This window comes from Macadamia integrifolia, chromosome 10 (genome assembly GCF_013358625.1).
Source record: "Macadamia integrifolia cultivar HAES 741 chromosome 10, SCU_Mint_v3, whole genome shotgun sequence".
Taxonomy (NCBI): domain Eukaryota; kingdom Viridiplantae; phylum Streptophyta; class Magnoliopsida; order Proteales; family Proteaceae; genus Macadamia; species Macadamia integrifolia.
In genome coordinates this window covers 27449794-27511149 of record NC_056566.1, presented here as the reverse complement: position 1 = coordinate 27511149, position 61356 = coordinate 27449794, and the positions used below count along the sequence as shown (strand labels likewise).

At 39.4% G+C, this 61356-nt stretch overlaps 4 protein-coding genes and 1 non-coding gene across 6 annotated transcripts; all 5 read left to right on the top strand.

Annotated features, from left to right (window-relative positions):
* The first annotated feature begins 5355 nt into the window (after nucleotides 1-5355).
* LOC122090750 (putative FBD-associated F-box protein At5g53635) lies at nucleotides 5356-9122 on the top strand. The gene is made up of 5 exons (XM_042660453.1): nucleotides 5356-5536; nucleotides 5673-6898; nucleotides 8104-8271; nucleotides 8374-8415; nucleotides 8502-9122. Exons 2-5 carry the CDS (start codon nucleotides 5882-5884, stop codon nucleotides 8829-8831), a joined length of 1557 nt encoding a protein of 518 aa, XP_042516387.1. The 5' UTR covers nucleotides 5356-5536; nucleotides 5673-5881; the 3' UTR covers nucleotides 8832-9122.
* A 12111-nt stretch (nucleotides 9123-21233) lies between these two features.
* On the top strand, nucleotides 21234-22705 carry LOC122091206 (putative pentatricopeptide repeat-containing protein At1g03510). The gene has a single exon (XM_042661054.1). It carries the CDS (start codon nucleotides 21293-21295, stop codon nucleotides 22577-22579), a length of 1287 nt encoding a protein of 428 aa, XP_042516988.1. The 5' UTR covers nucleotides 21234-21292; the 3' UTR covers nucleotides 22580-22705.
* A 1689-nt stretch (nucleotides 22706-24394) lies between these two features.
* On the top strand, nucleotides 24395-26733 carry LOC122090631 (putative FBD-associated F-box protein At1g61330). The gene is made up of 3 exons (XM_042660268.1): nucleotides 24395-25773; nucleotides 25872-26036; nucleotides 26110-26733. The coding sequence occupies exons 1-3, from the start codon at nucleotides 24877-24879 to the stop codon at nucleotides 26419-26421; spliced, it is 1374 nt and encodes a 457-aa protein (XP_042516202.1). The 5' UTR covers nucleotides 24395-24876; the 3' UTR covers nucleotides 26422-26733.
* Nucleotides 26734-34376: 7643 nt separating this feature from the next.
* LOC122092506 lies at nucleotides 34377-34483 on the top strand. Its single transcript, XR_006144168.1, has one exon. It is a non-coding gene; the product is annotated as a small nucleolar RNA R71 (small nucleolar RNA).
* A 6670-nt stretch (nucleotides 34484-41153) lies between these two features.
* Nucleotides 41154-42618, top strand: LOC122092441 (F-box protein At1g61340-like). Of its 2 annotated transcripts, XM_042662764.1 has the most exons (3): nucleotides 41154-41274; nucleotides 41529-41950; nucleotides 42045-42618. In XM_042662764.1, the coding sequence occupies exons 2-3, from the start codon at nucleotides 41612-41614 to the stop codon at nucleotides 42285-42287; spliced, it is 582 nt and encodes a 193-aa protein (XP_042518698.1). In that variant the 5' UTR covers nucleotides 41154-41274; nucleotides 41529-41611; the 3' UTR covers nucleotides 42288-42618. The 2 variants fall into 2 exon arrangements, with proteins under 2 accessions (XP_042518698.1, XP_042518697.1); XM_042662763.1 differs by having other exon boundaries at nucleotides 41218-41950.
* The last annotated feature ends 18738 nt before the right edge of the window (nucleotides 42619-61356 follow it).

Genomic DNA, 61356 nt, shown 5'->3' with positions numbered 1-61356 from the left:
AAAAAAAAAAGACTAAGAAATCACAAGAGAAATTGGATATCAATGGAGAAAAGAAAAAATAACAATGCGAAAAACAAGATACGGATTCTCGACAATAACGAGTGGTAAAGAGAGATTGTTTAAGTGATCAATATGTCCAAAAGTATTATGATTCTAATGGTTAAGAATCCTGCTGAAGGATGCCATTTTAGCCATTAGATTATCATTGTTAAGATTCTTCCAAACTCTATGGTAGAATGGGATAAAATCTGGGTGAGAGATCTAGGCATCTTGGAAATTGAAAAGCTATGCAGAATTATTAATTAAGAATAATAACATTATGATCCGAGCTAGTGGAGTAGAGTTTTATTAGAAAAGATTTTGGGGAAAATGAAAACCAAGTTATAGATACAAAGACCTTATCAATATTTTCCTTGATCAAGTGCGGTAGCTTTTGTTTATTGGACCGTGTGAAAAGGTTTCCTTGCGGTTTAATTTCTTCTAAGTGTTGGGAATTGATTAAATCTCTAAGAGAAGGGAAGATGGGAGAGAAAATCCCCAATGATTATACATGGAAGAGAAATGAAAGAGAGAAAAAGAAAAAGCTCACTCCAGCACTTTTTAATGGTTGGGTTGGGCATGGATACCAATTGAAACCTAATTTTGGGAATGGGGTTGGCATAGTTCAATTGCTAAAAAATAGGATCTAGAATAAGAGTTACAAACATCAATATATTTGAAAATTAAGAACTAGAGACCCCCTGCAACCTCTAGTCCCTTCTTCACTGTTGATGAAGTTAGAAGAGTTATAATCCTTGAAGTAGTTTGACAACTTGAATTTGGCCTGGTCAGTGATTTTGGTCTTATATAAAAATAAAATATCAGATTAGTGCTTCTTGTAATGGGTTATCAAACAATTTCTTAAAGGTCTCTACTGGCCCATCTCAAGGAGATGAATATCGACATTGGTAAATGTATTGAAAAGGTAGATTTAAGAGACATATTGGTATTGTCTCAAAGGGATGCAAGATACACTAAATATGCATGAAAATATTTCAGAAAAGGAAAAATATCCCAACGCTACATGAAAAATATTGCTTTGAAGCATAATACATTTTAAATAAACAGTAATTAGGTTCAACCATAGGATATTGGTTTTCGCCATGTGGCAGATTAGTTAGGACCAAATTTTTTTGTATTATATGCCCCATGATACCCTGATTACCAGTCAATTTTTAAGTAAATTAGAGTTGCCCAAGTGGCAGTATAAAGCTTCAATAATTCATTATATTTTGAAAAACAAATGAATGACTAAAAATACAAGGGAAAAATGCCAATACATGACTTGGCAAAAGATTGAGTTTTGCTGTGAAGTTATGTGCGCTGCACTAGTTTAACACAACCCCCTACTGCCTCTACTTTGGATACTACATTCTCCAATACCACACATACATCAAATGTCCAGCTCAATAAGGCGAGGAAGGTTACCCAGGTTTGATTCCCAATTTGTGCATTTGTGATTTAAGTGGAGACATTAGCAATGGATTGCTGCACTAGTCTCTTCGAGGATTAGTCAAGGTGCGCATAAGCTGACCCGGACACCTTGGTTAACAAAAAAAAAAAAAAAAAGAGGAAGGTTACCATACACCAATATTTTTTTAATACTTCTTAGTCCCCATCTGCTCTAGCTAGGCAATCCACTAGTGAACTAATGGAAGACACCTACATGCTCCCTAAGAAAAGAAGGCGATCCTATCCTATTGATGAAACCGATGCTGAAGCTCTCTACGATTTGATCTCTAAATCCATTAGCCACTCGACTAATCCCCAAGCATTTCAATGAATAATTGTCTTTCTACAAAAAGAAAGGGAAAATATATATATATATATATATATATATGTTTTACAGGTAATTAGAAGACCTAAAAAAAATGACATTTTTTTCACCGACCTTGGTTACAATAATATTTTTACACTAATTTAATTATTTTTATTTCTTAAATCATAATTTTTGCCTATGGTGAAATTTATGCCCCACAACATCAGATTTTTTATTGGGGTTCAAAATAGGTTTGTTCCAAGTTGGACGTAGAATTACTAATAACTCAGAATCAACTACAAAATCAAAGTCAAAATCAATTTAAATCTTTTCAACCAAGAACTGTTAATAAAAATGGGAAATAGATAGGCACTCCACCTGTGTGCGGCAAGCTAGCATGCGGCACCAATGGAGGCATGGGTTGGTGCATCATACAAGAGGGGTAGAGAGGTCATTTCAAAAGGGGAAAGGGAGAGATAGACACAATGGACGCTAGCTTACAGTACACTAGCAGTGTCGCCTTCCCATTTTCTTTTTTTAACTGAACTGTTCAAAAACCTTTCAATCGAAACAATTCATTAAGGCCTTATTTGTTTGATGGAGAAAAGTGGAAAATGTAAAAAAGGCTAGGAAACTTGTACTTGCTTCTCACAAACTACCACAAATATTATGTTCGGATAAGAGGGATGAAAAACTTACCAGACAAGTTCATTTAATGCAATAATTGTTGTTTGCTTATATGGCTCTTATCTACCAATGAATTCGATATCCTAGTGGAAGGAAGCCCATGCCCCATCACCACTCAAGTCGTTGGTTGTGGGTTTGAGTTGGCATGCTCCACTATTGCTTGTTAGTCTTGCAGAAGTGCTAATTGTCATATGGGTGCTTCGGCTCGGAGCTATAATCACTACTATAGAGCACCCATGTTTTCTTTACGGGGAAAAAAAAAAAAAGGATATGGCACTTAACTTTTCCCACACCACTTATTTTCAAAGTCCTTAATAGAAAAGTTGTTTTGTGTCTAGCTTTCTCCTCTTATTTTCTCTCTTTCCTATAGAATGTCAACCCCATCTTCATTTCCTCCTTTTCCGGTAAAATTTCACCCCATTAAAATTTACAACAACAACAAACACCTTATCCCAACTTAATAAAAAAAAAAACTCACTAAGAGAAAAGTGATAACCCAAAAGAAATAAAGAGAATCTTAACTAAATGAGATTGGCTGCATGGATCTTTGCCCTCCAACAGGCTCTATCCAAGGTCATACTTGGGACAAGGTTGAGACTATGCGTGTCATTCCTCACCACTTTGCTTATAGTCATTTTAGGTCTACCCCTAGCTTTTCTACATTCTTCAATCTGACTCAAATCACTCCTCTTTACCCGAGCATCCTCAGGCCTTCTTTGAACATGGCCATATCATTTCAAATGAATTTCACGAAGTTTATCGTGGATCGGGGCAATTCCCAAATTAGCCATATATGTTCATTCCTGACATTATCCTTCCTAGTCCTGCCGCTCATCCATTTTAATCTTATTTCCTTCCCTTACCTTTATTTGTCAACCCAACCCACAACATTTGGGATCAACCCTCACAACTTTCCCACCTTTTTTTATCCTTCAAACAAACGAGGCCTAATTGATTTTGGGATTGAAATTGAATTCCACCGATTAACCCTTAACCTCACTTGCCATTCTATCCCACCTTTTTTTTAATCCAATTTTAAGGATTTAGATCCTCTCAAGCCACTAGATGCCCAGGCACCATCTAACCGCTAGGAAGACCCAAACACACACCCTAACACCTGAGTATGCATCCCAGTTCCTCTTAGTTGTTGGATGTTTTAATGAGAAAAACTTTTGTGCAAGGCATTGTTCACAATTGAGCCAACCCCCTCTTCCCAAAACAAACGGAGCCCTAACTTGAAATTGACCCTTCTAAAAAAAAGAGTAATTACTACCACTCCCCTACACTAAGCCTATATTTACTCAAAGTCCCCTACTCTTAACTTTCTTGGGGAATTTACTATCACTCCCCTACACTTGGCCTATATTTACTAAAACTCCCTTACTTCTTAATTTTTTTTTTTTTTTTTTTTTTTTTTTTTTTTTTTTTTTTTTTTCTGATACTCCCCTACTTTTGGACTTTTATATCTCTTTCTCTCCTGCTCTTTTTAAATGCCTAGATTATCCCTCCTTTTCACCAGTAACCTATTAAACTTTTTTCAACTTGATCGGTCCAAAACATGCTCTTACTAATCCAAAAAAACAGCTAAGTGGCTTGTCCTTCCATTATTAGTTGGTTTGACTGTGGTTGAAAAAGCAGCAGAGGTGGCAGAGGCAATCGCAACCAATGGTCATAAGGTAGCATAACTCTGGACAGAGAAGATGGCATCCTCTAAGAAGGTAGCCGAAGCAAAGCGTCAAGGCTGGACAAATTATACAATCGAGAAACAGAAAGAAGTGGAGAGGAGCCATGGGAAGAGAGGGTGAGATCTGCAACTTGATTTCTCTCTAGTTTTAATTTGTTACTTCCACATTCACTTGATTCTTTGCTAGAATTCCAAGACGATGAGAGTGTTGAGACACATGTTGAACATTATCTGAACCAATGGAAGTGGTAGTTTGCACTTATAGCTCTGGGCTTGGGACAAAGCACAACTGACCCTCCTCTGCAAGTGCATTCGAATTGGGACCTTGAACCCCTAACTCACTGACCCATCTGTAAGAAATGCATCTCTCAGACTCTCAAACCCGATTGCAAAGCTAGCGAATTTCATCAAGGCCGAATGCAACCAGGAAGCAATGGCACCAGATCATCACAAGTCTATGGTCCAACACCAAGTGCATCATTGTTATCGTGACTGGGACCATGTCTCAGTACACCTCAGTTACTATAGCAATGACCTCCCCCTCTTGTGTGTACCATGTACGTGTACTCCAAATGTTACTTCGGCCTCAATTACCTAACGAAGTCCCATACACTCAATATCATTGATTACGACAAGCTTGGCCTAGAACGAAAGGACGAATAAAGAAAGAAGAAAAAAGAAGAGGGGTAGTTTGATAGTTATTCAGTTTCAAAAACGACGTTTCGTGTCAAAAATAAAATTTTCAGTTTGTGTCAAAATGACGTTTTAAAACAAAAAAATATGTTTGGTGAACCTATTTCAGGAATGATAACCCTAGTTTTCAGTTTCTTTTGTATTTAGAATGAAACCGAAATGATGGAATAAGGTTTTTTTCTTTCCATCATTTTGCGTTTTTAGCATTTTTTTTTTCCTTTTTCGTTACCAAAAAAAAAAAGAAGAGAAAAACACTAAGTTGATACTAAACTCTTTATCCCATTTTTTTTGTTTCCATATAATAGAAAAAAGTCAAAAATGTTTTTTTAAATTACTACCAAACGTAGCCTAGGAGAATTGGTTAATAGATAGAAAAAAAAAAATAGAGTAATTTAGTCATTTAGAAACACCATGGGAGCAAGAGATATAAAAGTTGAAAAGTTTGAGAGTACCAGAAAAAAAATTTAGAGGTAAAGGGCTTTGAGTAAATATTGGCCGAGGATAGGGGAGTAATGGTAACTGCATTGTCCCTCCAATTGTTGCATCTACACGCTATCACTGCAGCGTCACTCTCACTCACCCACGAAATTGGAACAAGGTTGAACGGACTACGCTGGTGGCTACGTCACCTCCTCCAGACCTCCGTTCTGCGGTGCCGTTGAGGCCATTTTCAGGTTCTTTCTCTCAGTTCTGTTGTAATTGATTGATTGTTTATATGGTCAGGACTAAGGAATCAAGATCCCTTGTTAGATATACATTATTCGATCCTTTCATGAATTAAACGAAACCCGTCGTTTGTCATTTTTGCAGAGCGGTTCCTTTGCTCAAGCTGGGGATTGGGGAGTAAAAGACCCTAGCCGAGATGAGATAAACCCCTCAAGAATCAATGGTTCGGTCCTGACCGTTTCCTTGGTTGATCTCTCATCTTTCTTCTTGTTGTTCTGTCTCTATCGTTGTGGGTTTCTTTGATTTTCGCTTTTTGAATTCCTCTTTCAAGACCTGAACACAACTGGACTAATATGGAAACGAATTGGGGAAATGGGAAGAAGGAACAGAACGGAGACCGTATCATCAATTTACCGGATCCAATTCTCCATCAGATACTCTCATCTATCGACATGAAATGCGTTGTTCAGATGAGTATCTTGTCAAGGAGATTGAGAGACCTGTGGACTTATCTCCCCTATCTCAATTTCGATCATGAGCTATTCCCCATTGAGGGTAATAATAAGAAGGAATACTTCATGGATTTTGTGGATCGGGTGATTTTTGCTCGAAATGGGGCTACCATACAGAAATTCCAACTCTTTGGCGGTTCTTACTGTGATTTTGATCGAATTGATTCATGGGTTGGTGTTGCAGTGAGGTGCAAAGTACAAGAACTCCATCTCAATTTCTCTACTAGACGACCTGTTTTGATGTTACCTCATTCCCTTTTCACTTGTAAATCGTTGACTGTACTAAAGTTCAATCTGGGTTCAGACTCAAATCGCCCTGAACTTATACTTCCTGATTCGTCGGCTTTAACTGGGCTCAAAACTCTACATCTTGGATCATTCAGTCTAGTGGATGGTGAGTTGGCTGGTAAGTTCTTCTCAAGCTGTCCAGTGCTGGAGACATTGATCATAACGAACTGTAGCCTATTGACCACCACGAAAGATCTTCACATTTCTGCTCTTCAGCTGAAGAAGTTGGTGATAGAAATTTCTGTTGAGGATTATGAGGGTTTTGGGCATATTCAGATTTTTAATGGTCCAGTTGGGTGTAAGATTAAGATCTCTGCTCCGAATCTCACGTCATTTAGGTGCAGAGATTATATGGCTCGAGATTATACTATTGAGAACATTTGCTTCCCATACAATGCAGATATGGATTTGATTTTGAAAAATCAGCTCGACAATGAACTTACTGCCCTACTTTCTGACAGTAATGAACTTCTTTCTGAGAGTAAGGAAATACATGCAAAATATGTGGTTGATTGGCTTGGACGGTTCTATGATGTGAAAGCTTTAAGTTTATCATCCTTGTTCATCTGGGTATGTTTCTTTTCTCTCCAGTGGGAAATGACATAGAAGTCTATGCACTTTCACATGGATTCAAATAATAGGGGTGAGTGGGTGAGAGTTGGTTCACCATTAGATTGGTCTGGCTGGGGAGGTTTTCCGTTTTAATGATAGATGGCTGTAACTAAGTGATTTATTTTTCTGGTTTTGGAGTTTTCTTCACTCTTATTATAAACAAGGTACTTCACTAGAGATCTCCTAATAGTTACCACTCTGTTGCTGACTCAGTTTCCTGCTACCACTACTCTGCTTCCAACTGATCATTACTAATTGACTCTTGCTTCCATTACGTGAAAGCACACAAGCAGGCATGCCAACCCAGGGTATGGCGTCGGAAGTTGAACCCTGGAGGTTGACCTGTGACAGTTTCAATGCTCTTATGGCAGGGTTGTCGCACCGAGATCGCATAGAGTTGGCATGCTACCACTACTCTGCCTGAGGGAGTGAGGGGAACCATTGCTCTTGTTCCCAACCGATCATTACTAATTCACTCTCGCTTCCATTACCTTGTGCAATTAACATTCAAAGTTGTGCTTATCTACTTTTCTTTGGATGATCACTTACTAACTCTCAATTAAGTGGTGAGGGATAAAAAAAAGCAACCCAGTGCACGAGGCTCCGGCTAGTGCAGGGTCTGGGAGGGGCAAGTGTACGCAGCCTTACCCCCTGCTTTGCAGAAGAGGCTGTTTCCAAGTTTCGAACCTGTGACACCCAACTGACGATGGTTATGCACCTCCATTATATTGGCTATATTAACTTATGGTCGTGCACTCATGCTTGTTGGCTGTATTGTTCTAACCCATCCCAGTTGATGAGTCTAGAGTTTGGAAACTGTTTATCACCAAAGCTCTTGGGAGAGTACTCTTTTCAAAGTTGCATATGGAATTCATGGTTATCAGTGGGCCTGCAAGATAGGAAACAGTTAAGGCCATAGGCAAAAGAAAACCGTTCAAAGCGGTTTTTTGTTTTTGGGTTTTTTTTGGGGGGGTGGGTTGGGGGAGTGTTTTGTAGAGTATCTTGCCTGTGCATAGGTTCACAACATGCTACATTACAAGATGTTCTGACTTGCATGTCTATCAGCATCATATAGTTCTTTGTTTATTGTGACATTACCGGAATTTTTTTCTGTTTTTCTTTTGATAACTGAGGGGATTTTTCTCTTCATTTCCATTTGCCAGGTTATCTCAGATGTCCGTGGTATAATAGAAAAAGGTCTACCTGCGCCATTTTTTGATCTTAGGTATCTGAAGGTGAAAACAACCCTTTATGCAGTTACTATTCGTGGAATACTTTACTTACTCCCAAGGTGTCCTTGTATAGAGTCCCTCGTCTTTGAAATAGCTGGGGTAATGTTCAAAAACCTTATACATGTTCCATATCTTTGAATTTTTACACCATTACTTTACAGCTTCAACTCATTTGGACTTCAAATTTGTTGATCATTCCAGAAAAATTATCGTTTGTCTCAAATCTACCAGTCTTGGGATGAGGTGATAATCATCAAATTACTAATGAATTTGGTTGCAACAATCTTTTTTAAGCTACTGTTTTAACATGCGTTTTCTTCTTGTTGTAGGCAAAATTAAATATACCAGCTAAACATTACTGGGAATCACTGTTTCCATCACAGTGCTCATTAAATCATCTCAAGTCTCTAGAGATTTGGAATCTCTTTGGATATATGCATGAAGTTGTACTGCTGAAATTTTTGCTGAAAAATGCACCAGTCTTGGAGAGACTGACTATCCACCCATCAGATGAATGGAAATATGATGAAGACAATAGATTGGTAGAATTTGGTAAGGAGTTACAAACATTTCCAAGGGCCTCTCCAAGTGTGAAAACCTTGTTATTAAGTCCACGCAGCAAACCGAGGCCCTGTGTGCACCGGACCGCCAACGAATAATTGGGACCCCCACCCCAGGCAGAGTTAGTGAGCCGTGTAATAGGCGATTATTTCACTCGGTTCGGGGGGCACTTGAGTCAGCCGCGTGCACCCGTACTTCTTTCATTCCCCACCACCCATGGAAAGGCCTTCTTTCTCGGATCAAGGGATTCCTATGAAACGGATTTGGCATCTGATGGTGAGGCCTATGATATTTCTAGAACTTAGTAGTAGACTGTACTTCCATCTTTTGTATATTGTGATCAAACAATATTTCTTGTTAATATGTATGGTATTTCCCTATTATTTGACTGTTTCACTGTTCTTTTTGTCAGTAACAAAACTCATTTATTCAGATAATTTCACATATACATGACTCTTAAAAGTAGCTCATTCTTTTGGATAATTTCACCTATACATGGCTCTTAAAATTAGATTAACACAACTGTTTCTGATCATTTGGCGAAGTTGAGGTGCTTCCATCCCATATTAGAAGATCTTTATAATCTCTCTGCTCAAATTATACTCTTTTCCTTTCTTCTGACAGAGAAACCCCTTCCACACGAATGATCCGTTTGGTGTATTGGCATCTGCACCACCTCCCTACGGGGAATAGGTGATGGATGGGTTACATTGAGATGGAAGGGAGTAGAATTTCTCTTTGATTAGTTGAAGGAAAAGAGTTGCTGAAAGTGGTACCAAATTGAAGCCATATTCATTATAAGTCTAGAGTATGAGCAAAACAGGGCCGGGTGGGCCTAAGAAACCTGAACTCAACCCCAGGTCTCCAAAACAGGGCCGGGTTGGGCCTTTGTAACCTCAACTCAACAACCCCAGGTCCCCAAAACAAATTCGAGGCCCAACCCAATCCTGCCGGTTCACGCTCAAGCCCAACTCTACCAGGCTCAGGGTTGGGCCGGGTTAACCTTGGCTCATCCTTTTTTCTCTTCCCTGCAAAGGGTCACAAATATTAAGCTTATACTTATTAGGGGGAGATGTTAAGACTTGGCCAGTCCTTGTCCACCTCTAATCCATAAATTTGTAGTAAGCAAGGTTGTCAATTTAGTTATAAGATAGACCTTTTAATCCTTTTAATCGTTTAGCATCACCACATCTCCCAGAAAGTGTATAGGGCAAATTTTGGCTTAATTATTCATGATTGCTACTGTATCTAAAGTTCTTATCAATACATGAGAGGAGACACAAAGGCACCCTATGTAAATAACAGCGGGGAAAAGTTTGGCCATTTGGTCGTCCTAGCTCAATAGTTAAGAGTATGGCTTGTGTAACATATGATGTGGTTTAAGTCATACAGACTGTTAAGTATGTCTCGAACTCTTGAGTCGTTTTGAAGATTGACCCGCTTCGACATATTTTGGTGGTAACCCGAATGGAAAGTTTTCTGAGATCAGTGATGGTCTCCGGGCTTAAGCCGATAGTTTGACCTGATCTACTGTGACCCTCTGGGTCCACCCGCGACTTGGAGTATATAATGTACTGTTGTCTTGTTGAGAAAGTCATTGTATTTGGGGGGTTTATCGAGCTAGGGTTTCAGGGCAAGTTTTCTCATCGTTGCTTGGGTGTAATCTCTCTTCTGCATAGTGAAACATCTTCTACTTTGCCTGAGAACGTAGCACACCACATTGGTATGTGAACCTCATTAAATCTTTCTGTCGTGCGGATCTTTTTGTCTATTTGTTTTCATATTTCTTGGTGTTTGATCTAACATAGACACATGATGTGGGCCTAGCGGAAGGGGAACACTATTGCTAAACACAACAATAGATCAGGGTTAGAATCGGGTTGGGCTGGGCCTAGGTCTCAACTCAGGCCGGTTGGACTAGGCCAGGTTGACTCTCATAACCAGGTTAGACATCGGGCTCAGGGTGAGCCAAGCCGCATTTGGGCCGTCAGGGCCAAACTTACACCCTTAGTCTAGGGCTTGTCCCAAGTATGACCTCTGAAAGAACTGTTTGAAGGAAAAAGATCCATGTGCTCGATCCCATTTAACTGAGACTTCCTTGACTTGCCCGTGTGGTGCTATGACTTTTCCTTTTATTCTCACTTTGCCTTTTCTTTTGTTTTGCATGGATCCATGTAGCTGACCTCATTAAGTCGAGATAAGATTGAATGTTGTTGTTTTCGTATTCTAAGGTGTCGAGCATTTCGAGAATCGCAATCCATCGGGATTATATTTTATGATTCAGTATTTAGTGCTCAGCACCATACGGTGTCGATCAAATCCTCTAGGGCCTGACGTGGGGCATGAAGAAATAAATTTGCTGCGCTTCAAAGTCGAAGATTTTTGAGAAGAAAATAATGTTTGTAATGCTGTGGGATATGAAAGGAATGGATAAAAAAAGAAAAGAAAAATATAATAAGCACAAGTTATAATTCTGAAACCAATGATAAGTTTGTCTTTCTCTCTTTTACAAAAAGTTTCAACTTTTTTTCCTTGTTCTTGCCAACCAACTATAGCATAAGCGATTTGCCTTATAGAAACATCTAAACTTATTTTTTTCCCTGTTCTTGCCAACCAACCATAGCCTTAGGGATTTGCTAACCTTATAGAACAGGGAAAGTATATTCATCAATGACAGGGTTCATAATATCACTGTTATGTTCTCGTTGCCCTTCTAATGCTATTCGAAGGCTTCGGTCCCCCTTACTGTGGCTGAAGGAAAACCAACCCAAAGATAGAAGTTGTTTTTCAGCCTTTGTACTGGGCCTGAAGGATCATGAGGCTTATGGAATCAATGAGATTAGCATTTTCAATTATATAATCTAGCTTTGGTGGCCTGGAAGATGTTTAATGAAGACTGTCACACAATTTGGGTCTTAAAAATGATTATTCAATGAAACCGTGAAATAATGTCACAATTAAAGAAAGTCTCAGTTTTTTCTTTCTGTTTTAGTTAATGAAGTCTTTTTTTTTTTTTTTTTTTTTTTTTTCGCTTGAGGTGTGGGAAGGGGGAAAAGAGATATAGTATGGATGTTATGATGTGGTTTGTGATAGGATAAGAAATAAGCGAACAATCTTTTTCTTCGCCAAGTGGTTAATATTCACCGTGTGAATAGTAGGGTACAAGGGTTAAGTAGACAATGTTTTTCTTCACGAACACTAGGATAGCCTAGTGGTGGTAGCTTCGGCTTGTGGAACCGGCACCCATGGGAGGAGGTCATGGGATCAAACCTTGTCGCACGCATTGTGTGAGTGTGTGTATGTGTGTTTATTTTATTCTGTACCCACCCGTGGTTGCCCAGATGGTTAGGGCAAACTAAGAGAACGTCCAAAACAAAATGGGTAATACAATTTGATCAAGATCTAAGTTTATGATGTTAAGGTTCAGTTGGCATGTTGTGTAACAAGATTAGAGAGAACCTGGACATAAGCATCCTGTTTCTAAAGAAAAAAAGCAACTCAATGCATGAGGTTCCGGCTACTACAGGGTATGGGAGGGGCAAATGTACGCATCCTTACCCACTGCTTTGCCCATTGGTTTGCAACAGAGACTATGTCCAAGTTTTGGACCTTATGACCAACATGTTGCAATAGTTCAACTTATTGGGGCAAGCTTAAGATACTTTGGCCCAGGCCTGGGTTGAGACATAGAAAACCCAGCCCGACCCTAACCCGCCCTGAGTCTAACCTTAATTATCATTATATTTAACTAATAATCTTTGATCACTCTAGTATACACTATGACTATAATGTATTTTTAAACCCTAGCTCCTTAACCCCTCTGCTCTTTCCAAATGCAAAAATCACAGAAAGTAGAAACCCTTGAGGCCTTGAGGTAGGCTCTCGACTCATCCCTCTCCCGATGTCTCTCCCCCATCTAGCGATCCCTGTTTTGAGAGATGAAAGACTGAAGAAGGAAGAAGATTGCCTTGATTGGCTTCTCCCAATCTCCTCCGTCTCTGTTTTGACAGATGTAGAAGGAAGAACATCTCGCTGCCCTTTCCCTTCATCCTTCCCTTCTTTCCTAAGCCTTTGAAAAACCGACAAGAGAACTTCATTAGTAGAAGGGACCCTTTATCTTTAGACTCTTAGCACATACCAACACTTTGAGGAATTTAGGGGGCGGAGGATCAATTACGGTCAATTTTTTTCAAAGTTTGAAGGGAGCGGAGTTGTTTGAAGCTAAATGGAAAGAAATTGGGCCATGTCATTAATAAAGCATGGCATGCCAATCTTGCAAGCTCCACCTGTTTCAGATTCAACAAAAAATATAGGAATGAAGATTATAGAACCAACATTGGAAGTTAAAATCAATGCAATTTATAGATCACTTTAATATGGAATAGAAAGAGAAGCTACCATAACTGTAATTTTAATTTTTCGTAACTCAAAAGTGACCCAACTGTTTTTTGTTTCTCATGATCTATGAAAAGTAAGCTTTTTTTAACCAACAAAATAAACCCTTTGGTCCCTCCAAAATTTGATTTGAAGCCTTGTTTAGGACCCATGAATTTTGTTGTTGTTATCGTCGAAAGCACATTGTTTTAAACATTGAAATTGGGATCCAGATCATTCCTAGCCAATTCCGGAATCCGGTTTGGATGAACTAAAATAGATCCGTTAGGATCAATCCAAGATTGGTTAAGGGAATCCTTAAAAAAATTCTGTTTAAACCCTCTAGAGACCCCACCCCTGCCCCTCCCTCTCCTATTGCAAGTCTGCAACCCCTTGCCTCTCTCTCTCTCTCTCTCTCTCTCTCTCTCTCTCCCGCCCTTCCATATACTCCCCTCTCTAAGACAATGAACCGAAATGCTTGAGGCCTTCCATGGCTACATTTTGATTGCCTCAATTGGTAGTTGATCAAGTCGTTATCATATCAAATTAAACCCTAAATTACTGCTAGAACAATGGTAAGAAGGGACCGAATCCACGAGGAACTGGAAGGCTAAATTACCTAAGATGATGTAAAGTGATTTCAAAAGCAACTATCTAGAATGAAATTGAAAAGAGAATACAAACTAATGAACAAATAAAAATCGATTGAAGGAGAAGAAATGTTGAGAGAAGACTGCCTTCAAGCTTGAAATCTACATGGATCCTAATTAATTAGTTACTGGTGCACACTTCGGTTCATTAGAGCTAAAGCCTAATGATACCACACACTAATAATTGCGAGTTATCCTAATTATAGTTTGAAATCTATTCTTAGCTTAAGCAAAATTTAGGCAAGTCTTTTGGCAGAATGAGTTCAAAAAAGATCTTCAAGAAATTAAAGAGTGTAAATCATGTCATTGTTAAAAACTAAAATCATTCCTATCTCAATAGAATTAAAGGGCTTAGGGAGAACCTCATTGAATGGATTTAGCCCAATAAATGTTTGCTACTTCTCACAGGGGTAGTATTGAATTGAAATCGGATATTTAGAAAGCATATGACTCTCTTTCATGGGACTTTTTGTTTGCGGTTTTAAGTTAATTTGGGTTTAGCCAACAATTTATTGATTGGTTGCATCAGTTATTCATTATGACAAAAGTAACTATCATTTGTAATAGTGGTCCAATGGGTTTCTTTGGAGTGAAAAGAGGTGTATGCCAAGGTGACCCTTTCTCTCCCATATTATTTATATTGGGGGAGGAATTTTTGAATAAAGATTTACGGCATCTGGCAAATATGAGTAAATAAAAATTGATTGAAGGAGAAGAAAATGTTGAGAGAAGACTGCCTTTAGGTTTGAAATTCACATTGGTCCTAATTAATTAATTATTAGTGCACACTTCGATGCATTACAGCTACAAGCCTAATGATACCACACTCTAAGAATTATGATTCATCCTAGTTAAATCTTATCTTGTCGATCACTATCGGCTTTTGCTTATACTTAGCATGCTTAGTTCAGTTAGATATAGGCTATCATCGTCACAACCATAATCACAATAAAAACCATTGCTTGTATAGGGCACTAAAAGAGATATTTCAATGGATACTTAAAAATCACTAACAAAGGAGGAAGCGCCCTAAGCATGGTCTGAAATCATACCATTAGGCTTCCTTCCAATGGTTGCTCTGGTTCCTTCCTCCTGCAGTGAGGTAGATCGCTAAAGAAGCTATTTCCTACCCAGAAAGCGAGAAAGGGAACCTAATGTTCCACCCATTGACTGGGAAAAATAGTGATAAAATCTCATTTCTTTAGAAAATATGAATCACATAAACAAATCCTCTAAACTAAATTAATCAATTAAAATCATTTACATGGAATTGTCTACATATCAAGCAATCAAGTGCACTACAAATCAGAATTTAATTAATCAAGTTCAAAGCTTCATCTACACCTAAAGACAGAAGATACTTAGCCACTCATGGGGCTAATTGAGGGGCATCAACAACGACAATCTCCCAAAGAGACATGAAACGTAGGTGAAAAATACAATATGGAATGGGAGCAGTGACTTTAATGATGATGGAACACTATTGCGATGGCAATGATCTCTGCGTAATCTTGTCCAAGGCAAACCGTCCAGAAGAAAGAGAAGAAAAACGATGGAGAAACAATCCTCAAATAAGGAGGGCATGAAGGGGAGAGAGAGAGAGAAGCGAGGCAGCAATAGGGACGTGCAAGTGATGCCTGTCACAAATGCATTTTTACATAGGGATCTCGATGAAGAGACCTATATAATGCCTCATCCTGGATATCGTAGAAAGGGCGAGACATTTGTCTATCATCTACACAAGTCTCTTATATGGCCTTAAACAGGCATCTCACCAATGGTATTCTAAGTTTTCCATAGCTCTATATGCTTATAGTTTTTAGGATTCTCATGTGGATCATTCACTTTTCATATTAAACTAGGGTTATGCCACTATTTTCGTCCTCTTATATGTTGATTATGTGGTTATTACTATGTCTGATGTCACTCTCAGCCACGATGTTCAAAGCATGCTTCATCGTTAATTTCATATCAAGGATCTCAGCCAACTGAAATTTTTTTTTAGGAATCGAAGTTGCTCAGTCCTAAAAGGGCTTATACCTTTGTCAATGTAAATATATGCTTAATATCATGAAAATTGGAGTAGCCACCTAGGATTTGGGCCTAGGACCTGGGGTGTGGGCCCATTCCTAGCCCAAAATTGACTTGGTTTAGTCCAAAGGTTAGGATAAGAGTTAGATTATGAAGTTGAGAAGGTGTTAGGCACCTGTTTCACTCGGTTGGACCGATCTTTCTATTAGATACTTAAATATGAATATTCCATAATATATCCTATAATATACATGACTAAGTATTTAATTAACGAAATTATACAAATACTATATCAGATAAAAAGTCTACATTAGTCCTACTCTGTTGAGAAATTATACTTGATCTTGACCCTTGTTCCGGGTCAAGAGGGGTGGGGCCATGTTGATATGCACGTGCTTTTGATGAAGGTTCCTGACTCAATGGGAATGATCTCAACCACTTGCTCCTCTTCTTTGCAGAATCTAGGCCTTCAATGACACCTCAAAAATCCTGCACACTACCAAAAATTTTGGCTAAACTTTGACGCTTAAAAGAAAAGCTAGGGCCAATCGGGTAAAGTTTCGGCCTTGGATCGAGTGTTAGGCTAGGATAGGTCCCATAGATCGGCTACAATTGGAATGAAGGAATGGGATAAAAATGAAAAAAAAAAAAAAAGTGGCCTGATGGTTGGGTGAAGGAATAAACTAAAAATGTAAAAAATGGAGGCTAATGATTTGGGAATGAACATTCTCCACACTCTTAGCTCTCTCACACTGAAATGGGAAAGCAATCATGAGATAGGTGGATGGTCACTCCATATTCCTTTCACACTCTCAAAATGGAAAAAATGAGTGCTATTGATAGGCTTTTGGACCCATCAGCTCGGACTTTGACGGACCTACCAAAAAGGATATCTTTTTTTGGCTTGTCCGCCACTCAAAAAAGGCAGCAATTTTCATGGATTTGGGGCTAAAACAGGTAAAAAAACATGGGGGGAAACTGGTGGGCCCATGAAAAATCTGGTGAGCCTACCAAAAATCTAACAGGTTTGGGAGGAATCTTAGGCTAAAATAGGTCTAGTCTGTCTTATTTTAGGGTTTCTAACTTCCGGGAGTGATTCCGGGAGATTCGGTGGTTCGATTTTTTTGTGCATATATCGTCAAAATCGTCTTTTCGAGCACTATCCAATGATGTGGGGTTTGAGCTCTTCTTCACTCATAAAAAGTGGAGATTTGCAATGAAGGATTTTTTCCCTATTACAAACTGGGGATATTCTGATAATCCTTATTCATACCATTCTCGCACCATCAGAGAGTACTTAGAATTGATTCTTTAGTATACAACATATTAATATCATGTGCCATAAGACCGGGCATGATTTTTCTATGAAGAGATCTCATGTTGGATTAGGGTTTTGGGTTACTATTAGGTTTAGGTCTTTATGAAAGGCCTAGATTCTATTCCGATGTAGATCATGAATCTCGACCATTCCCTGTTTATCATCATTGTTGGGGCTGGTGCCAAAATTGGGTGTTTACACACTAATGCTAGGCTTGCTACTACTCCCATGGAGCTCAATTTAAAGCACTTTAATGACCTGGTCAGTTTTCTACATGATGCATCTCCTTATCGGAGTCTGGTGGGCCAATTGATCTATCTTATAGTGACATGCCCTAATATTGTTCATGCCGTCAATATTTTGATCCAATTTATGCACCAGCCATAGAAACCCCACATTGAACAATCCATCACTTTTTACGTTATCTTTAGTTGACTACGAGCCAAGGGCTTTATTATCCGGCCGATTCAACCTTAGACTTTCAGGCTTATTCTGACTTGGATTGGGGTAGCCGTTCCATGACTCACTAATCGACGACTAGTTATTGTGTCCTACTAGGTTCTAGTCTTATCTCTTGGAAGGAAAAATAAGCAAAATAAACTTTCCCATTCTTTCGCTGAGGCTGAATATCATGACATGGTCATTGCTACTTGTGAGCTGCTATGGTTGACAACTGTATTGCATGACATTTGCTTGGCCTATACAACACTGATTCCATTATACTGTGATAATCAGGCCACAAATGAACAAAAACAGATGAAGATCAATTGCCATCTCGTTCGTGAAAAATACCAACAAGGGCTCATTCAAACATCCAATATCACATCTCACCTCCAGCTGGCCAATCTTCACAAAAGCTCTCGATCAAGACCAAATTCAGTTTCTAACATCCAAGTTGGGCATTCGGGATCTCCATGCACCAACTCGAGGGGGAGTCTTATAGTCCTTATCTTTCAAGCTCATCCTTATCTCTCCACTTCAACATTCCTTTAATGTAAATTCTCAATATTGTATCTTTCATATAAGTTGAAAACATATTAGGATATATAGATATGGTTGTATACATTCCCCTACTGGGATTGACAATTCAAGTGCACAATCCATTTTGGATTCTTCAAGTTAATAAGAATATATACAGTGATAGTCAATGGGATCAGCTTTGTTCTTCCTGTCACTTATGCCCTACGAACCTAATCTAAATGGAAACTATTTTAATGAATGAATCTCTCATGCTTTAGTCTATTGACTTACATGAATTCTTTCGTTGGATTATATCTGATTTATAGACACCATGGGGGAGTTTTCCATTTTCTTCAAGAGATCTTAGACCATCATGATGGTATACTTATCATGGTCTATGTGAAACTTACTCATGAGTCAGTTTTCGAGTTTGAAACGTTGAATATATTCCTCCTGAAATTTGTATTGTGGTGTTCTTAAGGTAGTTGGGACGACATTGATCGAGGGAGAAGAATAAGAGAAAACAACAAGAGAAAAAAAACAACAAGAAAGAAGAACAAGAACAAGACAAGGGCAAGCTGGGGTGGGCTCCGCCCGAAGCCTTAACCCAAGCCTGACCATGACTCAGAGGAAAAAATTCCTAGCCCTAACCTACCATTAGGCTTAGGGTATTTCAGCCTAGGCCATATTCGGGCTCAAGGTCGGCTTGGGGCGGGCTCATGTTGGCAGAGCCAAACTTGCACCCATAGTTTCACAATTATATCTTGAAAACCACATCACCACCTGTGGTGGGAATTGTGGACAGACTAGGACAAAAAAATGGCATCTATCTTCCTAAATGGAATAATAATGAAAATGATTTTAGATATCCAAAATTTTCAAATTATAATGCCACAAACCAGAGTACTAAAAAAATGTATCTCAAGGGTTCAAGGAAGGAGCAGAGAGGTTGGGCTGCCTAGGCGATAGCAGGGGAGGGTGGGACTAGGATTCTAGGGGTAGAGTGGGGCATGGTTGCAGTGTATGGTGTCAAGCTCAATCGGGCCTAGTCAGGCTTAGCCAATTTCTAGGGCTGCACTGTGAATGCATGTTTATCTAAACAAGCTCAGCTAGAGTGGGCATGATACGGTTGATAATCGAGTCGATCGGTCTCAAACTTTAATCGGGCTACCATAAATGGGTCTTAGTCGGGCCTTAACCTGGTTATGACTTATTTAACTTCAAATGGGTTTTAAACGGGTCCTCTTTAAAATTAGTCTCTTAAATGTGCTTAAAGAGGAATAATGAGGCAAAGATGGACATAGTAAAAAAAAATCCACAATGAAAATTGATTAAGCCAAAGATGGGCAAAGCAGCTAAGTTACTAAGGTACTCGGTCTTTAACTCACGAAACTCAAATCAATTAAATTATATGTTTAGCAAGCATAAATCAATTAAAAATGCCTAAAAAAGATGAATGTTCAAATAACAATCACCGCCATCTCAACTGTACATATCACATAACCTTAGCACTAAATACAAATATTATTAAAAAAATAATAATAATACAAGTAGTCTTAAAAGGGTCGGTCTAGGTCGAGCTTAAAGGAGTTGGTTCAAATTGGGCTTGTAAATGTGCGGGCTGGTCGGGAGCCCATCGGGCTAGGTGGTTACACCGTGTATTACCTGTTTATAAATGTGTCGGGCTCAACACATTTATTAATTGGACATGTTTAGGTCGGGCCATAAACGTGTCGGACTTCGTCAAGCCAACTGATGCGGGCCTGGAACTGACACCCCTAGGGGTGGGGTGGGGTTGGGCCATCTAAGTGAGGGCAGAGGAGGACATGGGATGAGGGGTGGGGGTTGGAGGAGGAAGAAATAGAGGTGGTGGGTGAGTGAGAGTGTTCATGCGGAGAAGAGGATGGTGTGGAGTGGGACTGGGAGGTGGCAATGGCAGTGATGGTAGTGATTAGGGGTGTAAATTTGGCCTGACAGCCCTAACCCGCCCTGAGCCCAAATAGGGCCTGGGCCAAATTTTCTAACCCTGAGGGCTGGTTAGGGTTGAAAAACTGAAACCTTGGGTCAGGGTTGGGTCGAGCCCGGGTTGAGACCTCAGCTCGGCGCAACTCGGCCCAACCTGACCCTAATTTTTAACTCATTTATATAATGTGTTAGCAAAGTAGCAAACCCTAAACAATAAACACATTAGCAGCCATGGCTGCCACCCCTCAAAAGTAAGAACGACCTTCCTTTTCCCTCCTTCTCCCATCTTCTTCATCACATCTCTCACTTCTCCTTCCTTCTCTCATCTTCTTCATCACAATGATCGTCTCACCACATCTGACACGTATTGGAAACTCCTACTCGCATCCGTAACAATCAGTCATATAAGAAATTTAGAGAGAGAGAGAGAAGAGAAGAGCTCTACCCCCAGCGAAATCCAAGTCTAAAACCCCTCTCTGGCCAGCAAAATCTGCTTCTGAAACCTTCTTAGCAACCTCACATCTTCAAATCAGAAGACTCCCCTCCCAACGACTTCTTCTTCTCACAGTACAACGATGGTTCCAAAGCAAAGATCCAAACATCTGAAATCCCCTCTCCCTTCTTTTCTCTTTTTTTCTTCTCTATTTCATGTCTCTGTTTCTCTTCCCTTTCAGCTAGCAAGAAACCAGCTTCCCCCTAAGTATTGGCAACCTTCTTCCACCAGCCACAATGGCTACATCCAGTAAAGATTCCAAGCAAGGTGATAGAGTCAGGGCTAATCAGGGTCAGCCCGACCCAACCTTGAGGGCAGGTTAGGGTTAGATTTTTCAGGCCCTGAGTCAAGGTCGGGTCGGGCCCGAACCCAATAATGAAGATGCACGGTTGAGTTAGGGTTTTAAAAAACTCGGCTCAACCCAACCCTGTTTCACTCGGCTCAACCCAACCCTGTTTCACCCCTAGTAGCGATGATGGTGGTAAGGGTGGTGGTAATTGAAGGTACATTTGGAAGTGGTGATTGAGGGTATATATTTGAAAATATGAAAATAAGTATCCCAAAGATAATTGGGTAAATGACACATGGGATACAAATGCAAAGACCTTCGAGACAAACACTATACGTTATAATGGAACATGCTTATTGAATATATTATATATATATATATATATATATATAAATGTTCAATCTTACTTTTGCAGCCTGACCTTATCATTCTTTTAATTTTGGAATCGGGTTCTCAATGAACCATAACGGTTTTCAGACATGGGTTCCCACAGCGCCAACCATCAACGCCTGCTTCATTACACCAAGCTCCTGACGTCCCATGTAAACCAAGGCCGCCACGAGCAAGCTCTAATACTGTTCCGCCACATGAACGCCTCACCTGAGCTTTCGCTTGACCCTTTCGTCTTCCCACTTGCACTCAAGTCCTGCGCGGCCCTCAACTTCCCTCATCTTGGCACAACCATCCATGCCCACACGACTAAGTCTTCTCTCCTCTCCAACCCATTCGTCGCCTGCGCTCTTGTTGATATGTATGGTAAATGCGTCTCCGTATCTTCTGCCCGCCGACTGTTCGACGAAATTCCTCAACGAAATGTTATTGTGTGGAATGCCATGATTTCTCTTTTCTCTCACTCCAAAGATGTCTCAAATGCACTCCACTTGTTTGAACTCATGGATGTTTCGCCAGATGCATCTTCTTTCAATTCGATCATTGCCGCTTTGTCCGAATCAGATGATGGGTCTTCTAAGGCACTCGCCTTCTATAGACGAATGCAAGATTCACATGTGAAACCAACTATGTTTACCCTTCTGGCTCTGTTGCCTGCGTGTGTTGATGTAGCGGCTTTGAACCTGATTAAAGAAATTCATGGCTACTCTATCAGGAATGGCATTGATTCACATGCTCATCTAAGTAGTGGCCTCGTAGAAGCATATGGCCGATGTGGGTGCCTTTTGTATGCACACTACATATTCGAAAGAATGACTACGAGAGATGTTGTCGCATGGAGTGCCATGATCTCAGCCTACGCATTACACGGGAAGGCTGAAACTGCGCTTGCTATCTTCAGACAAATGGAATTAGCAAGAGTAAGGCCTGATGGGATAACATTTCTGGGAGTGTTTAAGGCTTGTAGTCATGCTGGGCTGACCAACGAAGCCCTGGAATACTTCGAGCGAATGCGTACGGATTATGGTGTAGAAGTGAGCAGTGACCACTACTCCTGCTTAATTGATGTTCTTAGTCGGGCAGGGAGGTTATATGAGGCCTATGAGGTCATAAAGGAGATGCCAGTGAAGGCAACTGCGAAAGCTTGGGGAGCTATACTAGGGGCATGCCGGACATATGGAGAAGTGGAACTTGCGAAGATTGCCGGGAGAAATTTGTTTGAGATAGAGCCTGACAATCCTGCCAATTATGTATTGTTGGCTACCATTTACTGTAGTGCAGGGAGATTAGATGAAGCAGAGAGTTTAAGGAAGGAGATGAAGGAGAGAGGCGTGAAGAAGACACCTGGTAGTAGCTGGGTTGTGTCTCATGACTGATTCATTATCTTGTAAATGGAAGACAATATGATTTTTTGAAAGCAAAGGAAATTCTTCTTATGTCCACCATTAAAGAAGTTCAGAGATGCTTTAGAAAGAAATAGCTTTCTCAGTATCTTATGAGAAGAGCCAGTGTCCTTTTAATATAGGGAAAATTACATGATTATCCACTTTTGGGTTTCCCCTTATAAAATTATCCACAAAAAGTTTTGGTTAACAAAAATACCCAAAATTGGGTTTGGGTTTACAAAACTACCCACCCAAAGTTTAAGTTAACAAAACTACTCAAAATCAGGTTTGGGTTTACAAAACTATCCAAAATAGTGAGTCTTCATCTTCCACATATAATCATGTATTTTTTTTAAACTTTGAGTGGGTAGTTTTGTAACTCCAAATTTAATTTTAGGTATTTTTTTTAACTTAAACTTTAAGTGGGTAATTTTGTAAAGGAAAACCCAATTTTGAGTATTTTTGTTAGCTGAAACTTTTCGTGGGTAATTTTGTAAAGGAAAACCCATAAGTGGATAATCAAGTAATTTTCCCTTTAATATATATGGATTTGTCTAATTACAATATGCTGAGAACACTGAATCATGACAGTTCTAATGAGAGCTAAGAGCTAACTAACTATTACAACTTGGTCTTCTGCTGATGTGGAGGTTGACGTGGTGGTGAGCTCTTTATCGCAGCTGATGTCATTCATTTGCCATTTTGGATGGGCCCAGCCCCATAACTCATTTCAACATTTTTTTTTCTTTTGCTATTACATTCTAAGGATCTACTCAAGGGGACTTTACTCATACACACTTGAGAGGGGGGGTGGGAATGGGGATACATGTGACAGGAGTCGATCCTTAGATCATCCACACTCTTGACCCCTGCTCTTCAAGCAGAAGCTGCAACCAGTGCTATGCATTGGATCCACAACTCATTCCAACTCATTGCATTAAATTACACAATAATTCCACTTTAGCACACCACCTCCACGTTGCGCTATTGCCAGCTTATTAATGGGATCCAAAATTATCATTGTCTTGGAATGTCTGCCCATTGGGTAGAATTCACTAGTGAACTCGAAAGCCTTTGTAATTTTTGCTCTCTAAGATTTCATATTAAAAATTAGGGCCGACGTTGGGCACGTTTCATAGAGCTAACGGCTCCAACCAATGGCAAAGGACACACATGGTATGTGCATCATTTCCATGTGGTGGGGGGAGATCGACCAGGATCCTCAACACGCATTTGACAGCTGGAAACATGTTAGCACACACCCCAACACACGAGCACAAACTCCAAGGGATTCTTAGCCATCGGAATTAGGGTAGAGGGTTTCCTAAAATGTAGTGTGGCCCCTACACCAGTGCGGGACCAATGTGAGCACACAGAGAAGTATCAATATTAATGGGATTTTCATTTTTCAACAGCGTGGGGAAGTCATTTCACCCCTCCCTATGTCTAGGTGTAGAGACCATGCTGCCTTCTAGACTTTTTTTCCCATTACAAGTAATTTACTATTATATAATAATAAATCTCTGTTCTACCTAAAATGATACTAAAATCTCTTACCTATTAAAACATATAAAAATAAGTCCAAATCAACATATTTTCTTAAAAAATCCGGTCCAATATCTCTCTTTCATGAGTCGTCAAACAAACAAACAATATATAGTCATGTTATACAGAGATTTTGTTTATATATTGGGTCCTCTCCCCCCCCCCTCCCCCCTCAACCTTTTTTTTTTCCTGGTAAGCAGATATTGAGTTCTGGTTCTATCTGTTCCTCCTGCTTCTTTGGGAATTGGTAGTGGTGCCTTGTCTTGATTCTCTTCTTTGGTTGATAGGTGTGTTCTTCTTTATATATAGAATTTAAGAGAAAAGGAATTACGATAACAATTTAAGAAGATAAATATTTTCTTTATAAAGTTACTACTAATATGTTCTCTCTCTCTCTCTCTCTCTCTCTCTCTCTCTCTCTCTCTCTCTCTTTCGTCATATCAGAAACAGAGACTGAAATTTCCTCTATTGAGTTTCGGTTCAGTCCGAAAGAAACAAGCAAGAAGCGCTCCTCATTTGTCTACTGACACCTTCAGATATAGAAATAGAGAATGGGTTGCAGGAGATCATCAATAATTGTATCGGACTTGCTAATTCAAGCTTCCCTTAAATCTCTCTGTTTTTCTTTATTTGGTGTTTCTTTCTTTGAAGAACCTCACCTTATTAGAGAGATCAGAAGAAGAAGAAGAAGAAGAAGAAGAAGAAGAAGAAGAAGAAGAAGAGGGAGATACTGCTAAGAAAATATGGTTGTGGGTCGTGAGGTATGGCCAAAGAGAATCCAGAGAAGCAGGGGAACTGATGACCTTAGTGAAGATGTTCTTGAGATCATATTCTCATATTTGCCCATAAAGTCTGCTGTGCAGATGGGAGTTCTATCTTCTAGATTCAGTAATTCATGGGTCTATTGTCAAAATCTTGATTTTGGCAAGAACTTTGCACGAGGCCGGAGCACAGAGGATTTCACAAGAATAGTTGATCAGGTTCTGAATCTCCATTTAGGCTCTAAGGTATGTACATTCCAATTATTCTTTGATCCAAGACAGAAGATCCGACAAGTTGAGGAATGGATACGTTTCGCTGTAAAGAAAGGAGTTGAAGAGGTTGATATAGATTTCTCTCCAGGGAAGAACCTGAACTTAATTCCTGATTTTCTCTTAGATTGTGGATCACTGAAGGTTCTAAGATTAAATTTCTGTGAGTTTCTTAGGCCCTCTTTCAGCTTCAATGGTTTGCTCTCACTCACCACTCTCTCTCTTACAAGGGTTGGCATCACTGACAACATAATCCAATCTGTGTTCAATTCATGCTTGCTTCTAGAGAACTTAGATCTGAATAAGTGTCTTGGAATTCGGAATCTCGGAATTTCAGCCAAAAATCTTAGGAGGTTCAAGGTGTTGAAGGTCACAGATTGTTATAACCTATCTTTGTTGTATATAGATGCACCAACTCTACAGTCACTGCATTATTCCGGAAAGGTTAGGAGGTTCATTTTCTCCTCCAGTACATTGAATCTAAAGTATGCAATGCTTAATTTCTCTGCTTCAATGTCCAAAGGGATTGAGGAGAATCTTTACATGAGAAATCTTCCATTTTATTTAGCTCATGTCAACAGTCTCACTGTCACTAGTATTTTCCTTCAGGTTGCCTTCTTCAATTCTTTTTAATTTCATTCAACTTTTGTATGAGATCTTAATTCTAGTATAGTAGTATTGATTTCCTGATGATGATGTGAATTTAGGGACTATCTCCCAAGTATGTGGATGGAGAATTTAGAGCTATTCAAATCCGTTTATACAACTTGAAGGAATTTCAACTGTTGATGGAGAAAAGCAGTTACTGCAATCCGTTCGACATTGTTATTTTCCTGAAAAACTGCCCATTCTTAGAGAGAATTATTATAGATGTAAGTGTATTCTTTCTTATCTTTTGAATTTCATTTCTATAGTTTATTTAATCACCTTGAACAATTATTACAGCTCAAAGGATTTTCATTCCACTGTGGGTATTACTGGGAGCTATATGGGAAGAAGCCACTAGTACAACTTGATTGCAAATTTCATAACCTTAAATCTGTCAAGTTGAAGGGTTTCAAGTTTGAAGAGTGTGAATTGTTGTTGCTGAAGTTTGTGTTAGAGAAGGCTATTGTGTTAGAAGATTTGTCTCTTGTGCCTGATTACAAGAATAGAAAAACTTGTGCTGCTATGATACAAATGTATCACCAGTTATTTCTTTCTTGGTGTGCATCTGCAAAGACTAAAATAGTTATATCAGAGAACCAAAAAGACTGATGTTTATTTCCTGCTACGTATTCTCGGTCTTAATCAAGTGAGGAACCGAAAATTTTGAGAAAGCCTGTCAGTGTTCTCCTCATATATGTATACTCTTATCCTCATGGAAGTATTGGAAGCGACTCATCGGTGAAAAATATTTCCTAGTCTTTGGTCATTCAATCAGATTGAGAGTGTAACAAATCTTAAATGTTCTGTTCTCTGTACAGATATTGTGATATAGATAGATCTTCTGAGGCTGTATTTTTTCAGCTTAAAGATATATTCATACTTGAATATGAACCATTTCAGAGTTGTATCCCTTAAACATGATAGTAGGAAACAAACAGGAGTTAGGTAAGTATAAATGAATTTTTTAGTGCATCCTTCTTCTTCTGTCTAAATTTCTTATATGCTTATTGAAATCTTGAAATTCAGAGATTCTGCCTAAAAATGTCATTAACTTTATTTATTCTTTCCTTTCCAACCCTCCAAGAAGAGCTCATCAATGTCTCTATTGCTTGAGCAATCTCACTAAGAAGAAAAATTTCCCAAGGGGAGTATGGCCAAGCAAACAATGTATGTGACTCTGAATAAAGTACAAATGATGTTGCACCAAATCAAATATAGATATCAAGCATTAGGATGAGAAAATGGGCACTCACCAAAGGGATAAAAATGCTTGTACTTGAAAGATATAAGTGTTCCAAATTAACACCAATTGTATCTCAAAGTAGGGAACTAAATGGAAACTACCTTGGACTCTGAGGTCTAGAGACTAGAGTCTTACATTTGGGATGATTTCTGATTGAGATTTAAAAAGTAACTGCAATCGTACGGATTAGTGTGGCTAACGGGTCGAACACAAGGAGAGCAGCCACTTTATTTTTGGCTTCTTAAAGTAATGCGAAAGTGAACTAATTAATTATAGTGATCGACTTCTAACTACCACCCTAAACCAATGCATCTAAGAATTTAAATAATCAAACCACGCAGATAAAAAGTAACTAAACTTAAAAACTAAAAATAATAGGATGGTCTCTGGCTAGGAGGGGTAGAATCAGTGCATACACTAGCCGTGAACCTTGGAGGAAAGAGAAAACAATAAAGTAAAGACTAAAAGTAAAATCCTAAGTTAAGAAGGAAAGGGTAGTCAGAAGAGGGAATGAGAGGGGGGAGAGAAGACTTATGAGAACTTCAATAATTGAACTTGAAAATTTGGTTGAGATTCGAAATACTATCAGTACTAAAAGCCAGATCTGGAATAAACCAAATCTGAAATTGCTAGTACTAGAGAAGACAAATCTGAACTTGAAAGAGATGCTCCACAGCTTGTTCTTGTCACTTAGAACTAAACCTAGAACTCGAAAGTAACTTACAACTGAATAAAATAAAACCATGGACATAAAATAAACTTGCATTCATTAAGTAGAACTCCATTACATAAGTGCATAAGCCAAAAGAAAAAGCAAAGAACTAGAGAAGAACTAAACCTAGAGGACAAGAGAGACAAAAGAAAATCCTACGAGAGAGTGGTACACTCCTTGCTTGAGTGTGTTCCCTATATAGGGGATGGGGGTAGGGTCAGGACAACAAGTTGGTTTCCTAGTTGGAATCTAAAATACTGAGGTGACAACAAGAGAGAATGAAGAGATAAGGGAGAGAAAAGAGAGGGAAGAAAAATCGTATAAAACCAGCATGTGCAACAAGCTTTTACATGTAAAATTAGAGACATGGCACCCGATAGTCCTTAAGATCTTTAAAATACAAAACCAGCAAAAAGAGAGTAAAACCCAAGGTAGCTCCATTTTAAATATGTAAAAATACATGTTTTACTACATAAGACTTCACACATAAATGTGCTCATCAGAATTCTCCCACATTTAAACTTTGCTAGTCCTCGAGCAAAACAAAAAGAAAAAGAATAAAAAGCAAAAACCTAACTCATTTTAGTAGAAATCACAGTTACACTTAGTATGTGCAACAAGCCTTTAAACCCCTAGATTACCCTAGTGGACGAGTTGTGTCTCATGGGTGTTTGCAATGAATATACACACAAAATTCAGAAAAGAAAAGCAAATCCAACCTTGGCTAAAGGTAAGGGCCATACCAATCCGAAGCAAAGATAATTCCTCTTACACTTGATCTAGGGACCCCCACACTTGAATTTTTATTACCCCATATCAATTCCAGGCACAAGCATATTTCTTAATTCGGAACTCACCTTGTCTCTTCCAAAACATCATTATCTTAAGGCAAAACCACTTGTGAAGTAGTAAGGAACCAAGGACTAAGGCGTTGGATTGTTTTCGACCAAACATGTTACCAAGGCATTGATGACATTTGCACAAACTTTCTATTGTGTTTTTTTTTTTTTTTTTTTTTTTTTTTTTTTTTTTTTTTAATAATGAACTCTATCCTACTCCACTATTGCTGGCCTAAATGACATGATGGATCAAACACCAGACACCCAAGTTACTATGTAGCTTCGCTTTTTGCATATGCCCACATAAACAGTGATGCTAGAGTTCTTTCAAAAATTTCCTCCCTAAGAGTTTTGATCAAGACACCACGCTTCCTGAGGTGCAATGCTCTATCTAGTTCTAAGAGAGTCAACTCTTACTATTTCTTTCCACACTTTATTTAAAATTTTTTATTCATCAACTCATGCCCATCAAAAAATAAAGTCTCAATTCCAAATCAAGAGTATAAGGAACCCATAGGCTTACATATGGTCCAACACCGCAAAACAAGGGTTTCTTATTTTCAAAAGAGAGTCTCGCCTCAAGACACAGGCTTGTTCCTTTGTTCTCAATAGGGTTTTTATGTGTTCAAGATGGATACCATAATAAAAAATTCTTACTCTCATACATCAAGCAACTGAATGGTATGATCATTAACCAAAAGCCAAAGTAGGATTTCATCCTTAGCAAGCTCAGGAAAAAAAAAAAACAAAGAAAGAAAGAAAGAACACCTAAAAAAAAAAAACTAATTTCCCTCCCCCACACTAAAGTCATGCAATGTCCTCAATGCATAGAATGAATTAAAAGCAAAGCCAATGCAAGGGGGGTCATACCTGAGTAAAAGTCAGTTAGCTGTGTAAAGAGGTTCATGAAGATCCATGACCTCTTCACTAGTAGCAGTAGGAAGCTCAAAGAATGGTTTTAGACACGAACATTGACCTTGAAAATTGCACCTTTGGTTGGGTTCAAAACCTCAACAGCACTGTAAGAAAAAACAGTCTGCACAATATAAGAACCATCCCAACGGGATATCAACTTGCCTAAAAAAATATACAACTTAGAATTGTAAAGCAAAACCTTATCACCAAGAGTGAAAGGCTTCCTAAGGATTTATCTATCATAAAAACACTTGGTTTTCTCCTTATAAATCCTAGTATTGTCATAGGCATCATTCCTAATCTCCTCTAACTCTGTTAGTTGGAGTCCTCTATGAGTATCAGTAGTAGATAGATCAAAATTCAGTTGTTTGATAGCCCAAAACACCTTATGTTCTAACTCAACCGGTAAGTGACATGCCTTCCCATGCACTAGACGGTGGGGAGATTGACCCAAATTGGTCTTATAAGTAGTCATATGAGCCCACAAGGCATCCACCAATCGATTAGACCAATCCTTGTGATTAGGGTTGACAGTCTTTTCTAAAATTTGCTTAATCTGCCTGTTGGATACCTCAACCTGACCACTAGTTTGAGGATGATAGGGTGTGGCCAGCTTATGGGTGATCCTATATTTCTTCATCAAGGCCTCGAAAGGCCTATTGTAAAAATGTGCACCCCTATCATTAATAATTACACGTGGTGTACCAAAGCGGGAGAAAATGTGCTCTTTCATAAACTTGACCACCACTTGTGGTCATTAGATTTACAGGCAATGGCTTAAATCCATTTGGAAATATAATCTACAACCAATAAGATATATAAATTCCCAAAAGAATTAAGGAATGGTCCCATGAAATCAATGCCCCACACATAAAAAAATCTCAACAACTAGAATTTAGTTGAGGGGCATCATATTTCTCTTGGTCACATGTCCTAAAAATTGACAGACTTTACAAAGACTTGCAATATACAAAAGCATCCTTGAAAAGACTAGCCCAATAGAATCCACACTGTAAAATTTTGGCAGCAGTCTTTTTTCACACTAAAATTTCCTCTATATGCCTGATTATGACAAAAAGAGAGAATGAAATGCTGCTCATGATTAGGAACACATCTTTGGGTAATCTGATCCGAACACATCTTAAACAAATAAGGATCATCCCAGAAAAAGTGCTTAACTTGGGAATGAAACCTATACTTATTTTGGGTGGATCAGTGATCCAAAGTTGCACCTGAGACTAAAAAGTTGACAATATCAGCAAACCATGGTTCACTAAACACTGCAAGTAACTGTTCATCAGGAAAATTCTTGTGGACTGGAGAATCAATAGTCAAGGAATTGAGAAGCCAGGATAAATGGTCTGCAACTAGGTTTTCACTTCCTTTCTTATCCTTAATTTTCAAATCAAACTCTTGCAAAAGTAGAACCCATATAATGAGATGAGCTTTAGCATCCTTCTTCTGAACAAGGTATCTAAGAGCAGAATGATCAGTATACACACCACCACATGTGACCCAACTAAGTAAGATCAAAACTTTTTTAATACAAATACAATAGCTAAAAATTCTTTTTTAGTGGCAGTGTAGTTCAATTTTGCATCATTTAAGGCCCTACTATCATAGTAAATGACAGTGGGTAGCTTTTTAATCATTTGTCCCAAAACTGCTCCTATGACAAAATTAGAAGCATCACACATCAGTTCAAAAGATTCATTCGAAATAGGTGGTTGAATAATAGGTACATTGGTTAACTTCTGCTTAAGTTACTCAAAGGATTTTAGGCATTCTATAGAAAATTCAAAAGTTTGATCTTTAGCAAGTAGTGATGTGAAAGGTCAGGCTAACTGACTAAAGTTCTTAAGAAACCTTCTAGAAACTAGCATGACCAATAAAAGATCGGACATTCTTAACAGATTAGGGAGGTGGTAAATTAACAATTACATCTGGCTCTATCTACCTAAATTCCCTTCTTGGATATTATATAGCCGAAAATAATCATAGATTTAACCATAAAATAGCATTTCTCTCAATTCAAAACCAAATTCTTAGATATGTACTTTTTTAAAACTAGAAAAAGATGGCGAAGACACTCAGAATAGGAATTTCCATGAATCAAAAAGTCATCCATAAATACTTCTAAGAATTTTTCAACCATATTAGAAAAAATATTCATCATGCATCGTTGGAACGTAGCAAGGGTATTGCGAAGCCCAAAAGGCATACGCCTGTAAGCAAATGTTCCATACGGGCATGTAAAAGTGGTCTTATGTTGATCTTCTAAAGCAATTGGAATCTGGTTATAGCCAAAATATCCATCAAGAAAATAATAATATTCATGCCCAGCTAACCTCTCTAACATCTGGTCAATGAATGACAATAGGAAGTGGTCCTTCCAGATTTTCGCATTAAGTTTCTTGTAGTCTATGCACACTCTCCACCCTGATTGGACATGAGTTGGAATCAGTTCGTTATTGGCATTGAAAACTATAGTAACACCAAACTTCTTAGGCACTACATGAACTGGGCTTACCCATTGACTATCAGAAATAGGATAAATTATTCCATGATTTAAGCATTTTAGGATCTCTTTCTTAATGACTTCCATCATCACTGGATTAGCTCTTCTTTAGGGTTCAGTGGATGGTTTGGAATCCTCCATAAGATGTATATAATCTTGCACAATAGAATGGCTTATACCCTTGATGTCAACTATGGTCCAACCTAGGGCTTCCTTATTGTCTTTTAACCCTTTAAGCAATTCCTCTTCCTGGCTAGAAGTCAAATTTGAAGAAATTATTACTGGAAGAGTCTGGTCAGGCCCTAGGAAAGCATACCTCAAATTAAATCGCAATTCCTTAAGATCTAGCTTAGGAGGTTCAACTATGAAAGGTTTGTAGATGGGATGGGAAAGGGGTCCTAAAGGCTTCACAGATGTGTGAATACTCAAGACTTCAGAAAAGAAATTTTCACTATGATCACCCAACTCATCCATACACTTTTAGAATTCTGAATCAAAATTAATATCAAAATTGGTAATTAAATCATTAGAAAAATCCAGAAAATCCTCAAGCATATTGATCTCTTATTCCATATGTGGTTGCTTTCCTATCCTAAACATGTTAAACTCAATAGTTTGGTTGCCAAAAGATACCATTAGAAAATCATTCTGGCAATTGATTAATTCATTACTGGTAGTCAAGAATGGTCTTCCTAGAATTATTGGGATTTCATCCTTGATTAAGAAGGGCCTGGTATCTAACACAATGAAATCAACTAGAAAAATAATTTTTTTCATTTTAAGTAAGGCATCCTCAACCATCCCTTTAGAAATCTTGACAAACCTATTTGCCAACTGAAAAGTGGTTCCTGTGGCTTTCAATTCTCCTAGTCCTAGTTACTTATACACATAGTAAGGTAAAAGATTCACACTTGTGCCAAGGTCAAGTAAGGCATGCTCAATGTAGTTGTTGCCTATGACACAAGCAATGATAGGGCTCTTTGGATCTTTATACTTGGCAGCTATAGGTTGAGTAATTATAGAACAAATGTTACCTACCAAGAACGCCTTTTTGGACACACTAGTGATACATTTGTGAGTACATAAATCTTTCAAATCCTTAGGATAGGCAGGGATCTAGTATATAACATCCAAAAGAGGGATTCTCAATTCTAGCTTTTTGAAAACTACTAAAATCTTATCCATGGAAGCATACTTCTTTTTATTTATTAATCGATTAGGGAAGGGGATAGGTGGAACATAAGGACTGTTAGGAATTTTCTCTTTTTCAGAAGAATCATTTTTTTTTCTCAACTAAATCATCTTTAGATGTTTTAGGTTCATCAGAAGAACCTAGAACAGGAGGCACACTTGTGTCCTCAACAGAAAGAGAGTTAATAAGAGTAATAAATGGAAAAGATTTAGGAATACTATGTTCGTACTCTCGGCCACTCCTAAGGGCATAAGCAAGATTACATTGGTTGGAGGGCCCTTGTTGGGTCTGACCTTATACCACATTCAGTGTTGCATTAATGGATGCTTGTGAACTAACAGGCTGATGCCTAAGGTTAGGCTCTGGTTGACTAGGCAATGTTCTCTTCTCCCTCTCATGCAAAATTGAGACAACTTGGGTGATTTCTCTCATAAGATTTTGATGGCTTGTCATGAGGAGGGTCATATTCTTTTTCAAGTCACTTATTCTAGTTGCCTCTCTAGTGTTGGTAAACCCAGGGGCTTGCTAATAGGATGATAAGAGAGGGGGCCTAGGAAGACTAGCCTGAGGTCCTACATTTGGCCTAGGAAGAGTATTTGGAGCAAAAGATTGTTGTGCAAAAGGAGGCCTTTGAGGTCCATGTTGATCTTGATTATGGAAATTATAAGGCCCCGGTTGGTTGCCCTGATTCTAGGAGAAATTTGGGTGATTTCTCCTTCCTGGATTATAGATGTTTCTATATGGATTATTCTGATATGAGGCATTAACACTTTCATTAAAAGTGCCGACAGAGATGTTGGGGTATTCTTCTATGATATGTCTAGGGGGCTGGCACCAAGCACACATCTTAACCAAATTGACTGACGATGGCTCTTTAGGAACAAAAACTTCAATCCTCTTAATTAGGCTATCTAAATAGGCTTCCTTGGCTACCATCCATAAAATATCATTTTCCTCATATGATTCTTTCACTTTCTTGGGTTGACCCCCACTCACAAGTTTTATCAGCTAGATCAAGTAAGAATTCTCATGCCTCTCCTTCATCTGTAAAGGATGTGAATCCCCTAGGGCACATAAATTCTATCATTTGTTTAGTTGGGTAATCAATACCCTCATAAATAATATAACGTAAATGCCATAAGTTTAGGCCATGGTGAGGCCATTCCTAGAGTAGATCCTTGAATCTCTCTATAAGTTTAGAAAAGGACTCGCTAGGCTTCTGTCTAAACTAGAGGATATCACTTCTAAGTTTATTGGTCTTATGAGTTGGGAAAAACTTCTTGAGGAAGACAACTGTGAATTTCTCCCGTGTGGTTACGGAATTTATGGGTAACCCATACAACCACTTCTTAGCTTGGTCTTTTAATGCAAAAGTGATGAACCTAAGCTTAACAGTATCATCAAAAAGCTGTTGGACTTTAATGAGGACACATACCTCTTCGAATTCCCTACAGAATAGGTATGCATCCTTAGAGGGCAGCTCATGAAAATGGGGTAATATAATGATGAACTGAGATTTGAGCTCATAATTATTGCTCTGGGCTTGTGGTAGAACTATGCAAGAAGGTTGGGTTGTTCTAACATGATAGAACTTATCTTTCAGAGATTTAGGTGGAAGATTTTGCTATTGGTCTCCCATATTGAAAGGTACTAAAGAGAGTAAACGTATAGGCCCACTACTTATTGGATCTCTTCTTTCTAACTTATTCGCACTATTACGTACCCACCCAACACTCATGCAACAGAACACTATCCACAATTAGAATAAGACAAACCATATACACAAAAGAATGAAAAATATTTTGAAATTTTTTTCTAATTTTTTTTATGAGCTTATCGGCAGGGATCCGGGGTTGCTCAAGTCAATTCCCGAGATACTACTACAGGGTGAAACCTGTCTTTATCATATTGTGAGGCTTGACGACCTCCATCGATACAACTATTATTGCAAGTTGTTCTTCTCAAGGATTCAATAAAAGAAAAACAAAAACAAAACAAAGAAAACAAAGTACTCCGATTTACCAAAAGAAAGCAAAAAATAATATGGAACTGTCTTCCCGGCAACAGCGTCAAAAACTTATTTGAGATTTAAAAAGTAACCGTAAGTATACAGATTAGTGTAACTAACGGGTTAAACACAAGGAGAGCAATCACTTTATTTTTAGCTTCTTAAAGTAATGCGAAAGTGAAATAATTAATTATAGTGATCTACTTCTAACTACCGCCCCAAACCAATGCATCTAAGAATTTAAATAATCAAACCACGCAGATAAAAAAGTAACTAAAATTAAAAACTAAAAATAAAGAGGATGGTTCTCTAGCTAGGAGGGACAAAGCCAACGCATAAACTGGCCGTGAACCTTGGGGGAAAGAAAAAAAAATAAAGTAAAGGCTGAAAGTAAAATCCTAAGTTAAGAAATAAAGTGTAGTCAGAAGAGGGAATGAGAGTGGGGAGAGAAGACTTAGGAGAAGCCTAACTACCTGAACTTCAATACTTGAACTTGAAAACTTGGTTGAGATTCGAAATACTACCAGTATTAAAAACTAAATCTAGAATAAACCAAATCTGAAATTGCTAGTACTAGAGAAGATAAATCTGAACTTGAAAAACTGAACTTGAAAGAGATGCTCTACGGCTTATTCTTGTCACTTAGAACTAAACCTAGAACTAGAAAGTAAACTTACAACTGAATAAAATAAAACCATGAACATAGAAAAAAACTTACATTCATTAATTAGAACTCTATTACATAAGTGCATAAGCCAAAAGCAAAAGCAAAGGACTAGAGAAGAACTAAACATAGAGGACACGAGAGACTAAAGAAAATCCTAAGAGAGAATGGTATGCTCCTTGCTTGAGTTTATATAGGGGATGGGGGTAGGGTTAGGACAACAAGTTGGTTTCCTAGTTGGAATCTAAAATACTGAGGTGACAACAAGAGAGAATGAAGAGATAAGGGAGAGAAAAGAGAGGGAAGAAAAATCGTATAAAAAGGGAGAGGTATCCAACGATTTGGGTGTGATTGGGGGGATCAACAACAACATATTCCATATGTTAGTGATGAGGTGGAGGAGAGAGAAGAGAGAGAAAAGGAAAATTGTGTGGGAGAAGAGGAGATCCAACGATTTTGGGTTGTTTTTTCCCTATTTTTCTTCTATTATTTATTTTCTCTCTCCTTTTCCAACTTACGCACAAACTCCCGTTTTTTTTTTTTCTCTCTCTCCTTGTTCAACTTGAGCACAAACTCTCTTGGCCGACTTCCTATTCCTTGCTTAAATCGATTAGGACATCTTCTAATTGAGTAGGAAGTTTCATCCATGCCCCTTGCTTTAAGTGATGAGGAGGAGAGAGATAATCTTCCAAAAAAAATATTTTTTTTCTTCTTTTATTTATTTTCTCTCCTTTTCTAATTTGCACACAAACTCCCTTGGCCAACCTCCTATTCCTTGCTTGAATCGATTAGAACATCTTCCAATTGAGTAGGAAGTTTCATCCATGCCCCTTGTTTTAAGTGATAAGTGGAGAGAGAAAATCTTCTAAAAAAATATCTAAAATATAGCAGCCAAGATGTTCGAACTTGAGACCTCCTGGTGAGCAAAGGATTAGGTAGTTGTTGTTACGAAAAAAAGAACCTTCATCACTCAAGGGGGTCAATCGATCCTTGTTGGCATTTAGAATATTCTTTGCACATCTGGGACAATTGCAAATGGCTAGTTTTGCATTTCGGTTCAGTTCTGATCCATTATTCTTTTTCTAGCAAAAAAAAATAATAATAATCACTTGTACGGGTGACCAAATAGATGTGTACTTTTAATGCAACATGTCCATCTTACTCATAATTTCATCCTCTTCACAATCATGAAAAGAAACAGGACCTTTTTAGATGTAAAATTGTAGATATGACGCCCGATATTCTTTAAGGTCTTTAAAATACAAGAGAGTAAAACCCAAAATAACTCCATTCTAAATATGTAAAATTGCATTCTTTACTACCTAAGATTTTACACATAATGTGCTCATCAACTTCTTAGAATGCATTCAAACCTAGAATGCATTCCAAGAATACATAACCAAATGCAACTGGATTGTTGGATAGATAGGATATTTACTCACACACCAAATTTTGTAGCAAGTTTCAGTGAATAGTCAACTCACATTGTAATTGGTTTTCTTTCTTTTAAAGTTTTCCTTCACCTAGGATGAAGAGATTCCCCATGGGTTCTTATGTTGGAACTCTTGACTAGTGACAACCATGTAATTTCATCATGATCTCCCCCCTATATTAAAGGTCAAAAATACCCCTTTTGAGTCCTATCCAACCATTGTAACCCGTGGGAAAGAGATTCTCTTTCCACTGCAGGGGAAAAAAAACTCGATCCTTTTGATTATATGCTAGATGAATTTTTCTTGCACAGAACCTCTAAAAAAGAATCTTCCAGTGATAATTCATGTATGCCACATTCAAAAGGAAGCACCAAAGGGTATTTTAGTCAACGACATATAAAATACAAAATTGATCAAAATACCACTTGTGTGCCTCTTTCCCTTCTTTGAATGTGGCATGCAAGGATGATTCCAATAGATCCACACCTTAGTTTACCATGTTGTGAAGTGTTAACTAGGCAGCCACATGATAGATAACCCCATCAAGCAAAGGTAACCTAGCAAAATGGGATGAAATTTTCCTGCTACCTAGATTGTAGGAACTTTCCAAATTCACAGCCAAAGGAACAGAATTTTGAAATGTCTTTTGAAAATACTAAAACCTAGGAAGGTATTTGTGAACCCAAATATAACATTTGCTTCCTCAACATCCAAAACCCTCATTGCAAAAGACCCTCCTCTCAATTCCTCAGTAGTCATTAAAACCCAAGATCTAGTACTCAGCACTGTACTACTTGATCAATGGGTTTCCCAGATATAGAGTGAATTCAATCTTCCCTTTCGAAGAAAGCTCAGAGCGTAGTTCATTGTCGACATCGCTGCCTAGTCTGGAATCACTTTTCAAGGTCCAGTATTTTCCTTGCTGAGTCTGATCACCTTCCATCGTCGCTTGATCACTACATCACCTTCATTGGAGATGGTGACTATCTCTTTCACAATGGTTATGTTTTCACTATCCTAAATCTTCTCCTTTCAATTTGGGGGAAAATGGTTTGAGAAGAAACATATATAGGGGTGAAATAAGTATTTGATTTGTGGTTGAATTACAAAAGGCTTACAATTCAAAACTGACACCACACTAACAACGTACATCTAATAGTGGAGGATTATCTAATTTTTGAAAACATAGGGGAAGGGAATGTAATAAGAGCAAAGTACAGGGGAGGGAATGCAATTTGCTCCAAAATCTTTCAAAGCTAAGATAATTTTTGGACACCAAACAGGACTAGGACAAAGAGCAAGCAAAAGATTGTAGATGATAGAACAACAAAAAAAAAGCAAGCAGGCAAACAATGGATCGATCTGAAAAAAAAAAAAAAAAAAGCATGCAGTAGCACAATAGCTATGAAAAGAACTTCATCAAAGCTAGATTTATTTTTTCAACCCAAAATACCCCGCTATACCATACTTATCACAACATAAGCTATTTGTATTTTTATAATATTGATTTTTATATTTTGATGTGATGACTACATCACACATGGGCAGTAAGAGAATGCAAAGGATATATTGGATGCTTATAATTATAAGGGATTCAATCGCTTGGTCATCACTCTCAAAGGAGTGAAAAAGGAAAAAATGAAAAAAAAAAAAATTACGAAAAAAAGATAATTTACAAGATATGATCGGATGAGGAGATGAATTTCCTCCATTCAATTGGTGAAACCATCCCTTCACTCTCCTTCAAAGCTCTTTTCCTCATTAGCGAGTGCTGCTATTTGACTTAAATTTTATCAATACGATTTAAATATTTCAATTCGATTTCGATAAATAATTTAGATTTTGAATTCAGCTACTTTTGAGCTTTTGAGCTTTTGAGCTTTTGAGCCTTTGAGCTTTTGAGCTTTTGAGCTTTTGAGCTTTTGGATTGATTGAGACGGATGGCGTTTGTCACAAAAGATAGAAATTGGATTTTCGCAAGTGGCTGGAATGTGGTGCATAGGTGGATACCAACATCTTTCCAAATTCGTACCCATAGAATTTAAAGTCAACGTTAACATATAAGTTCTTGTTTTTTGGGGGTCAAAGTTCTCATAGTATAGTAGTTTAGATACGACCAACGTTGACTGTTAACGTATGGAACAAGAAAAGAAAAGTACAGATTAGATAATCGTCACCTGTGTAGTCATTGTCTTAATCATTATAATTAGGGGTGCCAATCGGTTGAGCTTGGTCGGTCTCGGTTGGATCTAATAGGATCTGACGGTATGAAATTCTTGCATCATGAATGCTTATTTACTTAGACGGGCCTAGGTTGCATGGTACGGATTGTAATCGGGTTGATCGGTGTCGAGCTACCTTAAATAGGTTACGAACCTACTTCAATCACCTATTAATCGATTAATTTATTAGGAGTGCACGCTTCCTCGATCGTTGGGGGTGTTTTTCTTGAAAATAATTTAGCTGCTACCTGGGTTGCAGCCAAGTAGCTACAACCTCCTGTTGGCAGCCAAAAAAATAGAATAATTCACTTCCCCCTAGGGTACACAAATACCCTCATAGGTTATAGTATTTTTCAAAATATCCTTTTAGATTCCATTTTTTTTTTTTGCCACAGGGGTTGCAGCTACTTGGCTGCAACCCGGGAGCAACTACATTTTGTCTGTTTTCCTTTACCAAAAATGTTAAGAAAAGATGGGGAGTTTTTATAATATATGTCTGAATTCACTGCACTTACGTTCATCTGGACTCACTGTACCCTTTCTTCATTCAATAAAGACGAGGTGTGTTCACTATTGCTTACTGCACATGTTCTTCCTATCAAAGGTCAAGCCTGACTTTTCCACTCCAATAATAGGTTTTTCGTTTTCCCATAGAGACCATTAGCCAATCATCACGTTTAATTTAGTCCATCCCTTCGTCGTTGGTGAAACAAATCAAGAAGGAAGGATGTCAACCCCCTTAGAGGCACTTGAGGATGGACTCAAATCTTTTGCAGTGAGCAATGAATGGCAGTGAGAATCCATCAGCTAGAAGGACCCCGGCATGTACCCTAACCATTGGCTCTTCATTCCTCAGTTTCGCTCATTGCCTCCTGTAGAGAAGTTTTATGCCTCAAGGTCAAGGATACCATTCTAATAGGGACTTAAGTTCTGAGTCAGTACTATACAAAAGAAGGATCCAACATATATCCCATTTTCTATCATTACAAATGTAAAGAAGGAGATTGTATCAAGTGATCCGATACTAGTTTACATGTTCTTGATCTCGATACCTAGCCGAGATCACATCTATGGAGCGGTATGGATCGGTTAAAAATATTAAAAAAAAAAAACTAGGGGTATTTCTATCTGATTCGTACAATCCGACACCGATCAATGTCCGATTACAATTAATGTGGATACCATATCAGATTTCGGGATGACCTACATCCGATTTGACACGTACACTAATACAATGACTAAAATACCCTCAAGCGCCGCTTGTGTGTTAAGCAAGGAACGTGCTTCGGAAGCTACCGACAGAGCCGACTTAAACCGACCAAGCAGCCACACACCGATGCTTGTCCAACACACTCTAACGGCTATATTTCCCAATTTACATAAACAATCACGTTTTTATTTTTATTTTTATTTTTACTTTTTGGTAAAATAAAAATCGATAACCACGTCCACACACCAGTGGTGCAACCCGTACACGTGTCATGCACACAAAGCATGAGATACAACGCCAACATTGGATTATGATACGTGTCACTTGTTCATAGGGCGATGAGATGGTCAAGGATCTGTGCTGTTCCCACGCCGTCATTGTGGAACAAAGGCGGGCTTCGATGTTCGTTCCTTCTCCGTGTGAGGGCTTTATAAAGGAAAGGTTTGAGGTGGTTGTTCTTATCAACGCCATCTTTTCGGGCTAGTGGATTTAGGTTCAATCATCAGGTATGGAAAGAGAATCCTTGTTTTGCAGAAGAATCTCTAATTTAATTGAATTGGATTGAATCTATACTTGTTTTAAGTTTGCTTTTCAGTGTTTTCGATTCAAAATTGAGAAATTTTTATCCCTCTCCTTGTGATGATCTTCTATAAACGTAAACTTCTTTACACGAATTACGAATTTCATTTTTTGAAAGCTTGGTTTGTTAGAGAGTTGTTGTTTGATCGGCTTGTTGATCCTGGTTGTTAATGTATTGCAGAGTAGAACAGGGGAGTTTTTGTGTAGTTCCAGTAAGTTAAAAATCCAATCTTGTCGAGGAATTTTTGGTGGATTTGCAGAGGAATGGCATTGGGGAAGTCTTATAGTTCTAAATTGAAGAGCAGAGGCTTGAATGCTTCGAATGTAGAAGCAACAGATGAAGGATTGGTGCTTGTTCACTGTACAAGAGCAATGGGAAGGAAAAGGATTATTGTTTCAAACCGTACAGCAATGGAGACGTTGCCTATTAGTTCTAATTTCAGGACTCCATCAAAAAGGCGTCAGGGTATGAGAACGATCAGAGACGATGAAAAGTCTCTTCTTGAAGCCTTACCAGAGGACATTCTGGTTCGAATACTGTGCTGCGTATATCATGATGATCTGAAGCAGCTCATCCAAGTATCGAAATTGGTCAGAGATGCGGTAAGTGTATATAATACTTAAGAGTGGATTTTACATTTCAAAAAATCTCACTTTTGAGCGATTGGGATTGATTTTTGTTCTTGCCCTTTTGCAGACTCTGGTAGCAAAGCAATCTCACTTTGCTTACAGTACTCCAAGAGCGAAGATTTCTAGTTTAAGTAATGATCTTGAGCACTATAGTCCCGAAGCACCAAATGCTCCTAGACAGCAAAGGTGTCCCAGGTCCCGAATCAGCAGGAAGAAGCTGTCAGATATCAGTGTCGCCTTGTTCCATACGCCGGAGGATGAACGGTGGTCGAGGGATGGATTGTTCGACCAAACAGGGGTTTTGAGTTAACTGGAAATGCGATTGTTGTGGAGTTAGCCACCGGTGACGGCTGAGTTAGAGAGGTTGGGATTTGATAGTGGTGATCAGAACCCATAGCCTTTGTATGTAGAAAACACTTGGCGCAAGCTGCTGTTCTTCAATTCCTTCATTGAAGATGAGAAGAGGATGGATGGTTCGTTTATGTATTATATTATGTATACGAGAACTGAAGTTCTTTTGGAAAGGGCATTTCCTTTTTTCATGTTTCTGCGAGGATTCAGAATGTGTTACAATGTACAGAATTTCGTTTTAACACTGATAGACAAATCAAATAAACTGTTTTACCATTTGCTTCTCATTACTCATTAGTTCTTCCCCTCTTTCTCAAAACCTGGTTACTTTAGCACGGGGCCAAGCAATGAGGCTGTTTTTGATAGAAAATATATGTGGAAATGATTCATGGAGATGGATGAACATGTACGATAAACATTACAAAGACATGTTCTAGGCATATCTTAATCAATGGCTAAAGAAAAACAACTCATTAAAACTCTTCTTGTATGCTTCTTTTACAATATGATCAATTTTGGTCTGGTCTACTTTCTTTTCCTTTCGCTTTAGGTCATTAGCTTCACTTAATGAGTCTATTAAAACTATATATAGGGGTGAGGGTACGGACCAACCCTAGAAGGAAATTAGGGTTTCCTTCCCATTAAGGAAAAAATATCTTATGTTCATACATAATGATATATATATTTCATACTATTAAGGTGTGCTAATAAAAATCTAATATCTCCATAGAGATCACTTACTATTATTGGATCATTTCTGCTTACTCCATCAATAGTCAACACCACTAAATCGGTTTTGAAAATAAACATTGGACTATGCTAGCTCACCTAATTGAAAATTTTATAACCTCCCACTTGGGCAACATATGTCAGAAGTTTTTGTTAAGTTTTTCTCGAATTGGTGACCCGTTTTGAAGATTAACCCTCTTCGACATGTTTTGGTGGCAACCCGAATAGGAAGTTTTTTAAGATATGTGATGGAAGCGGAGGGGTTGGGCCAATAGGACCCATGGATCGGCCCACTACTTGGAGGAGTATATAATGTACTATCGTCTTATTGAACAAGTCATTGTAATTTGGGGGTTTTTCGAGCTAGGGTTTTAGGGCGAGTTTTCTCACTACTGCTTGGGTGTAATACTGTAATCTCTCTTTTCTATATAGTGAAACATCTTCGTCGCTTGAGGACGTAGCCACCACATTGGTGTTTGAACCTCGTTAAATCTATGTGTTGTTCGGATCTGGTTTTGTTTATTTTCGTATTTGTCGATGTTTGCTCTAACATTTTTGGATTTTAAAATTTAGACAAATTGAATGTGGTCACAAACAAAACAGTGTTGAATCGAGTGCACCTTGAACCAAATGCCTTGGTCTGAATGAGAATTACAAATACCCAACTATATTGATCATCGCATCTAAAGGGATATGGGACAAATACGTCAAAGTGCTCATAACTTCACCGACTTGGGTTGATCAGCATGAAAGCATGATATGAAAATTACGTGCAATAGTGATCATCATGTCTATTTCCAAATTGTTCCTGGCTTGAAAATCAAATGAACCCTATGAGATAGATACTGAAGGCCTCATTAACTACAAGTGTCTCCCAAACGTTCAAGCTTCGATCAAAGAAGCTCATGGGGACTGGGTCCTGATATCCCAAAACACTAGCACTAGACATCAATCAATCAAGGCTTTACTAGCAATTAGATGTGTGTGTATTGACTGGAACCTCAGATACCGAATGAGGTAAATACACCACATAGAGCCTCAATTTTCTATGGGAGGCAAATGAATAAGGGGTAATTTACAGCGCCACCCCCTGGATATTGCCAGTATTATAGGAACACCCCCTCTCTTTCACCAAATTAGACTTAGACCCCCTATCATCAATCACTGTTATAGAATATACCAAGGATGGTAACATCAGTAGTTCATTTTTTTTTTCTAAATACCATTTTTCCCTTAAAAATAATGAAGTACCGAAATTACCCTCCTTACTTGTAGGCCCCAAATCCCTAACTCACTCTCACTTCTAACTAGTCATTGACCTAGTTAGTTGGAGAAAGAAGAATTGGCTTACAGAGCAGCGACTGCTAGCCCCCTACTGGGGATGGCGACTATGGCGGCACGTAGTAGATTTACTAAACCAATGAGAAGATGGGTGAGCTGGTGGAAGAAGATACTATTGTAATTATTATTATTATTATTATTTTTTGGTAAAGACCGAAAGATACTATTGTGACCGGAAACTTGGAAATAGTCATCCTGAATTCTGATCCGTTTTCTAGCCAAAACTGTCAGAAAAAAAAAAGAAAAGCAACCATCCCTAACCCACCTTCCATTGGGAAAATGAAATGAACTGCCCCCATGTGATGCAGTTATGGAAGGGAAGGGTAGGTAAGGTCTGAAGGGAGTTACCTGAAAATTTTGCAAAGCACAAAACGAATTTTGGTTGGTTTGGTTCAGAATTTGGAGCAGATCCAATTCCAGCCCACTTTGTAGATATGAGTTGCTAAAGAAAATCAAGGTTCGATTTTTCTCTGAAGATTCCTTGCATTTCTGATCTCTTGTGACATTTCGTTTCTAATTTTCTTTTAATATAACTTCAAGCAGGGATCTTCAACTTTCAGAGAGATTCCAGTGGCGATTATGTCATCGAAAAACGTCTTGCCACGAATCGATAGGTATTCTTTGCTTGCATTTCAACCATTTTGTAAACCTAAATCTTTGAACTTCACAATGAATTTGGTTGATTAATTGATGTGAAAAATTCAAAAATTGATGATCTAAGGTATATAATCTAGGGTTTGCTTCAGGAAAGAGGTGGTAGAATAGGAAGGATGAGTAGAGGATGGAGTCGAAGTCAGCAGACGAAGGCTTAGTGTGGTGAGTGTCAACGCCATGATTCTCTACTTCCACTACTTCCTTGGACGAAGAAGATGAAGAAACGGAGACCTTTAGGCAAGAAGAATGGATGAGCAATCTATTGGGATAGAGATCGAATTTACATAAATGCCATTCATTTTTTACTTTGATTGATAATTAGACCCTTGTGGATAATCAAAATGTCAGATCATTCTTTTACTTATAAGGGCTAAAGCGTCATTTCATAGCATCACTTGACAGAGATTGACGGTAGAGGGTCTGAGTCTAATTTGGTGAAAGAGAGGGGGTGTTTCTATAATATTGGCATTTTTCAGGGGGTGGTGTTGTAAATTACCATGAATAAATGTATACACATAAACAAATGGCCATAATAAAAAAAAAATGCATGTATATTCTCGAGAACAAATAATAATGCATTACAAATATAAAGTAAACTAAAAGTCAAATGCAACTGAACATATTGAACAAAACTCCCACTAATAAAATATATAAAAAGAACTAACAACTCCCATATTAGTGACATGCTCTTAAAAAACTTTGGGAGTTAATCCCTTTGTAAAAGGATCTACAATCATGTTTTCTATAGCAATTTGCTCCATTATAATATGTGATTCTTGGACTTTCTCTCTGACCAAAAAATATTTATTGTCAATGTGCTTAGAGCCTAAAGTACTTTTATTGTTATAAGAAAAATGAATCACAGCTGAGTTGTCATAGAACATCCTCAATGGTTTAGATATAGAGTCAACAATCTGCAGTACTGAGATAAAATTCCTTAACCATAAAGCTTGAACAGTGGCTTCATAACACGCCATATACTCTGCCTCCATAGTGGAAGATACAGTGAGTGTCTGCTTGACACTCTTCTAAGATATAGCCCCACCAGCCATCATAAAAACATATTTAGAAATAGACTTGAAGTCATCTGGACATCCAGAAAAATCTGCATCAATGTGACTGACTACATCTAGAGAATCGATTCTTCTGTAAGCATAAAATCCTTAGTGCCCTATAAATATCTCATAACTTTCTTAGTAGCTACCCAATGCGCTTCACCAAGGTTGCTCAAGTATCTCCCAAGTACACCAATAACAAAGGTATGTCTGGCCTTTACAAACTTGAGCATACATTAAACTCCCAACAGTAGATGCATAATGTATATTCTTCATCTGATTGCGCTCCAATTCTATATGTGGACATTGAGACTTACAAATTTATCCCCTTTCACAACTAGAACCTTACCGGGGGAACAACCTAATACGTTAAACCTTTTTCATACCCTCTCAATGTAACATTTTCGAGACAAACCAAGAACTCCACAAGACTTATTATGATGAATCTCAATGCCCAAAACATAAGAGGCCTCACCAAGGTTCCTCATGTCAAAGTGACTTGATAACAATCGTTTTATCTCATGTAAAAAGTCAACATTATTACTGGTAAGAAGAATATCATCAACAAAAAGCACAAGAAAAATGAACTTACTCTCACTGATCTTCAGATAAATATACTGGTCCACAAGATTCTCTTTGTAACCATAAGAAGTGACAACTTCATCGAACTTAAGGTATCCACTATCTAGATACTTGTTTCAAACCAAAGTGACTTGATAACAATCATTTTGTCTCATGTAAAGGGCAACATTATTACTGACAATAATTATATTATCACATAAAGCACAAGGAAAATGAACTTACTCTCACTGATCTTCAGATAAATACATTAGTCCACAAGATTCTCTTTGAAACCACATGAAATGAAGATTTCATTGAACTTAAGGTACCACTATCTGGATGCCTATTTCAAACTACAAATAGATTTCTTGAGTTTTCACGCAAGGTGCTCTGTATCAGCTTGCCTGAAACCAGGGGGTTGATGCATATAAACATCCTCTTCAAGATCTCCATTTAAGAAAAATGTTTTGACATCCATCTGATGAAGTTCCAAATTAAAATGTGCTACTAAAGCCATTATGATTCTCAAAAAATCTTTTGTCAAGAGTGGTAAAAATGTTTCCTTATAATCTATGCCCTCTCTTTGGCTGAATCCTTTTGCTATAAGTCTAGCGTTGTAATGCTCAATTTCACCTTTAGAGTTTCATTTAGTCTTGAAAATCCATTTACAACCAATCGGTCTGCATCTTTTTGGTGATTCAACTAAATCACAAATATCATTAACAGACATAGAATTCAATTCATCTTACATGATGACCATCCACTTTGATGAATTGGGACCATTGACAGTTTGATCAAAAGTGATTGGATCAGAATCCAAAGTAATATCAAAATCATGTTTTTGTAAATAGACAACATAATTATCGAATATGGCAGGCCTACGAGTTCTCTCTGATTTCCTCAAGGGAGCACTAGCTGCAATATGATCCTAAATCTCATCAACAATAGGGGGTGCAGGCTCAGCCACTATAGGTTGCATAGGTTCTTGAGTGGGGACATTCTCTTGTTCAATGTGAGGTTGTATTACTGTAGACGGCAGTGTCATAGGCATAGGTACGAGAACACGTTCCTCCTAAAAAACAAAGTTATGTAGTTGAGCAGATTGAAAATCCATATCATCCTCAAAGAAAACTGCCCGATTTTATTCCATTAACTGATAAATTGTGTTGGACAATAGAATATATATCCTCTTAATCCTTCGAAATAACCAATAAAATGTCTGCTAATGGTCTTGGGATCAAGCTTCCTTATATGAGGATTATAAGGTCTCACTTCTGCAGGACATCCGCAGATATGAAAATGAGACAAATTTGGATTCTTACTAGTCCACAATTCATAAGGAGTTTTGGAAACATACTTGCTAGGCACTTTATTCAAAATATATGTTGCCATTTTCAAAGCATCACCCCATAAGAAATTATGTTAAGTTGAATTACTTATTATGCTTTTCACCATATCCATAAGGATACAGTTTCTCTTTTTAGCCACTCCATTCTACTCAGGTGAACCAGGTATAGTGTACTGAGCATCAATACCATATTCTTGTAAGAATCTGGCAAACGGTTCAGGGTTACGCTCAGTTTCATCATATCCTCCATAGTACCCTCCACCTCGATCAGATCTCACACTTTTTATCTTCTTTCCCCTTTTAAGTTTTACCTCTGCTTTAAAAATTTTGAAAGCATCTAAGGATTCAAATTTTTCTTGAATAAGATAAATAAAACCAAAATGGGAAAAATCATCTATGAAGTAATAAAATATATGTATCCACCCATGGCAGTGGGAGTGAATGGATCACATATATCAGTATGAATCAACTTCAGTGCTTCATCCTTCATGGTTATACCTTTCTTTTTTAGCTCTAATATGTTTCTCCTTAATGCAATCAACACAAATTTCAAAATCTGAAAAATCCAATTGAGGAAGTGTACCATCCTTAATCAATCGTTCTATCCTCTATTTTGAAATATGTCCTAAACTTTTATACCACTACATAGAAGAATTTTCATCCAATCTAGCACGTTTAGAATTTTAACCACATAATTTGCAATAGAATAAGTGTTGCCATATTTGGAAGAACTAGTATCCAAATCAAATTTATAAAGACCATCACAAAATAAGGCAAATCCAACTATAAGAGAACCAAAATAGAGAGTAAGTTTCTCATTGTCAATATTAAAAGTATAACCATAACTGTTAAGTTTAGATACTGAAACCAGTTTTCGTCTAAGCGATGCTAAATAAACCACATTATTCAAATCCAAAACAAAACCAGTAGACAAAAGTAATCTAACTACTCCTATGAATTCAACTTTGGTCTTCTCTCTATTTCCCATATAGATCATCATTTCTCCCTCACTTGGTTTCCTCCTACTTCTTAATTCCTGCAAACAATTAGTGATGTGACTAGTTACTCTAGTATTAATCCACCACGAATTAGGGGAAACATCTACTAGATTTGATTCAAGACACACTAGAGCTAAAGATGTACCTTTCTTTTCAAGCCATTTTTTTTTATGGCCATAGCAATCTATCTTCCTATGTCCATCCTTCTTACAAAAGAAGCACTTTCCCTTGAAAGCCTCACTCTTTGGTTTCAGATTCTAATCGGTTTTCTATTCCATCTTTCTTGATTTTACATGCTTGTTGCCTAGCTTATTGCCTTTCTAATTTTTCTTGAATTTCTTCTTACCCCCATTATTGGAAAAAAAATAATCTGAATTATATTTATCCTTCTTTCTTACCTCCTCTTTTATCAATATAGAAGTCATGTCCTCAAGATTCCACTCCAATTTCTGTGCATTATAGGAAGTCTTGAGAGTATCAAACTGCGATGGAAGTGATTGCATGATTTTTCACACAAGAAAAGAATCAGATATCTTCACTTCCATCTCACCCAACTTGATAGCATAGTTGGTCATTTTTATAGTGTGATCACGTACTCTAGTTGTGCCATCATATCGAGTGGATGAGAATCGCTCCAAATATGTTCCCTTCTCAGCCTTATGAAGTTTGGTAAATTTTGTATTAACGGCTGCAAGGAAATCCTTAGTTTTTTCTTTGGAAGGCACACTATTCTTTATGGTCTTGTCCATGGTATACTGCATAATCATCAGGCATAATCTATTAGACTCCTCCCACTTTTCATGAAGTGTTTCTACACTAGCATTACTCTCAGTTGTGGGTTTGGGGGCTCATCATTTTTCAGGGCATAATCGAGTCTCATGACTGCAAGAGACACAGTAAGAGAATCTATCCATTCCTCAAAATTGGAACCATTCATGACTTTGATGGAAGATAATTGGAAAGTCTTAGCTGGCAACAATAATTACCAAAATTTTACCGAAATATACAATATGCAATAACCGAAAGAATATCAACATCCCAGTAACATAATAAAAAATTGACTAATTTGGGCTTATTAATCAGATTTATCCCAATATCATTTTTAATAATTGTATGAAAACACAAACTGAGAAAAGATCCGACATCATCGGGGTCACACCTGTGGTAGCAAGATCACCCAACACGTAGTAAATCTTTCACGTGCAAGGCAAGATGTCTGAAACAACACCACATGGTAGATTTCGTCACTTATGGTGGCAAGACAAAAAACTCCAAAGCTGTGAAGCTCAAAACATCATCCTCACAAACCGACTAAACAAAGACTCACCTGTGGTAGCAAGAGCACATCGTTCGTCGTATGGCTTCTTTGGTTGCAATCCATCTGGACGGTCTATAGTGATTCCAAATCTTCGCAATTAGCCCACTAAGTAGAAGCCTAATCTTTGAAATTATGAAAACCCTACAGACTTGGATTGCTACTATATGCCCATTATATTTAATTTTTTTATTTGATAAAATAATAAAATAAAACATATCAAAAATTGGAATTTGGAATCTAATGCCAAATTGGGATTTTGGGTTTTGTTTCAGTGTGGACTAGCCTTAGTTGATTAAATTTAACTTGGGCATTGGTGCAAAGATTTTGATTTAATTCCTACCAACTAAGAACAAGGATCCATTCTAGGTCCAAAAACCCCATTTTATTATGAAAAGAACTAATGATAGACAGAGAAAAAGAAACATCCTAGACTATGTGGAAAATTCAGAAACAAAACTATCCCTCTCTGTATTGGTTGCCACATTGGTGGTTGCAGAGTGAAATCACACGAAGGAACCTATCCTTGACACCCCCTGGCCTTGAAGACTAAATAGGTGAAGTGGATCCACCAGGGATTCATTATGGAAACCTAAGTAGGACTTATGAGAAAAGCACATATATAAGAACTGAGTAGACACACATAAAAGCCACAAATAGAAGCAATCAAAATATTACTTCCAAAGAATTGTCATTGAAGCAATCAAAATATTACTTCAGCACACACTCACTTAAAAATTCAGCACAAGCAACACCATATCAAGACCATACTAAAGTCAGTAGTTGGCTACACAAATAGGCACATAAAAATTCAATATAAGGCAAGACTATGTCAAAGTCAGTAGCTACCTATACACACACTCACTTAAAAATTCAGCACAAAGCAAGACCATATCCAAGAATCTTGATGGATTCGAACCATCATACCCGGGGTAAATCCCAAGTGCTCTTCCAATTTTAGCTTAAGATTCACCTACAATTTAAAAATGTTAGTTTTCAAGATACTAAATTCCAGCCAACTAAAAGATAAGCAGAGATATTCAAGTTAATAACAATTGGTATGTTAAAAAAAAAAAAAATTAAAAAATACTGAACAACCATCAATATCCAAAATCAACGATCAAAGATGTCCTTAATCCCATTCTTGCTATTGGTGCAAAATAGATGATGTCGATGCTTGAGATGAAAACTGAGAAAGATCTTGATCCAAGGTTCCCTGCATAATGACAACAATATAAATAAATTTTAAAATACTGAAAATGGCAATTTTGTGAAGCTATTGGACCACAGTTGTGAATAACAACCTGTAAAACTTCAGTGAAACTAATTGGTACATTTGAAATTGTAAATTCAGTAGTTGACTGAGTGGTAATTGGTCCCCCATTTTTCCTTTTCTTCCTTTGTTTCCCTTGTTTTTCTATCCAACCCTTCTTCCTTCTGTTTCCCTTTTTACCTTGATTTTTTTGCTTCAATACTAGCCCATTGTTTGTACCAGAGAACTCATTAGGGACAAGTGTATTTGGACCATCAAACTCAATGATAATTTTAAGTTGTTGACATAATTATTTAACAGCATTTTTTACCAAGGCAAATCCTTCAGCTGAATTTGAAGCTTGTGATGCTATCTTAACAAGTTGCGAACAAAGATATTTGTATCGTTGTGTACAATCAAAATTCACATATTTCACAACCTGTTTTCCCTTATGGTCTTTTACTACACTGCTTCTTGCTGCCTGTGTCCATCTCCGCAAAATGTAAGTGTCAGGGATACACTTGATATGTAGAACATCTAAAACTTTCAAGGAATGGTAACAAAGAATGCCAGATGTCTCATATTTTTTGCAAAAACATTGAATAGTCCTTTAAACTGGGTTACAATAGACTTTAAACTCACATTCAAAACCAACAACGCCAACTATATATTCATGAAAGGGAGTATCTTCATTTCAAAAATTTATTTTTCAAACACTAACTCGGTTATACTGCTCCTGAAACCTCTCAAAGATATAAGGAGTATAGATTTGTCTAGCTTGTTTGATAACAAGTGACATCCTGAACATGGTCCTTAGAAGTTTGTTTCTTGAATCAAACTCAGCTTTTAATTTATTAGCTCGTTTAGCATTCACAACCCTTTCGAAGTGCTTAAAAAAATAAACAACATCCAAAGAAGATTTTAGATATTCTTTCAAGTCACTATTAAAACTCTCATTGATCTGTGTACTCTGCATGCCTATTGTGAAAGTATTTTTCATATAGCATTTTTTCCATTTATATTTAAGTTCATAGATATAGGGCAACCAAGAATTTTGTTTTAAGTTGTAGTCACTAAGAAACTTTTCCCAAGAATTCTCGAACTGTAATTCTTCCTCATTTTGAAATATACACTTTTTTAACTCTTTGAGAAAGCAAGAGTCATCTTTCATCATATTACCCAGATGTTTAATGCCATTTTGCATTATGTGCCACGAACACAACCCATGCCATGTCTCAGGCCACACCTTATGTTGCACAGTGTCGTCCTACAACAAGTAAATACGATTATGGTTGTGACTCATCGGTCCTTAGCTCAGCCTTCTGCATACCCTAGCACAAGCCCCGGAGATCCCAACATGGCGTCCGGACGTGATCCGGACTTGCCCAACTAGACCTCCTTAACTACCGTGAGGCCTAGGGAAAATCAACCTGAGTGCCCCATTCTCGATCCTTCATCCTCTAGTGACGACACTTCCAACAGTCAGGGCTTTGACGATAGCTCTGGCTCTGATGGTAGCTCGGGCTCTGAGTTTGTGGAGGTGGTCTCACGAGAGATCATCCCGAGCAGAGTTGGGGCTGGCTCGACTGCCTTAGCTCAGCCCCCAGTGCCGCAGCAGCAGATACTCTGGGTACGGGCCCCTTGGGTGCCGAAGTCCTTGAGGCCAGCCAGGCAGAGTCTGAGGTGGAAGGCTCTGCCTCCTCCTCAGGAGAGAAGAAGACCACGGTGAATACCCCAAGCATCCTGATGCCCAAGGTGCTCAATTTGATCCGGAGCCGATACAACATCCCAGATTACCTAGTGATGCGCATCCCAGATGAGAACGAATGAGTGGATGCCTCTGGGGATGAGGTTACCCTTTACGATGTGGCCTTTCAGAGCAGCCTGAGGATTCCTGTGCCTGAGCTGGTCAGGTCGATCCTGGATCACAGGTGCCTCTCTCCCAGCCAGTTGACTCCTAACTCATGGCGGACTGTTCTTGGCTTTGAAGTGTTTGTCTCGAAACTGGGTCAGACCGCAACACTAGATCTATTTAGGAAGATGTTCTTGGTGAAGAGGCACACCTCAGGGTGGTACTACTTCACTAAGAGGGAGAGGGAGATGGTCCTTACAACGAGCTGAAGATGTTCCTCAATATGCCCTCCTCAGTGAAGAAGTGGAAGGAGAGGTACTTCTACATGGCGATGGAGGGGAACCCCTTCAAGAGCAGCTGGGTCAAGCCCACCCTCTCTGTGCTGAACCGAGCACCTAGGTTCTCCCCAGCTGACCTCCAAACATATCAAATGTGTTTGGGTGGGGAGGCTATGGATGTTCAAATGCTGCAAGATGAAGACTTCCTCTGGGAGTTTGAGCTGAGTGAAGTCCCCAGTGAGGGTCCAATCGAGTCCGATTATTGTGGTTCAACTCAGTTTTTTGATGTTTTAGCCTGTTCCCAATACTGATAAAGCTCAGTTCTTTCTTGTCTTATAGTGGTTAATGTGAAGGTAGACAATAAGGCCCTGGCTGTGGCGGCAGTGGGGGCAAGGAAGAAAGATGCAGCCGAGCAGGCTGCCAAGAAGGCCGGTGACAAGGGTAAGGCCGTGGAGAGCCCTAACCCGGGTGTGAAGGTCGCCCCTCCCATTGGCACGGGCAACAAGTCCTCGCCCCTTATTATTGGGGGCAAGCAAGGGAAGGAGATGGCCCCTCCAGTATAATATTTAGCTCAGCACGGGGCTCCGGGCTCTGCGAAGGCGAAGAAACCAGCTGGCGTGGTAGAGAAGGCGCCAGGGCAGACTGGCACACCTGACTGAGTTGGGGCAGGGTCCGACGGCCAAAAAAGGAGGTGCTAGCCAGTTGACGAGGGGCAACATGGAAACCCTCCAAAGGTGGCTCGAATGGGAAAGCAGCCCGTAGACCCCTGGGTGGACCTGCTGGAGAATGGCACCGGTCTTGACCCCTTGGCAGCTGGGACTTGGTGCCGCCGTAGCCATCCTAAAAAGGATGTTATCCGCTTGAGGAAGCTGCCTGACGTTGACTTCGCGGTGCAGGTCTATGCCCGAATGGGGACATAAGTATTTCCCGCCTCTTACCCTTTGTATTTATTTGAGTTCCTAGTATTCATGGCTCCGTTGGATAAATGCAGGCTTTCGCTTATGCTGTGGAGGCCGCCAGTTGGTTCAAGAATATGGCCGTTGCCCACTAGAAGTTGGAAGATGAGATAAAGCATCTGCGGGGGGTCTTTATATGGCCACGGGCCAGTTGGAGAATGAGAAGAGAAAGGCCCGATCTGAGGAGCAGAGGGCGAAAGACCATGAGGAGAGGGCTGACGAGCTGGAGCGCGAGGTGGCTAAGAAGCTCAGGATCAATAGCGGACTTGTCAAAGAGAAAGACACACTCCAGAGTGAGCTGGCCAAAGCTCAGGAGGCCAGCAAAAAGAAAGAAGTTGAACACTCAGCTCGGATTTTTGAGCTGGAGAAGAAACATCAATCCGAGCTGGCTTCTAACGATGAGGTCACCGCTGAGAGTTGGCTGAAACTCTGAATTTGGTCAGAAATGGCTAGTTGACATCAACGTCTCCTCATTTTAGGCTGGCTCAGAAGACGCCATTCAGTTCGTACTTGGCAAGATGCCTGATTATGATTTCTCTGAGTATGAGCAGCGCGCTCCTGCCCCAGCTCCCTCTGTACAGCTCGTTGGTCAGGCTGAGGTCGGTGAGGAGGTGACCCAAGCCGACCCTAAAGCTACCTAGTGATCCAACTCGCTCCTTCCTATTCCAGCCCCCCAGCTTCTGCAATATTGATGTTGTGCTTCTCTTTTTTGTCTTGTTTCTTTCTTTTTTTTCCTTTTTCCCATAGTGGGAGCGATGTAATCTTCTTGCTTCTCTTCTTTTATAAAAATCCCATTTGGGAGTTGATGTAAATTTTGAGGGTTTCTTCCCTCCATTAATGGAAATTTTGTTTTCTTCCCTCATTGTGTTTCTTTAGTTTTTGGAAGGTAGTTCCATTTTTCAACTAAACTTGATTTGGTCCTATGTGTCTTTGTATGATGAAGCATCATGCTTGGACCTGGACCGCCGTACAAGTATGCCTAATCCGGATTTGGGATGAAAGGTTCCGAATCGAAGCTAGTTCTTCATGCCTTAGGTGTTAAGGTCTTGAGTTGCGAAAACTAGGGTAAGGTCCTGTTGATGGTGCCGACCTTGAGCTCGGTCTTAGATGCCGCCGAGCTAGAGCTTAGTTTTTATGCCTTAGTTAAGGTCTTTGAGTTACCAAACTAGGGTTCGGTCTTATTGATGGTGCCGACCTGGAGCTCAGTCTTAGATGCTGTCGCGCTGGAGCTCGGTCTTTGTGCCTTAGTTAAGGTCTTTAAGTTACCAAACTAGGGCCTGGTCTTGGTGGTGCCGAGCTGGAGCTCGGTCTTAGTTGCTATCGAGGTTGAGCTCGGTCTTTGTGCCTTAGATGTTAAGGTCTTTGAGTCACCAAACTAGGGTCTGGTCTTGTGGTGCCAAGCTGGAGCTCGATCTTAGTTGTTGCCGAGCTAGAGCTTGGTCTTTGTTCCTTAGTTGTTAAGGTCTTTGAGTCGCCAAACTAGGGTCTGGTCTTGTGGTGCCGAGCTGGAGCTCGGTCTTTGTTGCTGCTGAGCTTGAGCTCGGTCTTTGTGCCTTAGATGTTAAGGTCTTTGAGTCACCAAACTAGGGTATGGTCTTATGGTGCCGAGTTGGAGCTCGATTTTAGTTGCTTCCGAGCTGGAGCTCGATCTTTGTGCCTTAGTTGTGAAGGTCTTTGAGTTTCCAAACTAGGGTTTGGTCTTGTGGTGCCTAGCTGGAGCTCGGTCTTTGTTGCTGCCAAGCTTGAGCTCGGTCTTTGTGCCTTAAATGTTAAGGTCTTTGAGTCGCCAAACTAGGGTCTAGTCTTGTGGTGCTGAGCTGGAGTTCGGTCTTAGTTGCTGGCGAGCTTGAGCTCGGTCTTTGTGCCTTAGATGTTAAGGTCTTTGAGTCACCAAACTAGGGTCTGGTCTTGAGTAGTGCCGAGCTGTAGCTCGGTCTTAGATGCATGCCGAGCTGGAGCTCGATCTTTGATGCCGATGAGCTGTACTCAGTTTTAGAAGAGTCAGATATTTGAGAGAAGCTTCATAGTATATTGATGTGTGGGATGCACTTGGGACAAATACATTGTTTCGAAATAGAATCTAATTTGCTCCATGATAAAAATTGAATAACTAAGATATGGAAGCTAAGGTGCTGAAAGTATAAAATCTATAAGACTAACATCCAATCGATGGGATTTCAATGCAATCTACTGATAAAACTGTCTACTGGTAAAATTTGTTGAGATTTTCAACATTCCATGCCCTTGGTATAGTTGTACGCCCCTGAGTCTGCAAGTGGTATGTACCGGGGCGCACCTTTGGAGACTATGTAAGGGCCTTCCCAGTTGCGCTGAGCTTGCCTTCACTTTTTGGGTCCGCTGCAACTACTTTCCTGAGGACCAAGTCACCAACTATAAATCCCCATGGTTTGATCCTTCGGTTGTGATACTGTCGGACTTTCTGCTTGTAGGCTTCATTTCGTGCAAGTGCTTCTTCCAGAACTTCGTCTATGAAGTCGATGTTTGCTTGGAGCCTGGCTTCATTCTATGAAGCTTCAAACACTGCTGATCGGAACGAGGCTGGGTTACCTCCACAAGGGTTAACGCTTCAATCCCGTATGCCAACCAGAACGGTGTCTCTCTTGTGGGGGTCTGAGCTGAGGTGCGATACGCCCAAAGTACACTGAGTAGCTGGTCTGCCCAGTTCTTCTTCTCCCGGTCCAGCCTCTTTTTTATTCCATCTAGAAGTATGTGGTTGGCTTTTTCTGCCTGACCGTTCGATTGCAGGTGTGCTACAGTAGTGTTTCAGAAATCAATATTAAAGTTACTGCATAAGAACCTGAATTTTCGATTGTCGAATTGTCGACCATTATCTGTGACCAACACCTTTGGGACACCATAGCGGTATATAACGTCGTCCCTCACTAACTTCTCCACTGCCTGCTCAGTGATTCTGGCTAGGGGGCGTGCCTCCGCCCATTTAGTGAAGTAATCAATAGTGACAATCAAGAATTGGACACCCCCTTTTCCTTTCTTGAACTGTCCTAGAATATCCATTCCCCACATTACGAACGGGATTGGGCGGATCACGGAACTAAGTTCTATAGCCGGGATGTGTGGTAATGGGGTATGTACCTAACACTTAAAGCACTGTCGGACAAACTTCATTACATCTTGTTGGATGTTTGGCCAGTAGAATCCTTGGCGTAGCACCTTGTAAGCTAGTGCCCTTCCCCCGATGTGTCCTTCATAAATTCCTTCGTGGACTTCGCGAAGCGTCTCTTCAGCTCGGTTCAGGGGCAGGCACTTTAGCAGGGGCTAGGATATTGCCCTTTTGTAAAGTACTCCACCCTAGAGGGTGTATTTGGATGCTCTCCTTTTGACTGCCCTTGCTACTATTTGATCTCCTGGGAGATGTTCGTCACGTAAATAGTCCACGATGGGATCCATCCAGCTCGGCTCGGATTTTTACGTATTGTTGCACAACAATTCTTGCTCATAGGTAGGTTGGTCTAGTACTTCAAAATATATCGAGCTTGCACAGTCCCCGAGTTCTGCTATAGCTAGTTTGGAGAAGGCATCTGCTATTGCATTTTTCTCCCGTGGGATCTGTACCATCACGAATGTGTTAAAACTGGTCACCAGATGACGTACTTCTTTGAAATACCTAGCCATTCTCTCTTCTTTGGCCTCGTATTGCCCATTGATTTGGTTCACGATTAGTTGGGAGTCACTATGTGCGACTAAGTCATCTGTCATTACCGCCTTTACAGTTTGATTCCCGTAATCAGGGCTTCATACTCTGCCTCGTTATTTGTGGCGGGGAATACAAATCTAAGGGCGTACTGTATCGTGAATTCCTCAGGGATTTTTAGCACAAGTCCTGCGTCGCTCCTCACTGTGGTGCTAGATCCATCAACAAAGAGCTCCCACTTTCTGTTCAGCTTGACCGCTTCTTCGGTTTGTGTACATTCTACTAGGAAATCAGCCAACGCCTAGCCCTTGATTGCGCTTCTTGGTTGGAATTCAATGTTGTGCTCACTTAACTCGATAGCCCAACTTTCCATACATCCCGCTACGCTGGGGCTGTGAAGTGACTTTCTCAGCAGTTAATCAGTTAGTATAGCAATGGCGTGTGCTTGGAAGTAGGGCCTCAACTTCTTGGCTGTCACGACTAGCGCTAGTGTAAACTTCTCAATCTTTCAGTACCTTGTCTCCGCTTCTAGGAGCACATGACTCACATAGTAGATGGGCCTTTGGGTCTTTGTCTCTTCTCTCATGAGGACTGTGCTAACGGCTACTGTGGAGGTAGCGAGGTAAAGCTGTAACTCCTCTTCGGGCCCTAGTCGGCTCAGCAAAGGGGGCCGGGTTAGGCAGGCCTTGATTTCATCAAAAGCTGCTTAGCATTCCTCTGTCCAGAGAAATTGCTGTTGACCTTTTCCTCCTTTTAGTAGCTTAAAGAATGGAAGGCACCTATCCCTAGCTCGGGACAAGGACCTGTTAAGTACGGCCAGGCACCCCATCAGTTTTTGAACTTCACGAATGTTTCTTGGTGGACGCATCTCATGAATGGCCTTAATTTTTTAGGGGTTTACCTCTATTCCCCTTTGCGACACTAGAAAGCCTAGGAATTTCTCAGAGGTTACTCCAAATGCACACTTGGTTGGATTTAGTCTCATCTGGTTTTACCGCAGGACATCGAAAGCTTCCTTCAGATCTAGCACATGATCAGTGCCTTTCGCGCTCTTGACCAGCATATCATCAACGTAAAATTCCATATTTCTTCTGATCTGGCTTCAGAACATCGTATTCACCATCCTCTGGTAAGTGGCTCCAACATTCTTTAGGACAAAAGGCATTGCAGTGTAGCAGTAGTTGCCCTGAGTGGTGAGGAAAGCAGTTTTCTTCTCATCTTCCACCTTCATCTTTATTTGGTTGTAGCTAGAATATGCGTCCATGAAGGTCAGCATCTCATGGCCTGCAGTCGAGTCTATGAGGGAGTCAATCCGGGGCAAAAGATAGCAGTCTTTGGGATAAGTCTTGTTCAAGTCAGTGTAGTCTATGCATATCCTCCATTTCCCGTTGGACTTCGGGACCATGACCACATTGGCTAACCAGGTCGGGTACTTTACTTCCCTCACAAACCTCACTGCTAGGAGTTTGTCAACCTCCTCGTTGATGATGGTGTTCTGCTCAGTCGCGAAGTTCCTATGCTTTTGTTGGATAGGCTTGAAGTTAGGGTTAACGTCCAGACTGTGCTCAACAACAATCCTGGAGATGTTTGGCATATCAGAAGCTTTTCACGTGAAAATATCAGAGTTTTCACCAAGGAAGTTCAAAATTTCGTCGTGGCGTTGGGAGCTCAGCAATGCTCCAAGCTGAACTGTTTTTGACAGCTCGACCTCAGTGATTGGGACAGTAAGTAGCTGTTCAACTGGCTTGGCTTGGGTCAGGAGGCTTTCATCTCGGCAATCAATAATTTCTACCATACATGCCAGGCCAGGGGCACTGTTTCTTGACAAATTTTATGAAGTTGGCATAGCATTCCTGGGATTCCTTCTGGCTGGACTTGCATTCTCTGACTCCATTGTTGGTGGAGAATTTAACTTTCATGTGCTTAGTGGACACAATCGCCCCAAGACCATTGAGACCAGGTCGGCCAAGGATTGCATTATAGGGTGAGGCGATCTTGGTGACCATAAAAGAGACCATGGTAGTGGCTATCTGAGCTCCCTGTCCGATGGTTACAGGCAAGTCAACAACTCCTTCTAGCTCTGTTGGCATGCCTAAAAATCCGTACAAGGATCCTAGGGATGGTTTTAAGGCCCCAGTGCCAAGCCCCAGTTTTATGAAGGCTTCGCATGACATGAGGTCGACGGAGGCTCTCGTGTCCACTAGGACCCTGTGGAAGGGGTGGTTGGCCACCACTAATTGAACCACAATAGCATCGTTGTGAGGCCAGTTCAACTCTTCCAAATCTCTATTAGAGAACAAAATGGGTGGATCCGTTCTGAGGGCTTTGACAGGTTGTTCCGTGATGAATATGAACCGCATGTGTGCTTTGGCTTTCCTGATTGATTCTGCCATGGGTCCACCCATGATTGTTAGGATGGCTCAACCCACGGGCTGGTTATCATAAGCATCAGCTCGATCTGTGGCTGGGTCCTTGGATGGCTCAATCCTATCTCAGCTCGGCTTGGCATCATCTCTCCTTGACTCAGGCCAGTTCCCACCATATTTCTGCTTCAAATACTGGTTAAGATATCTAGCCTTGATGAGCTCATCAATTTCCCTTTTCAGAGACTTGCAGTCTTCAGTGTCATGTCTATGGTCTCGGTTGTATCGGCAATACCAGTTGGGTTTCCTCTCCTCTGGTTTAACTGTTATTGGCCTGGGCCAGTGAAAATACTTCTGATCTTGGATTTCTAAGAGCAGGTTTGTTCGGGAACGATCAAGTTCATATCGCTCAGGTTCAGCTTTGTCAAGCGACCGATCTATTCTGTTCTTCTCCGGCTCGCGAGAGTCGTCCCTAGGTCTCAGAGTCCTTTTCTTCTCCTTCTCTGACTCATCACCCTTGTCAGCTATTCCTCTGGCAGCTAGAACTTCCTCCATGTTAGAGTATTGATTGCACCGTCTCAACAATTTGGGCATTGTTTCTGGTAAGTCGAGGGCCAGAGACTGGACCAGATCAGGGTGCATTATCCCATTGC

Coding starts and splice junctions, on each gene's coding strand:
- LOC122090750 (XM_042660453.1), top strand. CDS start 5,882: ATGGAAACGAATTGGGGAAATGGGAAGAAGGAACAGAACGGAGACCGT. Junction 8,272..8,373: donor TCGTCTTTGAAATAGCTGGG/GTAATGTTCAAA, acceptor TGATCATTCCAG/AAAAATTATCGTTTGTCTCA. Junction 8,416..8,501: donor TCTACCAGTCTTGGGATGAG/GTGATAATCATC, acceptor TTCTTGTTGTAG/GCAAAATTAAATATACCAGC.
- LOC122091206 (XM_042661054.1), top strand. CDS start 21,293: ATGGGTTCCCACAGCGCCAACCATCAACGCCTGCTTCATTACACCAAG.
- LOC122090631 (XM_042660268.1), top strand. CDS start 24,877: ATGGTTGTGGGTCGTGAGGTATGGCCAAAGAGAATCCAGAGAAGCAGG. Junction 25,774..25,871: donor TCACTAGTATTTTCCTTCAG/GTTGCCTTCTTC, acceptor ATGTGAATTTAG/GGACTATCTCCCAAGTATGT. Junction 26,037..26,109: donor TAGAGAGAATTATTATAGAT/GTAAGTGTATTC, acceptor CAATTATTACAG/CTCAAAGGATTTTCATTCCA.
- LOC122092441 (XM_042662764.1), top strand. CDS start 41,612: ATGGCATTGGGGAAGTCTTATAGTTCTAAATTGAAGAGCAGAGGCTTG. Junction 41,951..42,044: donor CGAAATTGGTCAGAGATGCG/GTAAGTGTATAT, acceptor GCCCTTTTGCAG/ACTCTGGTAGCAAAGCAATC.